The sequence below is a fragment of the Grus americana genome, chromosome 1 (assembly GCF_028858705.1).
Source record: "Grus americana isolate bGruAme1 chromosome 1, bGruAme1.mat, whole genome shotgun sequence".
Taxonomy (NCBI): Eukaryota; Metazoa; Chordata; class Aves; order Gruiformes; family Gruidae; genus Grus; species Grus americana.
This window is the reverse complement of record NC_072852.1, coordinates 135482123-135546188: the sequence shown is the minus strand read 5'-3', so window position 1 is coordinate 135546188 and position 64066 is coordinate 135482123. Positions and strand designations below refer to the sequence as shown.

The window sequence follows — 64066 nt, the reverse complement described above, 5'->3', positions numbered from 1 at the left end:
CAGCGGGGTCAGTGATCCAGCTTAAGGGCTTCCCTAATGGGGCAGAAAATTCCTGGGCACACAATGCGAAGCGATGGCCGTGTTCTCCCTGACGTTTGAAATCTGTCAGAAGGACTGGTTCCCTTTGCACTGGCAGGGCTAAGGGATATCTGTCCTGCAGCCAGCGTACGACCAGCATCGACTCTCTAACAAGTCATCTGATTAATCTGACAGAAATGCAATTCTGCCTGTATCTGATCTGGATCCAATGAGATACAATAGCAAAGAAATCCGGTATCAGTTATTATGAAGACACAGCCTGTTGACTAGACCGGACTTGGTTTTACTTTTTTTTCTCAACTTTACCAGATTTTACTGTCTGTTTAGTTGCAGATCTAAATTTCTGTTTCTGCAGCCTTCAGGCCACATCAAAGTGGTTTAGCATTCATGCATCAGCTGCGTTAGAAGAGAAGGCCTGTCTTCGAGGTCTTCTGTTCCTGCTTTTAAGACTGTAGTTGATGAATTCTTCTAAAAAATCCTGGGAATTTATGTTGTAGAGTCAATACAAACTGAAGTGTCAGAACTCTCAGATGGGTTTTGGTATTAAAATGTTAACAAAATCGATTTAACTGAAAGTTAAACAAGTGTAAGGACTTCTTGATGCAGGAAAAAGAAAAAAAAAAAAGTGCAGTGACAACAGCAGATGGAGCTGTTGGAAACTTAAAATGTGTTCGTCCTGGTGGGGATGCAAAATATTCTCAGTGCAAAGCTGAAGAGCCTGCACCTGGTATGTGTTATTTCCTACTACTAATTTCCTACTACCACACGTATGCTCCAGAATATTATCAGCACTGTTCTCTGTGCTCATGATACCCATTAGTGTAGTACCTGCCTGATTTCTGAAGTTTGAATTAAAAGAAAACTGAGTTTCTTATAAAAACTGAACATGAACTCTCCAATATTTTGATAGTTTATATCCAGTTTTAAACTAAAGCAAGAATAATTCATGGAAATTTTATGTTAAAACCCATGAAATGAAACAAGGGTTTCTTTAAGTTGATAGTATTATTGTAGCCTTGAATATCTAAAGATAAAAACAAGGTAAGATCCATGGAGGAAGCACTACTTTTTATTTGACTGTTAGAATTGGTAAGATTCAGAGAAGCTTCCAGGCACAAAAAAGCTTCTTGAGGTTTGAAATGGAAGCCACAGATTTAAGTTTTGTGCAGATTGGAAACAAGTGCTCTGAGTTTAATTTAACTAATGTGGAACAGAGCAAGGCCTCCAGGGGACAGGTAGAGAGGCATAGGCATTGTTAACTATGAAAACTTTCGGAGTGAGCTGTGGGTAGTTTTAAAATGGGATACAGAGGGAAATGGCAGATCAGAGACACCAGATGGCTTTAAAGGGACTTTCACGATATGCATTTGTGACTGAGCTACAGGAAAATACTGCAGTTTATTATGGAGACAATATTGATAAGAAGTGTTGCATAGTTCTTGTGAATATATTGAGCTTTTCCTTGTGCTTCATCACTTGTATTGGTTATTCTCTTCTGAGGAGTGAAGCTAATGCAACTATGCAACCGTATTTGAGTGTTCAAACACAATGCTGAGCAGTTATCCCATTTATAGGGAGCAAGAAACACTTTCCCAAGAAAGAAAGAAAAGAGCAAAGGAGGCACATGAGTGTGCTTAGACAGCTGGATAAGCATTCAGGGGAAAGTTTTGGATAAATGCTTTGCCAATGAGTCACCTAACAGAAGCTGGTGGGTTAGTCTGGGTATCTTGTGTCACTGTTTCAGCTGGACTTGTGTTACTAAGCCACACTTAAGAGATACAGGTCTTCACCAATTAAAAATACCACTTGGCAAAACAAGCAGGGCAGAAGACTGGGTGGGATGCTTCCTATTTTGTTACCTGCTTTTCTTGACGCTTAATTTGGAATCACACTCAATAACTGGATATTTTTTATATAACCCCTGTTATATTTTTAAATATATAGCATATACTAATGCAGACTAGAATTAAATCATTGATTATTCAGCCGTAAACATCTTAAAGGTATCTTTTGATGTTTAAGAAATTAAGCAGTTCACGCTAAGTCATAGATCCTCAATGCTCTTCAACCTGGGAGGACCCTTCACATTGAGTAGTATTGTTAAGTATGATAAAGTGGAAACAGAGAAGGGTGTTAATGGCATAGAAGTCAAAATACAGACCGAGCCCTGACAGCATCCTTTTATGTACTCATTTTGGTTTATTGGCTAAAGGAGTAGTTTCCTTTCAACTTAATTTAAAACAGACTTTCTTCCACCCCCACCCCCCCCCCGCCCACGGAGTGAAAAGTTTTTATTGAAGTTTTTGAGTAACTTCTGATGTAGGAGTCTCACAGAAATAAAATGAATGGCAGTGCATCATTTGTAACCCCTGACTTGTTTGGTTTTTAATGTAGACTGTAATAAATGAGAACATAGATTCACTTGTCCAGGTAACCACCTTGTAGTTTCAGAGAAACCAATTCACTCCATGAGTCCAAAATTAGAAAGTGACCTCTTTGATATTTTAAAGTTGAAACACATTTATCAGTTATTTAGAAAATACAAAGGAAATTGGCAGCAGAAGGAGCTTCCACAAATGTTGTTTTGAGTTTTCAAGGTTTCCCTTTCCATTTTTTACAGTACTGTAAAGCAAAATAACTCTTGATTTAAATAGCAAAATTCCTGGCTTACAGTGGTACAAGAAAACAAATAAACAAAAAAACCCAAGCAGATTCATGGCAGTTTTTTGGCCGGAAAACAGGAAAGGACCTTAAGAGTCAGCTGGAATTGATGCCCAAAGGATACATATAGATTTATATGTTTGCAGTGTATATGCATATGACAGGATCTATATATGGTCTGTCAACCTTCCTATAAATAATGCTTGCTATAAGCAATGTCGCAGTACATGACATACCATGGCTTTCCAAGTAAATGACAACAGTACTTTCAAGATTTGCTTGAATTTCTTCAGTGTCATCGCCATTTTGTAAGATCAGACATACCTCTGTCCTTCTGGAAGTCAAGTACGCTTTTTGCAAGTAGATAACAATTTCCTGACTCCTTCAAATGCAGTGTGCTTATTTTGCTATTATTCTCATTCAGTCTTTTCCCTTGCTCCCCCCTTCAAAAAGCATATGCAAGTGAAAGCTAGCTACTCATAAAATCCTGATGTTCTTAGAAACTTCATGCGTGTTTATTTAGAAATAACAATTATTATTTAAGTATTCTCATTCCTATTATACGCATGAATATGTAGAGGCAATTATCCAAATATCACGTTAAAGACCTCCCTCACTACATAAAAATTAAGACACACCATAACAGGAAGTTTTAGCATTATTATTCTGGCTATGAAATCTGTAAATCATGTCCATATGCTTAAAAAGCAAGTCATGCTGAACACAGTAATAAAAGGCATTTCAAACTTCAAAGAGAATGTTCCTCTGCTCAATAACCTTCCCTCTGAGAAGGTCATTTAGTCGTAGGTTAAGAGCTAATGACATCAGTTAAAAAACAGATCTGCTATGAATTTTACATACCTCATTTAAGTCTTCTGAATTGTTATATTAAATCTGTTATTAAATTCTGATGTATCGATATGAAAGATAAGATAAAGCATTTCTATTTTAAAGTTTGTTGAATATATTTAAATGGATCGAAGAATACAGAATTTCTCAAATATAATAACATTATTATAAATCCTCATAAAATTCTAATTGTCTGCTGGTGTTTCTATCTGCACCCAGAGCCTCCTTTTAATCGTGGTTTTCCAGGTGAAGGATTTATGGCTGTGCCACAATGTTAATGACACCCGGATCTTCTTGGGGCTGTGGCAATGAAGACCATCACGCAGCACTGGCATTTACAGCATTGTGCTTAAACTCTTGAGATTTTCCACATAGTATTTCAGTGAATGTTACAAATAAGCAGTATATGCCCTAGCTTTGGTTGTTTTCTAATCATACAGGAGAGCGGGATGGAAAAGAGCAGCACCCTGCAGCACAGAGACTGGCACAGGGCCTTAGGAGAAGATGATCTGCTAGGAGAGGAGTTTATTGTAAAAGAAAGAAGCTGTAAGATCCCCGTGCTGCAAACACAGTAGTGCACGAGTGCAGTCTAAAAAGAGGTGAGTTCAGGCTTCGGAAGGTGGAAGTGTCTAACTTCTACAGGAGCCAACAGGAGGGGAAGGATGGCCAATGCTCATACTCAAGCAATTGGTTTGTAGGGCTAGGGAAAGATATTTTCATGTTCCTGTGCAGGTAAGCGTGAATCTGGTCAATTCAGATCTCGCTTTCCTGCCCAGGACAGTGCCGCGCCTTAGGTGAAGCCAGAGGGGATGGATCCATCGTACTGAGTTGCAGGGGAAGGCCACAGGACTGCAGCACTGCCCTGGTGTGTGTGGTGTCCTTAGGTGCGGGATGCTGGCAAGAGGCATCCCCTTCCCCTGACGGCCCTGGCACAGCGTGGGTGCTCACCTCCACCTCATTGTGTGACCTGGTGGGCCAGAGGCAGCTGTGACAGATTAATGGGTTGATGGAGAGAGAAGGAGTTGCGTGAGGTCCTGTGCTGCACCCGGAGGGAAAGAGCCGAGGGTGAGGTTAGTGTGTGCGTACTCACACGTGTGCACACCCCCCCCCCCCAAGTCTGTTATCCTGCAGAGGTTTGAGTGTGAGATTCAACTTCATGTACCGGAGTTGACAAACCTATTTGAAGCACAAAGCAGTACATTCGTAAGGCTTCTGGAAATGAGGGCTAAGAATCTCTAAGGAGCGTGAAAGTTATAAACTAGATAAATATTTAAGTGTGCTGTCTGCTTAGGTCACTCTTGTTAGTCAATGCCACCACAAGCAGTTTCCTTTTCCACCTTCACAGTAAGCCTAAGACCTGTTCTGAATCCGAAAACTTTCTGGCACATTGCTGCTGCAAAATGGAAATCCCTCACACATAAAAGAACCTGTAGGGGATTAAATGTGAAAATGACGCTGAATTTTACATTGGCCTTCAAGTGTGTTTTAGATGATCACGCATTCTCTGTTGTTTGAGCATGTTTCTATCAAAAATATTTACCTAAGCATTTAACAAAATGATCTGTGAGAGTTAAGTGCAGAATTTTGAGGTTAAGGGTTAAATTCACCCGGAGGCTGAAAGAAGCCTGTGGGTTTCAAGCCCTTCATGAATGAATGACATGGTTTTCAGCCCCTCAGTGACTGCTTTATCTAAGAGCCTTCTGGAGTTGAAGCAGACTTATTTGTCTCTCAGGTTGGAGTGCTTCTGGTTTGTAAAATAGTTAATATATTCACTGGTCAGGACAGAAAACTGAGGAAGCCTCTACAGATCGACATTGACAAGACAGGCATAATTAATGCAGGGTTCAAGTTGATAAACTTCAGTTTAAGAAAAGCTAGGAAATGCAAAAGCTTCAACTCTTTCCACAGAATTTAGCTGTACAAATACTGTTGTATAGTTTTGCACAAAGGTGTATTTTTACTCCATATGCCTCTAGTGCCACCAGTTAAGTGTCAGGTTCTGCATCGGCTCCCTGGAGTGGCAAAGCACAGTGCCTCTGCAGCTTCCTGGCTTTCTGAGGAATGTGCGAGTGGCGTAGCCTATCCAGGCAGTCCAACCATGAGGTCAGGCTGCCCTGGCTGAGCTAGGTGCGAAGTGATGAGGCAGTTCATCCCTTCTATAGAATCATAGAATCGTAGAATCTTTAAGGTTGGAAAAGACCTCTAAGATCATCAAGTCCAACTGTCAACCCAACACCACCATGTCTACTAAACCATGTCCCGAAGTGCCACATCTATATGTTTTTTGAACACCTCCAGGGATGGTGACTCCAGCACCTCTCTGGGCAGCCTGTTCCAATGCCTGACCACTCTTTCAGTGAAGAAATTTTTCCTAATATCCAATCTAAACCTCCCCTGACATAATTTGAGACCATTTCCTCTTGTCCTTTCACTAGTTACTTGGGAGAAGAAACCAACACCGACCTGTCTACAACCCCCTTTCAGGTAGTTGTAGAGAGCGATAAGGTCTCCCCTCAGCCTCCTTCTCTCCAGGCTAAATGTCCCCAGTTCCCTCAGCTGCTCCTCATAAGGCTTGTGCTCCAGTCGCTTTACCAGCTTTGTCGCCCTTCTCTGGACACGCTCCAGCACCTCGATGTCCTTCTTGTACTGAGGACACTGAGGTGCTATAGCTCAGGGAATTCACCCACCATGAACACGTGTTTAAATTTAGAGCCTCTTGGCAGAACGAGGGAAACATAAGGGTGTGCTTCCGCTGCTGAGCTGGTTCCCCTGGTTTTGTGCTGGGGTCACCTTCCCCTTGTTGTCCGCGCAGAGCGCACACTAGTTGCACGTGGCCTGCACTCTGGAGGAGAACCCTTAGCAGAGGAGCCCAGCGCAGACCAGTAGGTAAGCCTGCCGCAGAGGCCCTACCCAGTACACTCACAGGTCAGCCCGCGTTACTTGGTCAACAGATCCCGGGCCAGTTCCCAGGAGAGACAGCAAAAGCAGCCTGCTGGTATGTTTGCACAGACCTAGATCACGGATGGCTTAGGGAGCACTCAGAGCAGTCGTCCAGGATCAAATCTCAAATGCCTTACTCAGACAAAAGACAGGTTAAATTGTTTGGTGCTTTGTCCAACAATTCAATCAATCTTACAGGATTTGGCGCTAATTATATTTTAAAGCACTCTATTTTTTCCATATGTAAATATAAAAAAATCTCAGATGCACATCAAAAAGCCATTTTCCATTCCATGTGTTGTGTCAGCCTTTCCATCTCTGTAGCAGTTGTTTAACTTGCTCTATTTCCTTCATTCACAGTGCATTATAGAATTAGAAAATTCAACAAAAGGAAGAAATGATTCAGTCATCAAGACCACCACTTGCAGTTCAGGATTATAATATGCTCACAATATTTTCTCTGGACTGGCTCAGTCCAGACTTCAGTGGCTCAGAAAATGATGCTGTCCTTGTACTTGATTTGGTTAAAACACTATTACTCAAGCCTCACACTGCTGAAAGGAATTTCAGTACAAAGGAGATATTTTCATAGCATGGTAAGCTAAAAGGAAAACCACCTTTTAGTGAACCGTGCCTTTCAGAAAATCACCGAAGAGTTAGGACTAGTGTGGCTGTTATCGCCTTAGGGAGATTAACACACTACATCAGGAACAAATAAATAAATCACACATGGCTGTCAGGCAGACGTGGGAAAAATGATTCTTCTTTACTGAAACTATTGGATCAAGTGACCTTGTTTTGACCTGGGTTTGGGCAGATGCCAGTCCCAGTGGGACAAACATAAGAAGGCTGTACTTGAGATGGCTTTGGGCTTTCACTTATTTTCTTTTTGTTGGGCAGAGTTTTAAAATAACAGAGAAAAATCAAAACCACTCGAATAACTGATGTATTTATTTTCTTATATACACTTAAATATGGCACATCTGACAGTAGTTGTACAATAAACTCAAAATGATACTCAAAGCTGGACAGTAGATCAAATAACTCAGTGCTGAACCTATTAGAAGCCAAATCCTGTACACTGAATTTCTGAAGAAAGTTTCACCCAGGAGCTGCATTAGCTAAGGATTCAGAGGCTAAGGTTATCTGGTCTCAGTTTCTGAAAGCCTGGCTGCTGACTGTGACTATTACCAATGTACCAGCTTCATCTTCCGTAACATTGAACTGGCTCTTTCCACTCTTTCTTCCACGCAGCCAGCAATTCATTGGTTCTTGTTACCTCTTAGAGAACAATTATCAATGTCCCAGAGGATTCACCTGCAATTAGTGATTACTCTAATAAATAAATGCAGACTGGATTCATGCTTCTGCCATTAATGTGGAAGATGTTCGTGTTTACTATTGTTTCAAAGTCAGTGACAGCTACTTTGCAAAGCAGTGGATTTTCGGAGAACAGGGGAAGCTCAGTCAAGGAGTTTCTTTGCTTTGGGACCCATGAGAACCTCTCTTCTCCTTCGGACAACGACAATGCCTGGGACATGTTGGTTTTGCAGTTGGGCATGTTCTGGGTTGTGATGGACATTTGTCCTCACAGCTGTTTGATAAAGGAGGAAAAAAAACAAAAAGAGAGAAGCATTATAATATGACAATTCTTCACTGTCACATTCCTCAACTTCTTCACCATTGAACACTGCAATGCTCTCTAGATAACGTTTGGGAAAATGTCGACACCCTACAACCCAGGGAGACAAGACTTTGCTGCCCGACAGGTCTCATCTACAGCAACATGTCTTGCTGTTGTCCATCTGGCCACAGTCACAACCTAAGTAATGTTTTCATTTCTTGAGAGCAGTGGAATCCAGAATGTCAGCACTGGATAGTGCTGCCCTCAAATTCTGCAAAGTACCTTAGCTCACCTGATGCTTCAGCTTTGGTCCTTCAGGAATACTGGGTATAAAAGTCTGGCATAGAAGTCCTGTGTCCAGATTATAGTAATTTCTAGTAGCCAAACTCATGTTAACAAATGACTGCATTGATCCCCTCCCACCCCTCTGAAATACATAAATGACCAAGTCTCTCATGCTCGCTTTCAGCTCTGCTGATTCTTTTAGCTATTTTTATACTTCTTGTCAACTATTTAATGCTTGTCCATATTTTCAAAGCTGAACCTAAAGATGCAAAAGTCACTTCTTCCACAGCTGCTTCTCCATGAATGAACCTATGAAGTCTATGAGAATGAACCCTGTGGGTGACCGTTCAGTGAACTGCAGCTCTTCTCAGGTACCCAGGGAAACTGGATGCTGACTGTCCTTACATAAACTTTCAGATCAAGCTACTGCACATTCCTGGGTCTCTACATGGGACAAAGGCTTTCTGGGACATTTAAAAAATAAACTAATGCATGAAAACGGGTATTTTAATAGGACATTTTCAATCTACGTTTTGGCAAAGAAACCTCAAGACTAGTTACACAAAACAGTTAGGGAAATGCATGGAGTGTAACAGCCCCAGAAGAGTTTTCCTGCTTTTCAGTGGAATCAGAGCTGACTGAGTGGGTTTGTATGTGTACAACATTGCATTACCTCTAGAAAATCCCTTGCTCTGAGGAGGACAAACTGAATAAGGAATGTGCTGTGTGGTGTGGATGCCAACGTAGGGAGCCTTTGTCCCTAGACGTCCGTGAGAGTGCATTCGGCTGTCGCAGAGAACACGGGATAGGTTCTACCTACCTACAAATGCAAGACTCGGTATCTCACTGTAAATCCCCTGTGTCACACAGTAATTTCAGTTGTAGCACAGTTTTAATCATCATTCCCTTAAGATTAGGGGAAAAAAAGTATTAAATATTGGTAGTAGAATAGCATCCTTGTCCAGATTTCTTTAAAACATGTTAATTAAATAAACCTTACACTCCTTCTATTATTATACAATCTTTCTAGTATTGTAAATATCACCTCTATTATTATTATCTCCCTAACTGCAGCAAGGTATTTAATCCTGGGTGGACCTCCTTTTTAATTTAGCGCTTGGCACCTCCAGCATCTACGCAAGCTAATTCAGATCTTGCAGCATAAGACACTGACTGACAAGGAACACTTACCTGCAGGTTTCAGCATGAAATATCTTGTGTTTTAGAGCACAGCTCTCCTGGCTCTCCCTACACAAATAGCAGCTGCAGTTCTCTTTACTTTGAAAGAAATCTGTGGGACACTTCTGTCTACAGATGCATTCACAATTTTCTTCATCAAATTCCATATGTTGTCCACACATAGCCAGCTCAGCTAGAGGAGGGAGTCCTGCAATAGCACAGACATCTTTTAGCAGTAAGCTTTACATGTCTAAATCCTGCTTTTGAAGAGGATTGCAACCACTAGGACTCACACGTATTCTCTGATAGATTCTAGTCTTCGGAATTTCTGTTGTAACTTACAGTGCAGAAAAGGACTTGAGAGGATTGGGCTTATTATTTCACTTACTCTAATATTGCTATTTCTTGTGGGTTGAATTCTGCATAAAAATACCTTATTTTGAGGCTGTGTATTAAAAGAGCCTAGTGTTAGCTTTTGGAACGCACAAATCTTTACTGGACAGCAGGTTTTAAAAAGAAAATCTGAAAAAGGATTTAGTCTGTACCCATGACAACAATGCACATCCATGCAAACTGTCACATTCACCACTCAATCCATATACTGTGGAAATTTTGCAAAAGTAATGCTATGTCTAGTAAGGTGCAAGCTGATCTAGTGCTTCAATAAGGAGCATATGCACACTTGTCAGTTAAAGATAGAAGAAAATACTTTGTTTCAGAAACAAAACCCCAGCCAAGTGAACACACTGTCTACTACCTCATCTATCTTCCCTCAAAATACACATCTGGAGTACAATATGAAGCTAATCCTAGCAAAAAGGGAACACATTTTGTGAAAGCTTTATTAAAATGCTAGCAGCACATCCCCGGTTAAAGGTCATGGCATATAATGTGTCATTGGGAAGGTAATTTCCTGTAGTTTTACAATTAGTTCTTGGATTTAACCTATGGAATGTGGAATGTAACCTGCGTCCGTGACCTCTGCAGCCTGAGCTCTGATCTCAGTGTCCAGAAAAGGCTTGCACATTACTTGAAAGAAACCTTCATTGTTATTTACTTAACGCTGGAAAACCAATATCCAGACAGAATAAAACCCAAGTCCTATTGGAAAAGAAGAAGGAATCTGCCCCAAATTCTTGGAAGACAAACCTCTTTCTCAGGGTGATAAATCTTGGCGTATGTGAAGTGGTGTAGAGTGTTTTGGTCTCACTTTGTTTCAACCTCAAAGACAGATTTAAGTTATTTTGTCCCAGCCACTGCCAAACACAATGTACTTCAGAGAAGGATATTTTATCTGAGGAAATATTGAGTCTATGTCAACAAAAGCTGTAATTCAACAAGCCACAAATTTTAATGCTCCAAGCTGACCTTACAAAAGGCTAAGAGTTAAAAGGACTCTGGCTATTCACAGTCCTTTGGACTTACTCTGAAATACAGAGTACTAATCCTTTCTTCAGTGAAAAATCTAATGAGCTTAACTACCTAACCTGGTGATCAGATGATCTGATCCAGAGTGAGAACAGATCCTACAGAAACCACTATGCAACTGATGTCTTGCTTGTTAACATCAGGAGATTGTAATCAACAGACCAGTTTATGAGGTTATTTAGTTTTATTTTAGCTTGATAGTCTAGGAATTGCTTGCCAGCTTGCTCCTATTGTTGCCTTGGATGGTTTATTCTTTTGCTTGCTGCATGTAGGTTAAACTACAAAGGCAAGGCTTCCTTCTGTGTCCATCTGCTCTAGTGCTATGATGATTTTATTTTGACCAGTAAAATTTCCTGAGAAAAACAATTTTTCAAAAACCTTATGCAGGGCTTGGAGAAATTTTAACTTCTCTTAATGTTTACTGCTAGTAAGTTCTTTAGACTTACACAGTTACCCCCTAGAATATTTTCTGCAAATTTCCTTGACAGATTAAAGTTTTCCAGGAAAATCAGAGAGAGAAGGGAAGTAGTGTACACTTCTATGAATTTTATCCTCTTCCATTTCCTTCCACAGACCTGAAGGGGTATACATACATACTCCTGAGGATGTATGGCCTATCAGTTTGAAAGCTTCCTAAATACCTTAATATTATCATAAAAGTAGACAAATACTTTGAAAGGTCATATAATCTTTCACATTGACTGCAGCTAATAGGCAGGACTGATTTTGCCTGTCTTATTCCTGATTAAGTCTGTTCTTAAGAATTTCCCACAATAAAGATTCAGCACCTTCCCTATGCAATATATTCCAGGGCATATTTTTTTCCCTACAGTTAAAAAGTTTTCCCTAATGCCCATCATACAATTTAAGGCCCATGTAAAATTAAAATTGATCCAATGTGCCTGCTTCACTAACTCTTTTTAATACTTTCCTATTTCCTATCCAAGCTGCTAATACAAGGGGAGTAAAACATCCAAGCAAAAAAACATGAGATGGGGATAAGTACATACGAGTGTTTATTTTCAGGTGAGTTTCTACACCATAAGCCAAGTCTATCTAGAGATGTAGAATCAAAACTCTAACTCTCTCAATGAAAAAAAAGGGACAAAACCAAAATGAAACACAAGCAGCCTGAAGATAGTCAGCAAGAATGTCCATTTGTAATTTCATTTTTACCTTCTCGTCTGTTGGTGTGCTGTGCATCTACAACACATTCACATTTGTCACTATCCCAGATCCATCCATTATGGCAAAGTTTGTTGGTAAAGGGGCATCTAAAAAAAAAAAAATTAAGATAGGAATTAAAAAAGAAAATGAGGAGCATCAGTGTAGTCATTTGGCAAAATGAGCCTGCTGGTACGCTGGGTCTGCTCTTGTACTACGTGAAGGTAGGGCATCTGAGTGCATTACTGCTGCAAACAGAAAACCTTGGGACTGGATAGTTTTGCTGATAGGGCTGAGCTGTCTGGCTCCCAGCACCTAGAAGGAGCAGGTACAGCATGTATTTCAGATTATGTCCTTGGGAAACAGCTACAATTTCGCAGCTCCACTTTTCCATAAAACAGCTCTACCCCATCCAGGGTAGTCTTTGTCTTACTGTATTCATGCCATGTAACTCTATTCAATTTTGCCATGCTGCCAGAAAGTGCAGCTCCCGTTTAAATTTGCCCATGCTTAAAGATGCACACTGGACTGTTTTCAGGGTCGGAGGGGCCAGTTTGACATTTAGGCACTTTGCTCTGGGAGTGGAACTCACAAACTGGAGGAAGGCTGAGGTTCTTCTATATTTGTGTAGGAAGAGGATTTGGAGTGGCCAGCAGGCTGAGTGAGGGCTGGAGTGCTTTTGCTAAAATGCCACCTCTCTCCCAGCCCAGATGTCTAACTGAAGGGCAGTTTTGGGGGCAAGCCTACATGCAGGGCTAGACAGAGACATCTGAGCTGAGTTCCAGTGAGTCACTCAAGCTATCTGTATTTCTAGAGTCTTTGTTAAATTAATGTAGCCTGTTCTCACCAGGACTACAGGTATTTTATACCATATTTTGGAGTTAGATGTGAGATCATTTTTCTCCAGCCAATGAGCCTGACATGCAAACTAAGAGTGGACCAGAAAGTGAAAAGTCATGATTCACATTGATTCCAACCTGACATGCCATGAGGTATTGCAGAGGGCTTTAGTTTGAGCACAGCACTCTGTGACCTGGCTAAATAATGCACAAGCAGAGTTGCTTGTGTCAGGTTGAAAAAGTCTGTGCACACATACCCAAATAACTCCAGTGGAGCGTAGTGCTAATATGTGCATTTTGAGTCCCCACTCAAGCACCTAAATGTCCTAGTGACTCCAGATGCTGCTGAACTACTCTGCTGTTTGTTGGATTCTGGTATCCATTCACTTATAATTCACCAGGTTTAGTTGAAGCTTTCTAAGCCTGAGTGATAATCCAGTTATTTGGAAAAACTGTGAATGGACCATCATAATGCCCAAATAAAAAAAAAATATTTTCATACTTTGGACTACACAACACATGTAGAGGTTTGCAAATGAGGGAACTTACCCATCTTCTTCTGGGTACTGGACAGATCTTCGTATGATGGCATACTGATGGCGCTGGGTATTTGATAGACACTTACAGCCTGTGTGATTGGCAATTTTGATTGGCACGGGCTCAGGAACGCTTGTCAAGGGAACCGAGATCTCAAAGAGCTAGGTGGGTGAAATAACATTTATTTTTCAGTTTCCATTATACAGTTAATATTTGGAGTTTTAACCCAAAACCTCTTATTCTTTGCCTCCATTCCCCCCCTATCTCTTTTCTACAGGTAGTTACCATAGGTATAAAAGAGCAGGTGAGCACTGAGGATTTTGAAGAGTAAGCAATGCCCACCAAGGTAGGAACTTGCCAAAATGGTGGTCCCAGTGCTGTATTACCAGCTATTGAACACCCAAGACCATTGAAAATTATTTGCAATTTTCAAAAGCCTCTTCTAGATGCTAGGGCCAAATGGAAAAGAAACAGGTGTTGGGAACTTCGTTCTCAGTTATAGCATCAGTTGAATCTCAAGCACTTACGGAGACAGCTATTTAACTGTCCTAGGGTATAATCACAGCATGCATCTTTAGAGGCCTAACCTAATCCCCCACAGCCTTCTCAGAGAGGGAAGAAACAGGAGTACATAGAGGACAGTTTGTTCCACTTCTACTGGGTTCCTGTAGGGAATCATCCTGGAGACATCTCTCTGTTGACTATAGCAGGAGCCTAAGGCACCAAGCAGCCCACCTTCAGTGCATCCAAATTGTTTAGGCTGATCTCTGAGTGGCTCGGGCAGCTACATGTGGGAGCTGTTGAAGTGACCCACACCCCTTCTGTCCCCCCAAGCCTGCTTCCTTCCCGTGGAAACCAAAGCACAGGGGACATCCTCGTGTGCCAGCATGTCTTGGCTTAATGCTGCATCCACACGCAGGGGCTGAGAAGTATTCCTAAGCTGGACTGCTTAAACATTTAAATTCAGGTGTCGCAGTGTCTAACTTTAGGTGACATGAATATCCTTCAGTGGATATTTTATACCACAGAATAAAAAACCACTCTCACTTATATGGGAGTAATTGCATTCATTTTAGAGGAGTAAATCTGGACGGATGGTGGTATATGCAGGAGTGAAACTTAGCTGAGGGCTTTTGAGGGAATGGTTATTTTGAAGGATGCTAAAGGAATGTTACACTCTGCAAAACTGCAGTTTTTCAACAAACTTATGAACTGCTGCTCCAAAAACACATAAATAAATAAATACTTTTTAGCCTGACCTAGCTCCCTGAGCTGATCGGATGTCTTTTGTGTGGCCAACAGCTCATAACAGCTTTCTCCTTCTGGTGTGGAATGAAAGCAATTAATGAACATTGACGCAAGAAGGATGGGCCCTGATTTATTTTACTCAAGCTGTATTCCAGTACAGCCAGACACAGTGCAATTACATTCCAACAAACCTGAAGCAAATACAGAAGTGAATTGGACCTGGTCCCCATGAGATCTTCAATTTTCTTTTAAAATAACTGCCCTTGATCTTTGTTCTAATTTAAAGAAAAACCTTTTTGATAACTAGAATTTAATATGTTACTCCAAGTCAAAAGGTTTTATCAACTCTAAGTAGGGATGCACAAGGTGAAGATTAATCAAGAAGGACCAGTCTTCTGTGCTCCTTCTGTAGGTATGGACACAGATGGTTTCATCCGTAGAGCTGATTGAAAGTGCTAAACTTGGAGCTCTGCTCAGTCACCCACTGGAGCAAGACATCTCTGTACATAGGCACAAGAGGGAGTCTACAGAAAGAGGCCTTCTGGCTACCCACTTTATGCTCACTTTTTGATACTGGTCACTAAAACTCAGGTATTTGTCACCTGTTGCTCCTAGGCAGTGATTGACTACTGGTTTAAGCCTTTCTTTTCCAAAGTGACTTGTGATTTGGGACATTCAGATCTTGAGGCATTCACATTGAGAGCATCTGGTCTCTCCTGCTGAAAATGTCTCCTTTTTAGGCTCGCAAAACTGCACATCCAAAATTATTGGCCAGCCTTTTTGGCACTGACCTCAGTTTTGAAAATGCAGTGCTTGGACTCCTGGCCTCACAAAGCAAAATTTCCCGGAGTCTCTCTTAATCCTTTGGTGCAGAGGATTCCCGTGAGCCAATACTCTCAAGAGATCTCAGGTCCAAGTAATAATACATTAAAGAAGGATTAAACTCCTTAACATCATGTGAGCCTGCAGTCACTTTGTCAGGACCTGATTTTCCATCTCTACACATATATATCCATTTTTAATAATGCAACATGAATGTAAAATGCTATTGCACGTGCCTGCATTCACTCCACATGGATAAAAAATTAATTCTTCTGCTTGTTATGATAGTGCAGACAGATCTTTCATAACAGGATCTCAGAAACCAAACATTCTCCTTCCCCTCCCTACTTGGAGAGCCAAGGTAAAAAGAAAGCAGATGAATAGCCTTGTTTACCGTTTTTGACACATAAGTTGTACTTGTATTCATGCAGCTCAGACTCTCTTCATTGCAGCAGCCTCCACATCTGAACACGTTCACACAGGGAGGCTTGAAAAATTTGTTGGTTGTTGTACCCAGCTCTTTGGCAACTTCCACGCAGGTTTCCCTTGGCACGCATTGAGTCTTTTGCCATTCCTCATCTATGACTGGAGAAAACACCGTTTTTATGAGCAATCGTGGCAAAGTTAAACCTCTGATTAGTGAGGCAGAAGCATTATATAAATAAAAATGAAGTGCTGGCAGGCCATTTGCACTTACTTGGATCGATTTGCACTTACTTGGATTGATTCACGGACCAGAGAGAATCTGAGTGCAAAACTGTCCCAGTAACTTACACCAGCTGCACTGGCAGAGAGGTCGTTGCATTTATCTGCCTTTAGCTTTCAAAGCGGATGACCAAAATCTCTGTTAATTCTAGTGGGTTAAGTAGAACTGCATCGATTTCCCCTAGCCAAGAGTCAGCTCCACGGTGTCTATCAGACAAAGCTGGCCCACACCCTGTTCTCCTTTTCTCCAGGGCAGACCTCCTTATTGTCATTTTAGCCTCTCTTTGCCTGTACCCCACCGTGGATTCAGTAGAGCCTGGGCCTGACTGCAAAAGCACATTAATGATTAACAGATTCTGGTCAGAGGGTATTAATACTCCCACTGGATGTCAGCCAGCGAGCACCGTTTCCAAAATGTCTAATGAAATCCAAGACAAACACTCTCACACCTCAGTACCATCAGGGGGTTTGAGTTTGAATAACAGGAATATGAATTCAAGCATGATTTATCTATTCAAAACACTGTGGCATCTTTCAAATACTGAATTGTTGTAGACTAGTAATTTATTTTAGATTGATCTGTCAAATTCTGACTGCGAGAAGGAATAATGCGTTAACTGACTGAACCAGAGGGAGAAAACAGTGACAGTTACATAATATTATCTCGAGTCTTTTAAAGAGGTGGCCCTGCTTTTTTTGGCTTTTGCTTACCTGATTCAAATTTTGGAATTACTCAAGAGCCATCAATGCTTATGCTTTAAGTCCTTCTTAAAATTATGAAAAACATTTCTCCTGTCTGCCCCCCTCCAGCAGGCTTCTGAAAGATCAAAAGCAACTTCTATACTATTAAGAAAATTCTTCTCTCTTCCAATGCAGTCCACCTCCCTACTATTATGCAAGCAGTGCATACGTTTATGGGGAAATTCTGGAAAAAAAAATAATAAAAAATTTCTGGAATACTTTTAATCAACATGCTATACTTTGTCTTCAGATGAGCATTTATTTCTCTCTTTCCTACCTGACCTTCCTTTTATTATTTTTAACTTTTTCTTCAACTGACTGTGTATATTTAAATCAGTTTGTTTATTCCTGCAAAGTCCTTCCCCAGGGTTGATTCACTCCACTTTCCAGTCATGCAAAAAGTACAAGAAATACGAGCTTGGGGTCCGAATTCTGATTTTACAGCATACATTAAGAAAAGAATGACTGAAATCCATAGAATTTTCTAGAGTAACTTTAGTCTATCAAAACAGCAATCTAATCGTAGGCCTTAAAATAGAAAATACAGTGTTTGCCAAACTCATTAAGGTATGTTCATGTAATCACTTCAGATGTCACTTCAATGAGTGTAAGCGGTGATGACCTTTCCAACTGCACACATCCTCATTTTATTAACCACTTCTTTAGCAGAAGGGCTGCTGTAGGAAGGGGCGGCCAAAGAAATGGGTGTCATGTTTTGTTCAGAATCACCATGCTCACCCTGATCTTTTCTATGAGCGAGCGCAGGGCAGATGCTGTGAAATTTGGCCCCAATACAGACCCCAGCTTGAAAGCGCTGCAGTCTTGGGTAAGCTGAGCTGCTCAGGGGAGGCTGTGGTTAGATGAGGTGACATGAGTTTTCAAGTGAATTCATCGGTAAAGCTCTAGAAAGGAGGAACAAAGTCCTGAATTCGCCTTGCTGCAGTTTGAAGCGCTGTGGAAGATGGTTCTGGCAGTGAAACAAGGAGGAGCCTTGACCCAGTCTTCGCGTCAAAACACTTTATTGAAACAAAACAGATGCCCTTGGCAAAAAGGTCAATGCTTAATGACTAAAAAGGGTGTGGGAAAGAAATACATGTTTATAGGCTTGGGTTTTTTTGGGTTTTTGGTTTTTGTTTTGTTTTGTTTTTTTAAAAGGAGCTTTAGTACCTTGAACATATTAAGATATTAGAACAAAAGCAGTTTCTGTCCTGGGATAATTTCACTTTGGATGGAAGAATGGAGAAGATGACCCAACAGGTTTTTTTAATTTAAATTTCAGTGGCTTGACTTTGAATGGGAAAGCTGACATCTCTGTGTCTAGAGTTAGACTTTTAAAGGGAAAGTAGGAAGCGACCTAATAGCTGTTCCAAGCAGAAAATTGCATCTATATGGTTATAATAATTTGGCTTTATTACCCGAACAGTTACATTATTCTGCCATTGAAGAAAGCTCATTGCAATATGCACTGCCTCAGTAACACTTGATAACATCCTCTGTTGTCTTGCTGTTTTGACAAAAGGAATATTTTATTTTTTTAGAAATGCTGCTGCTCACTAAATGAGCAATAGTGAGTAGAGAATTACAGCTTTTGGCACTGGGTACTACTTCTAATAACTCTATGGACTGTTAGTGCTGCTGTGTAGACTTGTAAAGGTATGTAAACAAAATGTTTATCATTAACTAAAGCCCTCTTAATTGTTCTTCCAGTGTGTATTGGATTTAGCTTTTTTCTGTACTTCTTTTCTGTACAAAAGAAGTTTAAAATCATGCCTGTGATATGAAAACCCTTTTCAGACTGGCACTCATGTCTGCATTTCTGTGCTGTGGCTCAGAGAAGCAAATTAAGTCCTTTGCACAACCATAATTTAGCTGAGTAATGGTGTGCAAATGTGGCTGTGGCTATTGTAAAAGTGGTATTGGAACAGGATCAGCAATATCTGATTTCCGAAAAGGAAAGTGATATGATCATATCATTTCAGGGTAAAGAATGAAAAAGAATAGCTCGGTCCATCCTTCGTTAGGCTACAGTGTAGCTTGGCTGTAGGATATCCATTTGCTAGATCAAAGTAGAGTAATTGACCCTTTATTTTACATCAATGAACATATAATGCCTCTTGAGTCTCTCACCTACAAGGAACAATATTCATTTTTTCTCCAGGTGAGGGAATCAGTTGTGATTCCCCACATTCAGGTGTTGGTTCTTTCAAAATCTACTTCTCTCTGGAGAGACTTCCTCCAGTAGATTCAGATGAGGGCAATACCTCCTTCCTCTGCAATTCCCACTCAAACACTGCTGCTGATGCAGTGCCTTATATCAGAGCACACCTAATAAAAAAAAAGGGGGTTCTGTCCCTGCAGTAAATCTTGTTTGTTTCTGCCTGCAAGCAAATTCTGAGATACAGCACAATTCTGCTGGCCAGCCCCTCAGCCAGTCATTCTGACCTCTTCTTTGCACGTTGACTTCTCCTCTTTTCTGTGGACTGACAAATCCATACATAATACATATTCCCTTTGGAGAGCGTACAGAGAACAATAAGATTTGGCCACAAAACAGGGAGGCGTACTCAGGCTATTGCCTGACATTTTTTCATACAAAGTAATTTTCCATGACTGCCCTGTTGTTTCCAGTATGGGTGTATTCTAGGAAACCCCTGGTACTTAACCCTTTGCTGCACAAGAATCAGGTCCTGAAGCTGAGATCAGCCTCAGCTGCAAACCTGCACCTACCTTTCAGTGTATCGATATCATAGAAAGCAGCAGCAAATCTGGTGGAGCGATGTGATGCAGAGCGGGAGTCTAAATTGGCCAGACTCTTGAGTTTTAGCCTGCATTTCCACAGCTTCCAGTCCTCGGAATGAGTGATGCGAAGCAGCTCTTCCAGGCTCGATGCTCTCCTGATCTGCTGCTCTGACCGCTCCAATGCTGACAGAGATGTCCGCTGGAAGGAAAGGGAGAAGTCAGGAAGCGAGTACCTTTACAGCGTGTCCCCAGTGCAGCACATGGAGCACTTGTACAAAAAGGCAGCACGTCACTGAGGACAGCTGAGATTACCTGGGAAAACAGGAGCACACAGGGATGTCTTGGGTTTTGACAGTGCCTGGCGCCAGACCGATCTGCAGGATTTGTGCCTGTATAAATTGGGAAGGGGAGATACTCACTTCCTCACCCTTTCCATCACTTAGAGCTATTTGACAAGTGCAGGCTGTACTCCCCATACCCCGGCTCCCCAGGGAACCTGGCAGACACTGGTCATATCGCTTTTGTCCCTGAGCTGGCCAGCTACGCCAACATGAATCCCAGGTTACCCCTATAGACAACTTGAACGAGTTCAGCTGGTGAGCACAACCCATGTGCCTTTGCAGCAAGCCACCTCGGGTGCCAAAACAGTGGTGGCAGCCATGAGACATCACTGCCGGGGCAGGTGATACAGCTGGAGGCTGCCCTAATGCACACGACGGGCAAACACAACGTTCAATGTGCTGCAAAGTGCAAGATGCATCTGCCATTACCCATCCCGACTACCATTTGGGTCATGCCCGAGTCAGCCAAAGCGGCCTCAATCCAGCCTCAGCGCTGGGGCTGTGCAGCAGTGCTAGCGCAGCCATTGCATTTTCCGCCTGTGTGATGTACATGACCATTCTCCGTTTCCACAGAAGAATGCTCCCTACAGAGACCTAACCCATCAGTTTAAAGCTGTTACTCGCTTAAAAAATACCTGTTTAACAGAAACTTAATATTGCACAGCACCCCATAACAATACTGGTTTCTTTGGCTGCTGCTTTCCGACATCTGTCTTTGTGCCTTTATCAAGGCATGGAGTGTTTGTTTCCACTGACTCACCAGATCTGCTGAAAACTGTCGCCTCCAACCCAAGTAAAAGGTTATCTTTGTGAGTGGCTGTATTGCGCTGGGCTGGTGCTCGCAGTTGTACTCTCTGGTCATGCATTGACTGTACTTTTTGACTTGCAAATAAAGGGCTGCACTGCCAGCTCTCGTAAATAAAACGCCAGGCCTTAAAGGCAAAGCTGAAATATAGGAAGCCGGCGATGAGGTGTGTAGCGGCCCGCAGTCTGAACCGGTAGCAAGCGAGTGCTCTGTACAGGACTGGGGAAGGGGTGGGGGAAACGGTCACCTATAGGAGGAACTTTTTTAGATAAGATCTGAAACCCAGGCACTGACTGCATCTGTTATTTGTTATTAAAACATCTGTGGCATTTATTTTGCAATGATACAGATGTTAGCCTGTACTTACGGGCCAAGTTCGTTTTTGGGTAATTACCTTCCACTGACATAAAATCCCCTGTGTAGTTAACTCAGAGTAAGTTATTTTCTCTTCTTTTATGTCCACACAGAACATTATATTGTGCTCTAGGAAGCTGCCATGTTTCATTACAGAGATGGCTGGTTTTCATAGGTGAAGGGGTTCTCATACATTTCATATGTGGTGAAAACAGGAAAGCCCATCTCAGTACTTATGGACAAATAGGTCAGAAGGAATGTGAATACTTAACATCAGTAACTGAATTTCAAGATAGTTTTACAAACAAGCTACCCAGAATTTTGCTGATCTAGGAGAGCTGAAATTCAGCTTGAGGTCAATGCGTCAAGATTCATTTGTTCTAAGAACCGCAGCTTATATTCACTCCCATTCACAAACCATCTCCTTGACCCTACCAAACATGCGAGTACAGGACCAGCACTGGTGTGGTAATGGGACCAAAGATACTAAAATTGAACTCCAGTAACTTTTTTCTCTCTCTTTATAGTAAAAAATATGTTCTAGCTGAATCAGCATCCAAGACTTCTAAACTAGAATGAAATTACAGCAAACCTGTAAAATGAGATAATGGTATTCTGTAAATTAGAATACCTGCATTTCTTGTAAGGATCAGTAGTTTTGGACTAGGTTTTCCATTTCTTTTACTTAAATATCATGAGGTTTTATTAATTATTATTATATGATCAAAATAAGTGTTAAACCTAAGATCAAAGAGAACAGAAAAAGTATACATGCCTCCTTATGATAAGAAAAGATCTTTGGGCTTATCTAAAGCAAGAATTTGTACTGCTTTAAGGATTCTTGTCTTTTTAAAGATATACAAGTTCCTTAATGTGGACTGAATACACTGAAACAAACTGACTTTATGCCTTCACAATTAGTGTTGTATAGAAAGAGGAACAAGTAGTGGAAGTAATTTTTATACCCCAAAAATGCATCTCCAATAGGATTTGAAATGTGGTAATTAAAAAACCGTACCTCTGATATTGATGCATCGTAGCTATGTAGACAAAGCCTGCCTGTGTATGCAGGTTGTTCCTTCTTTACTGTTTTTCATATATTGGAAATCAGAGGAGTACGGTCTAAGGAAATGGAAGGAGCAGTGCTCATTACAGAATTCCCTCCACAGTCATCAGAAATGTATCCTAAATAACTAAAACATGGTTATCCAAAACTCACACAGAGCCCTTGGGACTGAGTTATCACTTCTTTGTCAGCTCCAGCCCTGCCCAGCGTTGCCTGGGCTATTCAACCCTGATGTGAATCTGTTGCCTCTACTCTCTCCATGTTTCCTAACACCTATCCAAGCTCTGCAGTTTGACAGGATCGCCAGTTCCCTACCAGCACAACGCTAGAATAATTGTCTTCCTTCTTTCTATATTTGACTTCTTCCTGGAGGGAACAGATTTTACAGCTGATCTTATAACTTCTTCCCAGGAATCCCTATCCAGCAAAGAATTTCCTGATACCCTTTCCCGTAACAAGAGCAGCACTGAGATAAAGTGCAGACTCTCTGAGCACTGCCGACACAAGGCATAAGATGGTGAGCAGAAGGCGCTGATAGATTTTAAGGGAGGGCTGAATCCCAGATAGCTGTAGGTTTTTACAATGCGGACGTGTATTTTGTCTGTGAGTTAGTCACTCTCAGCTCCCTCTGTAGCCAAGACGAGGACACTTTTAGAGCATATTTCATTTGAAATCACCTTGAAAGTCTTCCTGCTGGCTGCCCAGCAAGCCCAGGCTCACCAGATCACAAGAGGTATTTGTGTGGTGGATCTTTGGTCAAACAAATCTCACCACAGCTATCTGAGGCATAAAACATCTGAAGAGAAGTACCTAATTTTGTTCCAGTCTACCAAAACAGGAACAGTGAACACTGCCGTATGTGTTTGTTTTGACTCCTTTGAGACTACTGCAATACTGCCACCTAAAATGTTCTTTTAAACACTTGCTAGAGCACAGAGTGTTCAGCATCTAGAAGGACATCTCTCGTCCTTATACACTTTGACCATAGAGGTAGCTAACGACAAATTAAAAGCACCCAAAACTAAAAGCTTAAAAAATGCAAAGAATGTGGGAGGCGCATCAGCCCCACCAGCGTGGCACAGCCCTACGGCCTCGGACCCCACAGACTGAACTGCTTCAGCTGAGCACTCTCCTGCTGCAGCACAGCAGCATTAATGGCGTGTGGTCATGAAAGCTTTCCGAAGCATTCATTCCTGATCGTCCTGCTTTGAAAAGGACAGCATCGAATGAAAACACAGAACCTGTGACAGTCTCAGATAATACCATAGATGATGTGCCATAGGGCTGCTAGCACCATGCGGATGTGGAGACCTCTTTCATGTACCACAGTTTAAATTCAAGCCCTGTTCAGATACAGACAAACATACTGTGGGTGACTGAAAAGCCCCACTTAGTGCAGCTTTGCACAGAAAGATGAATGAATGTTTCAACATGCAAAATTGGAGGAAGGCGTTATGTTCAGCAGTGTCCCAAACCTACCCCTCTTGTGATGATCAAGGGCTTTATCCCCTCGCGAAGTGATATCGAGTGGACAGCAGTTAAAATCAGCATTTGAACAGGAGGGGAGCTCCCCACTCAGCCACAGAGCAGGGGGAAGCATACAGAGAGGTCAAACCTCCACTGATATTTTTGGGAGATCCAGCTCATCACAAAACACAAGAGGAACAGAGCTGCCATCTGTCTGCTTCTCCTGACTGTAGCCATCTGCACATGCTACTTCCCACTTTTGAGGTACTCCTGCCTCCCTTTTTTAGGCTTTCTCTAATAACTACAGTCCTTCCGTCCACATTCCTCTCCCATTCTCCACTCTGTTCTCATCATCTTGTACTGCTTGGATCCCACTGTGCTTTTATGTTGTTTATTCTTACTCCTTTCCCCATATTCTGCCAGGCCCTTAGGTTGGCCCAGATTTTAGTAGTCAGCTGGGATGAGCCATCACCACTGTGGTAGTTGTTGGCTGTAATGGCTGCAACCTAGATGCAGAGCAGGAATTCACTGCACTTGGTGTGGTTCACATAGGTAGCAAAATGATGATCTCTGTCCCCAGAAAGCTTAAAATATACATTAAGGGCCAGGGCAATGTCCTTTACATGCATCTAAAATAAACAAATTACCTGTGGAGTGATATCACTGGAAAGCTCCAAATGTCCTAAACTTTCGGTACCCGTAAATGTACACCCTGTAGTCAACCAAATACACAATGCTATTGCCTACAAGAAATGTTTGCGTAGAATTCATCAATAAAAAATATCAAAATAGTTGGTTTAAGTAATTCATTCGTATCTCCTCAGCTTACTGCTGCTCTTAATGTAATTTTTCTAAGTACCATATCTAAGAATGGATCACATACTCAGAGATAAAAATCAGATTCATATTTAAATGAACTTGTATTTATTTCATAACACTGACCTCTCATATATTCCAAAACTATTCTTCAACTCAAAGAGCAATATCTGTTTTCCTCTATTTGGGCTATGAGCACAACCATTGACATCAGGAAATGATAACACGGGTTAGCATTGTGATTTTTGGATAATTACAACTTTTGTCCTTCCAAAAGAAACCATAATGGGCTATCTATCTTCTTCCTAGCAATCTCAAATGCCAGAAAAACCCTAAAAGTAGTTAGCATTGGAAAGGAACAGGAGAAAAAGCAGTGGTACATTCAGTGGCCTTTCCCACCTTGGACACTGGCTTAAATCAGACACTGAGTTCATTACCCCGTTGATTTATGCTAGTCAAATATTTGGCTTATGCATCATGTCATACAGATGGACAATCCCACACATAGTCTGCAGTGTTCAAAGTGGGCCCCTTCTTGAGAAATAGTATTGACAATCTCCTATCAGGTGCTGCAGCTCAGCAATTTGCACTTTTTCTCTATGCTTGACAAGCTCCTAGGTTCCTTGCCTAAGAAAAAATACTCTACCCTTTTCAAACTGATGTCTGAGTGAGTCAGCCGAACCCACGTTTGCAGAACCCCTTTTTTTTGCACATGCTGCTCTTTCCAGCCTGACACAGATGGTCCTTGCATTAATGCTGTGCTTCAGGATCTCCTGGAGGTATTTTGAACAACGGAGGAAAGATGTGTAGAATACGATAGTAAAAGAAAGGCCTGCTAAAGTCCTAAATTTATTTGAGGACCTATAGCACAAACACATGCCTAGGACCCAAAATTAATTCTTTTCAAGGCCATCAGTAACTATCAGTATTTTTATTGAAGAAAATAGATGCATGGTGAATAATATTTTGTGCACATGAGAAGGCAAAACTAAAGGTTGATCGAAATCCGTATTTTGCTCAATCTGAGGAAAGTCCTGCTTGCATTTCACTGTACTCAAGCACACCCACAGACCCAGGAAATACATTCTGAAAGCTTACACAAATGACTACTTTTCTTAAGCCCCAGCCTCGTAGTCCTTATCCACAGTGGGACATAAACCTCTTCTTAAAGCTAAACCCATGTAAGAGCTCTTCTGAAAAGGAATGTTTTTCTGAGTTAGGTCACAGATACTATTGTGGCAAGTGCTGCATAAATACCAATGAAAATCTTCAACATTATCACTGCATCTGGGGCCAGGACAAATGATTAAGGAACCTCTCAATAACCTTGCACTGTTTTATGATCCATCCTCTCAGCGGTTAAGCAATAAAAAGAAGGTAACAGCTTTATCTTGCCAGGGAAAGCAGATTGTAGCTGCATAATACAGGGTGATGATTCTCTTAATGCCATTGTATCACAAACATGGCCAAACACGTTTAAGCTAAATTCAGACTAAATCTTTCAAAATTAACCAATCTATCGGGGGGGGAGGGGGGGAAGTTTCATCGCAAAGTGAGGGCAGTTGGACGTCAACAAAGAGTACTGGCAGCATGTGAGGACATTTTGAACCTTTATGTGAGTGTTGTATGCTTAATGCAGCAGTAGCAGCTGCATTCAGTTCAAGAGAAGTCATGCAGAAGACAAAGACTTGATGCAACCAGAAGTTGAACTCTCCTCTTTCCAGTGCTGCCTAAAGGCTGTTCTCAGAAATAGACTCAAACCAGTTTAAATACTAGGGAGGTGATTCATTGCCACATGAAAATACCAAGGAAATTTGCTGCTGTGTATGCTACACCTGAAAATAACCTCCTTTTCTTCTCTGATGCATTCCGGAAGGTGTTTTTATGACAGTGTATGAGCTGATCGTAGTTACGGGCTCATGTTGCAGAGATAGAGTGCCTACAGCTCCCTGCCACCCCACGATCATTAAAAATAATAATAAAAAAATCATCTGATCCTATGGGTCATTCACCTGACTGACTATGAACTAGTTATCTAAAACTCCTATTATAGTTAATGGAGAAAAATAAGTCCATTGGGTCCATGTTCATCCCATTCTAAAGTCTGTTGGATAAAGCGTGCCTCCAAACTGACTCTTTCTCTCTATTGATGCTGAAGGAGTCAGCAGACCACTATCATCTCAGCTGTAGTTAGGTGACCTGAATCCCACTCAACTGAGAGCAGTCAAATGAGATTAAATCCTCTCTCCTTATCCAAGGCACAAACAATTTATGAGGGACAGTGGTTAATTTTTCTCAGGTGCACAAATACAAACAACCAAGAAGTGCAACTGCACCAAGGCCTGAAGGACCCAGGCCTGGCTGAGGGTCAGCACTGGCAGCTGCCTGGATGGAGGAAAGAACTTCATTCCCTGCCTCAAAGCCATGGCGTAGTTGCCCAACCGTGCTGTGGCTCGCAGCACACAGATTTGGCCAGGAAACTGCAAGGGATTTTCTGTGGAAAAGTCTTGTTCTCTCTTGGCAGGAAAATAAGGCAGCTCCTGCCATTGTGAGTTCAACACAAAGATCTACACGGTATCCAAAGATCTCTTGTTAGACCATTTTGCCGGTGAGGATGAGAAGCTTGTGTGGAGTCTCTGCAGTAAGAGGAACTCCTTTTGAGGATTTTCATCATTATTATTACTATTTTTAGCATTACTGTGGCTCTCAGGAGTATGGGGTCAGGGACAAACATAAAATAAAGAGACAGTCCCTAACCTGGTGTCTACAACCAAAGTCAAAGATGAGAGAAAACAGAGGAAAGCACTCATCCAAAGGGAGTACAAAGGAAACACAGAAAATATTGCTCAGAGTGGTGGGCCATGATTTTGAGATAGCAGGGGCCCAACTATTGCCAAATTTTATCATAACAAATATTGTCTATAATACAGCATCTTGTATCCTTGGGGGGTTGCCTAAGGCATAATAAATCATGAGAGAATCTTCTGCAGCTTGAAAACGTCATGCTTGCAGGAGTGACTTACAGCCTTATTAACAAGCAACTGCATCATACCACATCTGACACATACTAGTTTGCACTAATTTTATCATCACCATTGTATTTCATTTCTGAGAAAAGAACATCTACTTCTCAACAGCTCCACTAAAATCAGAATTTTGATTCTCTGTCAGCTATGAACTTCTGATATATGAAGTCCCATCCCTGACTGTATGCCCTCTGGGAGCATGATTATCTATTGTGGTGGGTTGACCCTGGCTGAAGGCCAGGTGCCCACCAGAGCCACTCTCTCACTCCCCTCATTCACTAGACAGGGGAGAAAAGGCATAACGAAATGCTTGTGGGTTGAGATAAGGACAGGGAGAGATCACTCTCTAATTGTTGTCACGAGCAAAACAGACCAAACTTAGAGAGGGAATTCATCTAATTTATTACTAGGCAAAACAGAGTAGAGGAATGAGAAATAAAATCAACTCTTAAAAACACCTCCCCCCACCCCTCCCATCTTCCCGGGCTCGACTTCACTCCCAGCTTCAACCTTCCCCCCCTCAGCGGCACAGGGGGACAGGGAATGGGGGTTATGGTCAGTTCATCGCATGTTGTTTCTGCCGCTTCTTCATACTCAGGGGGAGGACTCCTCTCATCGTTCCCCTGCTCCAGCATGGAGTCCCTCTCACAGGGTGCAGACCTTCAGGAGCAAACTGCTCCAGCGTGGGGTCCCCCACGAGGTCACAAGTCCTGCCAGCAAACCTGCTCTGGTGTGGGCTCCCCTCTCCATGGGGCCACAGGTCCGGCCAGGAACTTGCTCCAGCGTGGGCTTCCCACGGGCCACAGCCTCCTTCAGGTGCCTCCACCTGCTCCGGCGTGGGGTCCTCCATGGGCTGCAGGTGGAATCTCTACACCCCCTCATCCTTCCTCCATGGGCTGCAGGGGGACAGCCTGCCTCACCATGGTCTTCACCACGGGCTGCAGGGGGATCTCTGCTCTGGCGCCTGGAGCACCTCCTCCCCCTCCTTCTTCACTGACCTTGGTGTCTGCAGAGTTTCTTACATCTTCTCACTCCTCTCTCCGGCTGCAAAAGCTCTCTCTCTCTAAGTGTTTTTCTTCTTCTTAAATATGTTATCCCAGAGGCACTGATTGGCTTGGCCTTGGCCAGCGGCGGGTCCGTCTTAGAGCCGGCTGGCATTGGCTCTGTCAGACACAGGGGGAGCTTCTAGCAGCTTCTCACAGAAGCCACCCCTGTAGCCCCCCCGCTATCAAAACCTTGCCACGCAAACCCAACACATCTATGTATTATTACTGCACAAATAAGCTATTTTTAATTGTAATAAATGTGACCACAGAGAGACAAAACAATGCGATATTTTGACTTCCTACTAATACTCTTCCCTGAAACAGATGGACTTGTCCTGGGATTTTTCAGTACCTGTTACAGGCTTTGCCATCATTATCAGAAGCGTGGATGAAGTTTCAGGAGCTTGCAGTACTTCATCCCACCTTCAAACGTTGATTGTTTAAACAAATACTTAAATCTGTTCTAATACTTAAACAAAAGTTCAAGCTCGCTCAGTGCACTGCCTTATGCAGACTGGACATTCACTTGGTCATCACAATTACAGCATCAATAACCTGGAGGGACATGATGCTTATGGTGGGGTCAAGTTTGGGTCCTGCGAGGCAGGTTTCCAGCTGTCACTTTTTTTAAAAGAGTCTTTGGTGCTTTCTCCAGTGAGAATTGTATTGAAAGCATACAGCTATATTGTCCATGTAGATTGCAGAAAATATGCAACTGGGCTGACTTTCTTCTTTAAGGGGTTGAAAATAGTCTCAACAGTCTTTCCCCAAATATAAAATTAGTGAGGACTGTGTTACGGTTGAGAAACCCTAGGGTTGTTCATCAGACATAGTTATATGATAGTCAAAGAAGTTGGGGTTTTGGGGCTTTGAAGCGAAGTACCAGGGGGACACTTTTTGTTTTCCAAAGCCCCCTCAGAAATCTGAGGCCTTGATTTGCCTTGCTAACATTTTCAGCTTTTCAGCTGTGCCCACTACTTCAGCATTTTCTGCAACAGCATCGAAGGGGGACTCCGTATAACTCCCACCAGCAAAAATACAGGTCAGACACGCATTGCCTGGCTGTAATGCCCAGCCAGCTACTCCTGCTGTGCCTGCGGAGGAGGAAATAGTACTCTGAGTAGAAAGCCTGAAGGTCACTTCTCTACCCTCATCAGTGCCTGCTGGCCCCAGTAAAGCTGAAGGATTGAAGAGCGGGCATGGGAAAAACCTTTTGATTCCCCACGCACAGCCTAGGTGAGACTTCTCCCCTGTCTGCCTCAAGAGTTAGTGAGTGTTGGCCTGGGCCATGTACCCTCTGAGGAAAGGGTGACACTGGTCACACCGCTTCATCCTGAAGTCCTGTGTGTCATTGCTGCTGAAAGAGAAACTGCATAGAGCCCTGTCCTGTAAGAAGAGCAGTGGAGAATGACCAGAGCACAGAAAGAAGGACTAACAGATATGTTACCTGTGGGTTTGGGAGGAAGGTAGAATGATAGAACTAATAGTTTGACCAGGTGTTGCATGAGGGGGCAGGGGGTTGACAGGGAGGCGTTCATCTGAGACTGTCACATTTCTCACTGATACAGATGTGATGCTTAGAGCCTCTTTTACTAAAACCTTGTCAGTAAATCATCTGACCAAGACCCAAAACTGGAGGAGAAACAACTTCTAGACTGCTCCACCTCTGATGTTCAGTGTGGTACAAAGTTCCCTCCAGACTCCCCTCCTTTGGAGTCTGCCTCCTTGGGCTCCAGCCTTATTCCAAGTGAAGACAGTAGACAGTTACTCATTTCCTAAACTTAGTGGTCAAGGTAGTGATGAAACAGCTTTTAGTTTAGCTGAAGATGATATGTTTTCATGAGTCAATCATATTACCTACCCTACGATTTCAGGAGAGCAGCCATTTTATCATTTGAATGACCTTTTCAATTAGAATAGATCATTTGTGGTGCAACAACAAACAAATCTTTTCTCTTGCACTTTATTAGCATGCTTATATCATCAAAATCCTCAGAGATGAGACATTTTGGTTGCTCTATTCTGAACACTTGGACTGAATTAACCAAAATATTCAAAAAGAACTGAAACCAACAGAATTTTACATGATTTTGAAGTGAAGGCATAAATCTCAGATTATTTAATTTGCTTTTTCATGTCCAAAGCAACCAAAGACTGATAATATTTTATCAAAATATTTCTCACAACTATATACTTTTAGCCAGCTAGATCTTTCCACCAAAATGAGGGAGGTTTTTTTTCAGCCAGCAAATATTTTGAGAATCAACTACAACTCTCATTAAACAAATCTTCCTTCCCACAGCCAGGTCTTTTGGCTGTCGTGGGAAATATCCTCACAGCAGCTGAAGTGTGATTTTGAAAGTAAGAACATTCACTGCACATTATTTTGTTGGCAGTGATGGAAAAGCCAAATAGGCAAATGGAAGAAAAGAGTAGGTCTACTATCATGTGGAGTTTCTTCCTGTTCAAGTCTAGTCATCTGCATTGAGAGTTTACCTTTAGGTCCCTCCTACGGTGATCATGCGAAGTATATTTGCTTGGTCAGTGAAAAGACACAGATGGATTGTCATAAATGCCCAGCCAAATGCTACTGACAGCTTTAGGAGTCTTACAATACATTTTCTGAGTCTCTACTTCTATGATTGTTCATATCGTCTTGCATTGCTGCAATCTGTTCAGGCAGCCGTGATGCTTAGTACAGAATGCAACTAGAAACAATACGTAGCACTTACTTTATCGTACACAATGTTAGGTGCTAGTCTAACACTATGACAGGGTACACATGTCACAAATAGAATGTTATATGTGTTTACAAAGAGCATATCCAATCTGTAGTCACTTTCTTTTGATATTTGTCCATTCTTTGGAAGTCTCTGAGGTTCGGACAGTGATTTTGGAATGGCTCAGTAACAGAGACCTGAATGAAAGCAGATTAATTAATTTAATACTTGAAAATATTTTTTAATATGATGAAGGTTCCTTCAGTTAGTGCATACATTGGTTTCTGGTTTTGCCCCAAGACACTTTAATAAATGTTTTGGAAGTGTTACTAGCCAATTGGACAGCTGGGTTTCAAAATGTCACTTCACAAAGCAAAAGCCATTGCCAATACTGAATGAACTTATGTTACCCCAGTCACATGCACACATTTTCCTGGAATTGTAATTTTTCTTAAGTAATATTTCCCTAGCAGTTCAGGAAAGTATCGTAACGTGGTTTCTGAGTCACATTGCTAATTAAAGTGAATAGTTTTGCCTGTTTGTATGGCACATTCTGTATGTGCAATGTGACATACGATACGGTAACATGATGCAACTTTTTTGCAATTCAACCCGACTCAAATATAGTTCTCTCCCCAACTGCACGCAAATAGTGACCACGCTGCAGTCGGTGACAATGAATTCTCAAAACTAACCCAGCACGCTTCCCATCTGAAAGCATGGCTCAGCCAAAGTCATCCTCACATCCTGATAATGAGAGCGGTCACCCCTTTCCAAACCCATGTGGTGCCCACGTTGGATTGCCAAATCCCTTGCCTTCAACTGCACGTCCGTTGTACTCGGTATGACTCTGCTGAAGCGGCAAGGACCCTAGATGGCGTTCTACCACTACCCGAGTGGTCGCACACTTTAAGTCACGTTTTGGGGAAAACAGAAAAAAATATGCAGAAGTCCTTCAGGAAGCTGATTTTTTTCCTAAATGCGAGCAAACTAAAATACGCTGCTCAGTTTTTCTGCTATTCATTGATACAGAAGCCCATATATAGGTCTCTCACAAGGACATCAAAAAAAAGAACACATTCTGCTTGGTCTTCCCATGGGCAAATGGGGTCTCTGCAGCTGTAGTGGGGGCACAGAGCATTTTGTCCCCGTTCCCCAAATCCCAACAAGGATTGTGAAGATTTCAAAAACATGCTGGGGAGTTAGGGAGCAGGCAGAGAAGGCAATAAGGGACTGGCACATAGTGGGAGGAATAAGGAATTCTAAGGAATAAGGGTTTCTTTAGGAAAGGTATCATACTAAGTTTACTTCCCTGCAGCAAAATATCTTGGGTCATTTCCCCCCCCCCCCCAGAAAAGCCTGGGACTACATCTCAAAGTCAAACCCAAGAAACAGAAATGGCTAATTTTGTAACTGGACTTACTTGCCCTGGGAGAAATGTCTAAAAGAAGCACAGGTCCCAGTCATTTAGTGATAACTATAAAAAGTACTGTGCAAGGTTTTTAATGGGAATAAGAATAAATCACCTACAATAACTGTAGTTTTGTAATAAATAACTGTATTGTAGTCACCTACGATAACTGTACCTTATTTATCTTTCCCAAATACTGATACAGTGTCCACAGGAGATAGGACACAAGTAAACCTTACTCAGTTCTAGTCTGGAGAAGGGACAGCAGAGATCAGAAAAAAAATTGCAGACAGAAGAGCAGAGATCTCACAAGCCAGAGTTTGCACCAGTTTGGTTTTTGGGTTTTGGGGTTTGGGGTTTTTTTGCATTTTCAAGCAGGCTGTTCCTCTGTTTGCCTCCTGTGGGAGCCTGCATCAGTACGACCACAGCAGTGGTCAGAAACAACAGAGTGCCTGCAAGGGAGAAAGCACAAGTAAACTACACAAGGCAGAAACAAGCAACACTTGCTGAGCCTGCGGTGATTGCTTGTTTTGGTTGACTTGTGACCACAAATTAACAGAAAGTTGCTCCACTGCCCTCTGAACCTGCCTTCCTGCCTTCCTTTGGTTTCACCATTTCAGATGTGAGCCATGACTGATGTCAAAGTTTAATTAGCGCTGTCTTCCTTTCCAACAGCTGACTAACAGAATGAATTTCTCAAATGCTGCATCTGATTAGTCCGAACAGCCTGATGGACTTCACAGAGCTCTGCTCTATCCTCAAACATTACAATCCTAGCAGAGATGGACGGGACTGGAACAGCAGCTGGGAGAGATTCTTTTGCTATTTGTCACAAGCAAGAACTGCTCTTGGTAAAGTAGCAGTGTGTTAGTAGTTTCCTTTCCAAATTGATAAGAGCCAAGGACGGATGCCATGTGGCATGGCAACAATACAGAATTGTTCTCTTATCCTTCACTGTACCTTGCCAAGGCAGTAGCAGATAAGTCAGAACAAATTGGCTTTCCTCACGACCTCCCTGATAGCTTCCCACTCCTGAAGGAAAAGCACAATCATTTATTCAGGAATGCGGCAAGTACATTTTCACATCTTTTAAGCTCCTCGTGCCTATCAGAGATGGTAATCACAGAGAATCAAAACAGCAGTGACAAAGCTGGGATAATAAAACACTTCTGAAAACCACAGTTTCATAATCTTTATTTAAAAGACTTTGCTAACTTTGAAAGGAGGCTGGATGTGAAGATGAAAAGCCTAGTTTAAACACAGAAAATGTTTCCAACGATCTTTAGAGTTGCTTTTTCTAGCTGTTAAGCAGTTTGCTATACTTCCAGGAGTCGCCTTTGAGGAAGATAATCCATGAGATACAAGATTTGTAAGAATCTCTCTTTTCTAGAAACTAAGCAACATTTGCAAGCAGTTATTAGAGACCTATGTAGATCTATCTGAAAAAGTGTCAGCAGCAATTACAGAGACAAAAGCTTACGTCCAGCTCTGCTGCCCAGGTTTCTTTGCAGAGCTCTGTTTTGCTTATACAGACAGACAGACAGCAGCTGACTCTAGGAAGGGAGAGATGCAAAGAGCTTCCCGATTCCTTCCACTCATGGCGTGATGGCTCTCCAGTATTTCGCTGCCTTCCCAAGGGCAAGGCATTCTCCTCTTAGGTGGTACAGGGCCTGAGGATCACGGAGAAGTGCTGTTTCACTCTCACCAGTGGACAAGGACCACGTACCAGCTGTGTTTGTTTGGAAAGCGGCTTCCACCTCTGTCCAGCTCAGAGTGGCAGTACAAGACTGTTGAATCTAAGAAGAGCTGTTAGAGCAAAAATGACCTATCGAGGCTGTATTGATGTTTGGTGCAGAAATAAAAAAGCTGTGGAAAAAAGGAGTGCATGTAACAGAGAGCAGCCATGTTTACGTCCAGAGCTAAGCATATCTAACCCCTCAGTCCTCTGATCAGAAAGCAGATTTCTAGTTCAATGATACTCCTCAGGCCTATCAGCTGTGGGTTTCTCTCTAATTAACCAAATGAGAGTTCGCCACAGGGAGAAGACCTCTGCAGAAACAAAAGTCTGTTATAACTTGGGCATTACCAGTTGTCCCTTTCTCTTGCCTTCCCCCCTGACACTTCATAAATAATGTAAAGGGCAGAATAGGGCAGGGAGCGTTGGGACTCAAATTCTCAGAGATCAAGACCTTGCGGCCTCATTAAAGAGGCAGTTTTAGTGTTGGAAGGCAGAAGCAGCTCTGACAGACCATTGGCTTTTCTTGGCAAAAAAATCGCCTCGGCTCTGATGAATATAGGACAAAGCTCTTTGCGTCTAATTTTAAAATTCTGGAAAAAGTAGCCTATGTCTGTCATTGCTGTAGGAGAGGAAAAATGTGGATGTGGAGGGGAGAGGCAGGAAAAGAGACAGTGAAGTTTGCGGTTCCCTAGCTGAGGGGTTCCAAAACGTAAGAGACTGTCAGGACAAAACTTCAACAAGGAACTTTTTAAGCGTTTCCTGATGAAAAAGAAAAAAGGAAAAAAAAAAAAAAAAAAGAAAGCTGAGTCTTCAGAAAACCCATGTGGAAATCTAATTGTTCACCAAGGACTTCATATGTCAGGCTGGCATCCTGAACCAACCACTGGCATGCGAGGCAGAGGGCTTGCTGCCAGCCTGGACGTGAGTTCAGTGAAGGAGCCCTGCCTGACACCTGCGCGGCTGCGCTCTCCCCATTGGAGGCTGCCCACCGCTTCCCATCATGAGGCTGTTTTCCAGTTGTTTATAACACTGCCAGACGTTAGATGTTCGGGCTGAAACTTTCCATGCCAGATGTCTGCCTCAAAATGACTTTAATAATTTTTTGCTTTCTCTGTCAAAATGGCTTGACCGCAGCTGAGGATGAAGCTCCTTCTTTATCCATGCAAAAACATTTTCTGGCAACCTCATCTTTGCAAACGTCTGGCGTTTTCCCGCTATGGATCACAGATGTGAAGTTTTGACACCTGAGGAACCTTTGTTGGCCCGGATGTGTCTACTGCTATCTCTGCAAAAATCCACGCAAACATAAAATCCTCCGACAACAACAGCAGAGACATGCCAGGGTTTAGCAGCCAGACACTGAGCAGATGGAACCTGTGCTGATCCTACCCCATCCAGGAGCGAAGCAGGACATAGGTGCAGGCCACTGCAGGTCCAGCCCATGGGCCTGAGAGCTGGAGGCCTGCCATTCCTCAACCGCAGGGGTCAGGCAACCAGGGAAAGGAAGCTTCTGTGGAAGTGGAAGGAGATGAACACTGATGCAAGGGGGCAAGACCTGGCCGAGTAGGCTAGGGAGACCAGAACTAGAAACTAGGGTCAGGAAAAGAAAAACCGGGAAGTCCTGACCACAGAGACAAAGTGAGAAGCTAGGGATGGAGGGAGGGAAGAGGTGACCATAGTCAGACACGACTGGAAAGCAAAAGGGTCTGGTAGGGGTGTCTCTGAGGAACTGGGAAAGACCTCCTGAGGGTCTGAGAGAGAAGCAGGACATCCCCGCCCAGGAGGAAGCAAGTGGGAAGGAGAGCGGCACATGGAGAGCAAGAACGGGAGCCCAAGAGGGGAACTGAGACCCTGAGTCCTGGAGGTGAGGGAACACTGGTCAAATGCGGGGACCGGAACAGGTCAGGAATGGAGAGAGGAAGGAGGAGCTGGGCCTGATGCGCAGGGGACAGCCGGTCTCGGCGTGCATATGGCGGGAAAAGGGAAACCTGTACCCAGAAGAGGATGGTGTTTCTGAAGGGTTGGGAAAAGCCAAGCACAACAGAGAGACTTGCTGTATCACAGCAGCTTGTACATCAGCTTTTTAACGTTCACGGCATTAATTAGGATATTTGCAGAAGGGCGATAAGAGAGTATTTAAATCTTTAGCCCCTCGACACTCTATTGTGCATGATACCACACTGACATCACCTGATAGTTTAAACCATTGATGGGTTTAAAACTTCAGGTGCCCCAGGCAGAGCTCAGCGACTTGAACTCATATAACAGGGGGAGAGCAGGTTGCTGGTGGTTAACCCCTCCTGGGTCTCATTAATTGCGTATTTCCTCCATCCTGACCTTGTGGTTTTTATCCAGGAAATACTGCCATAGATCTTAAAGAACTTTAAAAAAATAAGGTATGGTAGGTGAATGCAATACATCATTGCTGTGTTCTGCAAATTCATTTTGAGGTGCAATCGGTAAGAATAGGCATAACCCTGTGTACCATTAAACACTGTAATATGAAGGACTTTTTGTGGCATATATCCACATACACACACACACAAAAGCCCAAAGGTCATACATGCTAAAACAACCCAGAAATCTAACATACTATGTAAAACATTAAAAGAAAAATAATCAACATCTTAGCCGAAAATTTCTGTCTACACAGAGTGAGTCAGAACAAGTGGAAAACCAGGCTTTTCCTTGTGGCAATCAGCGGCCAATGCATGTGAAACACAGCCCTTTTGAGTGTGTTCTGCACGATACCTTCAGGATAGTCTTGGAAACTAACAGCGATTTGTTATTATATACAATATTCTGTGGCTAGGCTGGCTTCTGGAGAGTGGTAGCCAAATTACAATGGAAACAATTACAGATGCGTATATGTTGGATGGACAGTGCTATCACAGCGAATAATCTGTAAACCAGTTTGAATTAGCAAGAAGAGCTCTTGCATTTATTCTAGGCAAAGTGCATATGGTTTCAAAATTTAATTAAAAGACTAACTATTGGTTTACTATTATGCTGAATAAAATTGGGTCCCATGTGAGGACAGAATTATCATCACTGCTAATTATACAATAGGTAGAATTCTATATTAGAAAGCACTTTCTGATTTAAATAAAGTGATTCCTACACGTAAGCAAGCAGTGATTTGTCATGCAGTTCATAAAGGTAATGTATACAAAACTGATTACTCTGATCCTAATGCCTTCAAAGCACTGATTGCTGAGGTTGTAAATTCAAGGCTTGTGAATGGTGAGCAGGCAAAGGGGTTACTCGTTAGTCGTCCTGAGGCACACATAGCTCACTACTGCTAACTCCTCATGCTGGCAACAGCAGCCTGCAATTAAGCACAGAACTTAGCATTTCTAAAACACAGATCAACATGTAGTGCAGTTCACAGACTAGTGTGTGGTCATCTCTTGCAAGCGGGAGGTTTTCTGAACTGAAAACAAATGTATTAGCTTGTTTTGCTCTGTGAGTGAAAAACAAATAATTTCTTCTGGACCACACACCGAATTAATCATTTTTGGACACACTGCACATGTAGAAACTTGTTCCAGTTTTTGTTCTGATTTTCCTAAATGATTGTCCTGGATGTTCTCACATTGTCACAGAAAGTCAGATCTGAAAAATCCTACTCTCAAGGTGAGGCTTCAGCTTAAATTTTGTTGGATGTATTATATTCAGAAGAAAGGTTAGTTCCCAGGCAATGTGCTCTATTATTACTAGTTGCTGCTTATTTTAAAGTCCTGGATAACATCTCCTAATAAAACAAAAGAAAAACATTTTTCTGATTTCTGGCAAACAAGCGAACAACTGATGAACACGTGTTTTTAGAGGAAAATTTTCAATATCAGGATACTAATTCCTCTGACTCTAAATACCTGAAATTAAAAAGTGTATTTAACAAGTATTCTAAATGCTCTGGCTTGCACTTTTGTTTAGATTTTGCTTTTATTTTGCATGACTGACACTAGAAGTTGAACTTAAGAACAAAGTATACAAGTAGTACTTAATAATAACTAGTAAAAATACTTAAAATATTAAACAGCAAATATGGATTTAACTTTTTTATAGATTCTCCTTTCCTCTATGGCTGCTAAACATCTGTGAAACTAAACCATCACAAAATAAACCCAACACCAAAACAGCAAAAAGACCACCACCTTGCACATTAAATGTATGTAATTCTGGCAATTTGAATTATTAAGAATGACGGTAAATAAAGATTACCTACCTTCACAGATCCATTCTCATAGTCAGATCCTTGCAGCAGATGTAGAAAAGAAACTATGAAAATATTCACAGTTGCCCACGGTTTGTACATTCTGATGTTTAAAATCCACAGGTTACTACGCAGTCGTCGTCATACAGCTAGAGGCGTCTGTTTCGAAATGCATTTCTCTATCAGCAAGCCAGAAAAGAAAAGCTTCCAGAATTTCTCTTATAAAGTCACAAAGGGTTCCAACATATGAGAGTAAATATCTGGCTCTTTACTGCTTAAAACAATTGTAAGTTCATCTAGAGAATGTCATTTCTTAGAGCAGATCTTAGATGCACTTGAAAGAAAATAATGATAAGGATTTAAATAGATATGTATCTGTGTATATACACATACACGTTCGCAAGTGATCAGGTATGGATTCCGGTTAATGAAGTTAATATTTCTTCCATCAAGACACAAAGAGGCATTCAAAATCCATCTGTGGTCCAGAAAATGTAAGAAATCTGCTCTATTCTGTGCTCCGTGTTACAGCAGCCTTTTAAGATGGTAGTGTAATGGCCAATGTTTTGAGCTCGAGAGCTGTAATCCAACTCTGTATTAAAACTTTTTTCACAACCTTCATGGAAGCTTGCAGAAGCATGTGTCTTAAATCTGATACAGACTTTGGCAGTAACACAGTCAAATTTTGGCTCTAATCCCATTTTGTCCCTACCAATAGCATAGCCGTTTTTAAACTAACTGATGCAATCTAGACTCCCATTATTTTAAAGAAGATTACCTGAAACATGAAACTTCAGCACACGTTCTTACACAGCACACATATTTTAAGTTACTTCTTTAAAAAAAAAAAAAAAAGAAAAAGAGGGAGGGAGGGAGGGAGGGAGAAGAAAAGAGAAAGACTGACTTTCTTTAATGTGTTCTATCTTATGTGGCATAGGGTTTTCTGAATAGATTTTAAAAAGGAAAGTTAAAAATCTATCTTTGACAACAAAGAGGATTTTGATGTTTTTAATGAAAATTCATGAAGCTACACATATAAAAGGAAAACAATCTATTGCAGCAAAACACAATCATTATTTCTGCCCCAAGAAATGCATACATTTTCAGTGTATATTTCCACTGTTTAAAACCAAAACGGAGATCTAACATTTAAAATTATAACATAGACAAGGGCTGTGATAATTATGCGTGTTCAATCTGTATTGCTGTACTCATGTAATACACGTTGTGTTCAGGAGAGTAGTTCCATTTCCGCATGGCTTGGGGTTTGCAGACTCGGACTCTACAGCTGTTAATATAAAACAGTCACGTACCTAATATTTCAGAGCACTGGTTTCCTACCTCTGACATCCAAGCAGTAGCTCTCTTAAATACGAGTTGTGCTTCTGTAAGTATCATTAGCTTGCATAATTTCTTCTTAAGTACTCATCACAAATGGACATTGGAGAGAAAATTATTTGAATCCAGTCATTCCAGCTGTTGTCAGTTAACAGGATCATTATGTTTTAAAAGCGTAAATGTAATTGTATTATTTTTTAGCTTTGTTTTTTACCACTTGCTTTGTCAAAGCAATCTATTTCTCATTTTTCTGGCTTCCTCCCCCACCCAGCCCACACTGGTTCGTACAAGGACAGCAGGAATTTCACCTCTTTGAGTTGTGTGTGAAGAAGCTCCTCTCTCCGTGTACCTGCTTCTCCCCCTGACACCCTCCCGCACGCAGGCTGCCAGCGATATTCACACAGTTTCACAGGCCCCACGGTCCAAGGGACAGTCTGTGTCTGTACTGTAGCTTACCATTAAAATCTTTAACTATTTCATTCATCGTTTTAAATTAACATATTATCTAATGCTTATGCGCAGTCACCTTGACCTCGTTTAATGTCTCTGTTTCCCTCCTGATACTGATGCCCGTCTCCTTGCAGGAACTGAAACCCTCCTAAACAAAATGAATACTCCTCAGCCTTGGACGCACTGCTTCAGCATAAGGGGTCAAACAAAAAATAAGCGTTATGCTGTCAGGACTGCATGATGATAACTTTCTACTCAGTAGTTAACTGGAGGGATGTACCTGGCCATCAGCAGTTCTTATTTATGGGATCATTATTTGAAACACAAACCCAGATTCAAAGAACAGGCAAGAAGCAATACACGCCCTCATGCCCTCAAGCCTGGTGAGAGGGATACTTAGACAGCCTGTCTCCAGCACAGTTCAGGGATGAGCTGCTCTGTTCCCCTGGCAGAGCTGGTGCCAAATTTCACCAGCCAGACCAGGCACCTGGAGCAAGCCTTCCCTCCGGCCGTCAGCCAGACTGCTTCTGTCCTGCTCACAGGCATCACCTCTCCACTTCATAAGTTGGCAGAAGCAAGGGAAAGCCCAGGAGCAGCGCTGAGGTTTTTAAATACCAGCTATAGAATTTCTCCCGTCAGCCCAGCGAGTGTTTAAATGCTTACACAAAGCAAAACGGCTTTGGTGGGGAGAGTGAAAAGCACCTGTGGTGGTATGTTCTGCAGATCAGCAAGGAAGGCACGTTTCTGGGAACGAGAGCATAGCTCAGGTCTCTGCTCTTAATCAAGAAGGAAAGCAATTCAGACCCAAGGGGTCTCACATCCTCACATCCTGACCCTCACCCTCAGGTGAGGGTGGTGATTGCCCTTCTGCCCTTGTGAGACCCACAAACCGTACTTAAGGGACTCTTAGCAAACTAGCACAGGGAAATCAAGGCTGTTGGTTTTGGAAATGTTGACGGGAAACACCTCTAATAGTTTATTTGTGTTTTAGTTCATCCCTGTTACTTACCAAATTCAACTCTGAATTACAAATACATTTGGAAAGACCAAACTTGCACCTTTCTCAAAGCAAACCCTTCATTAGAAAAGTTCATCCACCTCTGGCTTCGGTGGGCTTTTTGGCAGGAAGGCTGAACTGACCCTCAGGCACTGAATCAAACTCGTTTGCAAGAGCAAGTTAGATGCTGCAGGCAGAAGACAAAAAATACCTACTGTCTCCCTTAGGACTGAGGCAAAAAGACTAGCAAAGAAAGAAAAAACCCTTTTGTGAACTGCAGAGGACTTTAAATCTAGCTCAAAGTTGTTAGCGAAAGCAAAGGCAAAGCAAGAGAAATCAGTTGATAGGACAGCAGAGCAACTCTGATGATGAGGGATTTTTGGAAAACAGGATTTTCACCACCTGCACCACTGTCCCCATCCCTTTCCCTATTGCTCTTGTGTCTCTCCTCCAATTCAGGACACGAATCAGTGCTCCCTCAGCACCATCTCAGCCCTGCTCCTCACACAGCTTGCTTATGAGTTTTCCTACCTACTGCTGCACTGAGAACAGTTCAAATACTTTTGCGTTGGAGCTCAGGAGTCGGAAGTATGTTGAGATTATATTGCAGGCTGCCTGCAACAGCAGTGAGCAGACTTGCTGTCTGACCAGACACCTCCTAGGACTATGCCCTAGGTTTTCATTTAATATATGAACACAAGTTAACAATACTGACATTCTAGTTTCTTGTTTTATCTCAGTTTGCTGTTGTAGAACCACCTTCTCAGTTCTGTGCATGGCTTGGATTTGTATTTCTTTTAAAATCTAGCATTGTATAAAAAAGTACTTAAATAAAATTTACATGACTGTTTACATGATTCTACTTTTGTAGCTGAATAAGCAGCTCCATTGACATCTACAAGGCTAAATACTGTGTAATGAACCGAGAATCCAAACATTCCTGTCACCTTTGGGTGAGCAGCTGATAGATTGATATTGTGGCAATGAGTCAGCTAATTGCAAGAAGAGCTTAAAAATTTTGTTTAGTTAAGTCTGTTTCAAATATTGATCAACACTGATGTCTCAAATGGATGAACAATATGGATGAAAAGAAGTTCAAATTTATTTATCAGCAAACATTTTGTATAATTTATTAAACAACACTTTAAGCATATGAGTCTTTATTCCAAAGTAACAGTCTCACACACATTGCACAGAAACCCTGATTCACTGATTCCCATACTCTGTTTTTGTGATGGAAGAGAACATATAAAAGAGCCAGAACTTGGCAGATATTCCTAAGAACAGATTAATCATACTTTCTTGATACTTTCCGCTAATTTTTAACATAGAATACGCAGACCAAGTGCAGCTCATTTACCAGAACTGCTTATCATGCTGCATTGCAGGTTCTATACTTGGGCTTCACAGCAAATAAAGAGAAAAAAGGCCAGTACAGATGACTAGAACTCAAAAAATAGCACCATATTTAGCTTATGCATTTCTTGCATGCATACACACCCAAGGAACAGAAGAATTTCTTGATAATGCTGAGCAACTCATACTCTTCAAGCTGAAATTCTTTCAGGTGAGAAAGTAAATTCCTTCGGCATTCTGAAAATAACTTACACCCGCAGATAGGTCCAGACCACTGTCACTATCTGCCAGATCAAAACTAAAAGGGAAACACCTCAAAAAAAAACCCCATCTGAATTTGGAGAAATGTAACAAAACACAAAAGGAAGATACTTCAGGCCTTTTAACACAAGAGTAAGCCATAAATCAATAGGACTAGTCAGATCATGGAAGGTTTGTGAGGATATGCCCTAAATAAGCTCCAATTAAATTGATCAGTCTCAGATTGCAAAGTTAAAATTGGAAATCAATAAAGGCAGTTCATTGCTTTTACTTCAAATAAAGTATTATTTCACCAGATACTTTGCACTTGAGAACTCCACACAATTTCAGGTTTCAGCATGACACAATCTTCAGGGAAATAATTCCCAATGAAGGTCGTTAAGTAAGTATTTGTAAGATGATTCTATAAGCAGATCTGTACATTCCCTCTAAGTAATCCACACACAGAGGAACTTTTGTTTTCTTGAAAATTACATAGAAAATTACATAGAAAAAGAAGAATTGGGTCAATTATCTCAAATATTGCAAACAAGAATCTTAGTTTTAATAAGACACTCATGACACAGCAATTATATGCCAATTTGAGGTCACACGGTACACATTATTAAATTAATTATCAAATAATTATTAAAGTAAAAATATTTTTTAAATAAAACAATGTTTAGTATAACAGCTACTGGCATCAGAAATTTCTATCAAATAGCGGAATGCTTGAAACAGCATACTAAGTGCTAAGATGGATTGATAAAATAATATGCAAACTCCAATCTGCAGAGTCTCAGATTCAGAGCACGACAAGACTCTGCCAAAGCTGTGCTAGCGCAGTGATGGGGACAGTACTAACCAGCCACCTCCAGAGCCAGCCCCACACCAGCCAGGCTGCTGCTTCATCTCATAAGGTTACACTTCAGCCACCCTTGAATTAGATAGCCTAATTGTCTACTTGCTGCAGCAAACCTGGAGCTCAGTGCAGGCTGAAAAACCTGCCCAAGAAGCGGGCCAGCCCAACTGGGTGCTGTGCTTCTACTGCGCTCCAGGCTGTGGTGGCTAAACTGCTATCCATACCCAATCTAGCTAGCTTAAAGTTCACTAGGGAATGTCTACGCAAGCTACAAACACACCCTTGGCTGAAGGGCAGGCATACTCTTAGCTTTAGCAAATATGAACCACAATATCATAGAATCATAGAATAGTTTGGGTGGGAAGGGACCTCAAAGACCATCTAGTTCCAACCCCCCTGCCATGGGCAGGGACACCCTCCACTAGACCATGTTGCCCAAAGCCCCATCCAGCCTGGCCTTGAACACTTCCAGGGAGGGGGCATCCACAGCTTCTCTGGGCAACCTGTTCCAGTGCCTCACCACCTTCACAGTGAAGAATTTCTTCTAATCTCTATCTAATCTAAATCTACCCTCTTTTAGTTTAAAGCTATTACCCTTTGTCACCGTTTCAGTTCTCAGCCACACCACGGTGCGGCCCAGCTCAGGGGAGGGACCCTGTTGTTAACGGCACACAGCAGGAGGACCGCTGTCAGCAGAAGGCAGATAGAAATCACAAACATTTTTGGTTGAACTTTTGAGTGACGAACACACCTTTGAATTGCTCTGTCTCTGAAAGGCTCTGTCCCAACCTCATGAAGAGCACAGCTGCCTTGTTACTCTTCTCTAGTTTACATTTGTAATACCTAATGCCTGGAAAAATGGAAGACCACTGTGGGGATGGCTTCTGTGCTGAGGGACAGCTTTAGCTAGCCCAAGTATGAAGAAACTGGTGTTTCTTTGGTTTCAGTGCTTCCTTTGCGTCTGTTTGTATAACTCCAACTTCTAAGGAGCCTAACCTACACGGCCCCTGATCCAGAGAGCAAGACCTCTCTCTGGATTCCTGTAATTTATATTTATCTACAACAATAGGAGCTCTGTGTCTGCTTGTCTTCACATCCATCTGTGTTTACATAACCGTTAACGAGGGCACAACTGGAACGATAATCAAACTTTAATTACAGAGGCATGTAATAGCATTCACAAGCCTTTATTTCACTTGTAACTTTTATAAGTCCTCACTTCTTTCTACAGAGAAATGAGGCAAGCTAAACAGAAAGATAAAAGAGGTCTCAAGGTTAAGGAAAAGAAAGGGAAATAAAAAAGGGGAGAGGGAGGGGAGAGAAGAAGGCAAGAGAGAGGAGGAGGGAGAGGGGCAGCTCTGACCAGGGAGCAGATGCCATCCTTCACGCCTATTCTTGTAGCAAGGGCTTTACCTCTAGACTGTGAAGCACTGGCTGGCTGGTGTTTAAGGACGTGTGAGGGTCACTACCTTTTCAAGTCAGGTGTCTGAAACAGCTCACAAAACCAAGCAAGGAAGCAGATACCAAGAGGATGGATTCAAGGTCAACAGTTCAATGTCTACATTCAATCTGACATTTCAACCTCTGCTACGGTACAGTAAGAAAGGGCGGTGTAACTGCAAAGCGCAGTGAGTATCCAGACTGCTGAATCCTGAATGGGTTGCGAGCAAAGCAGATGAACTCATGGGTGCTTGTAAAGAAGAAAATTATAATAGGTGCTCATTTTCTCCAGTACACGTGGCACTGTTGCTAAATCACCCTGGGACTTAAGGGTATGCGCAGCTTGCACCAACTTGCGTAACTGAACAGACATTTGTTTCATTATGCACATCAAGCCTAGAATTTCTCAAGAGAAAGATGTGACTGCAGATGACATCAACATCCTTAACCTTGCAGTCTCTGGGTAATGTCTTGAGCAAGTTAAAGAACCTTATCTGCTCCTGCTGTACACACTTCTCTACTCCTGCTGCACACACTTCTCTACCCCTGCTGCAATGGACAAGGTAGCACCAGCTGGCAAGTACTCTTCGATCAGAACAAGATGTTAGATATTTTCACTTGGAAGAGCAACAACACAGCTTGTACTTTAAACATTTCATTTTTTTCTCATCCAGTACTGTAGAGTCCTACAGCAATATAATTCAAGTGGCTGTAGGGTGGATGGTGGCAGCAGAGCAGCTGCAAGACATCAAGGAGATCTGGCACAGCCTTATAACGATGAAAATAGCATCACAAAACACCTGTTAGATGAGAAAATACTCATTTAGTCTAGTGACTGTTGCATTCTCAGAGGTCAAAGACCAAAGACATATTACAGGCCTGGTCAGTTAAAGCTGAATTCATGCAAGGATATTTTCTGAAGCGGTCCTTACTGCAGGATCACTTTCAAGTGCTCCTGGAGAGCTTCACTCTTCTTTGAGGTAGGCAGGCTTTGTGATAGAAGTGGAAAATGCAAGATTAGTTTCATCTTTGCACTTCAGACACCAGGCTTGACTTCGCCAACATAAGCAGTCAGTGGAACTGTAGACATGACTCAGTCTATCATAACAGGACCACAGAAAAACCTAGTCTGACAACCAAATTAGCCTTTGGCCTTTTTCTGGACATTTTAATAATATCTTGTCTAGTCAAAAAAGTTCTTAGTTAAAAGTAATGCAGAATACCTCAAGTTCAAGCACCTGGCCAAGTTCCAGGGCTCAGATGTTTCTTGCTTCCTAGTTCTGGTGACCTCACTTTCTGTGCCCAAGTCCCAGACTCTTGACCTGGTGGGTATGGCCAGAGTACACTGTGAAAACATCCTGCCCCTCAAGGCCAGCAAGGAACTCCAAGGCCAAGCCAGAAACACAAGATAGCTTAAAGACACCTGTATTCACCCTCCATGCCTCTCCCTGTCTTCGCTGAACACAAAGCAGCTTTTTGCAGGAACTTTCAGCAGTAAAAATTCCTTGGAACAACTGCCCTCACCCAGCATTTCTCCCGAACTGAGACCCCCACTCTCCATGCAGCCATTTTCACAAATAAAGGCAACTAACAGATCAGAGATAACAGGTAGAGAAGTAGAAGCAAAGAAGTTCAGAGGGAGCAAATTTTTATACAAGTCCTAGGCAAACTGAAACCACATTGTGGGAGCTATGACAGCAGGAGGGTCATAATAGAAGGGTTTATACATTTATTTTCTACAGATGATTTCCTTGCTTACTCCTTTAGCACCCTAAAGCAACATCCTTGGAGCAATATATGCCTATATAACAGATGGTCTGAGAACAAGTACAAGGTTTGGCATAACTGACCTTGCGGTGAACACCCTGAGAGTATGCACACAGTGGTTTACAATGACAGCAAAGCCACAAAGTTAATTTCAGTATTTATATCTATTTGAGGACACTTTAGAGTAACAACTCAGTAATCTGTAAATAAAATGCGTCTGGTGTGACTTAAATTTGAGGATGAAATGTTTATTATTTACATTTGGTTTTATTGCTTTAACATTCACAAACACGAGGCCGATAAAAGGGTAAATCAGCTCCCTGACATCAACAAGGGAGAATTAATGATCTCTCTTGAGGATGTTTAGAGAAGTAAATGTATACTGTAAAGTGTGTATATCAGAAAGTTAATCTCTAGCTCTAATAGGATGATTTTTTCACACTTAAAACACAAAAGCACTTCTGTTCTTTTCCAAATCCATGTTTCCTGTCTGTATTACATCCTATTGCTATCAATAATGTCTAAACATAAACATAGTTTGTCAACTTCACCTTGCATTTCCTATTGAAAACAAAATAAAAGATGGCCTGGCCAACTGGCTTTTGTAAAGAGTTTTCATCCCCAGGTTGATAGTGCTACTCCAGCTCTGTCTGCCTGCATACCAAGGGAAAATGAACACTTCAGATCCATCATCATCTGGTCAGTCACCTATGTGAAACGATCTGCTTATCTCTAATGCTCATCCAACTGCAGACATCAGGGCTCAGAAGACCAGGTGCCGTCAAGGCTTCTCAAAGGGCAGGAGGAGTCCTGAAGCAGCTCAGAGGGTGCCCTGGCATTCATTCATCTCTGAGCCTGCTGGTCTCACACCCAATGCAAACCTACTTTTTTATGGATCAGACTGCTGCCTGCTGTTCCCAAGTGTGAGATTCTGCGACGGTGTTCAGGTATCACACAGAAAGCCTGATGGATCACCCACCGGTCACGGTGTTGTACAGCAGAAGAGTTCACTTGGCCATATAAACCATAAGGTTTTACACAGAGTATTTCATAATGTCACGACAGCTCTGAGAGACCTCCTCATCCATCTGGGAATTACTCTGTTGGCAGTATTTGGTGAACTTAAGCCTCTAGCCCTGCCTTTTGGCCAGGCTATTCATAACAAAATCCTCTAGGCTCAGGAGGGCAGCCAGGGAACAGCAAGCTAATCTATGCCATTTAAAAGAAAAGGGAAAAAACAAGAACCAAGTAAAACAACGAGATATTCTTAAGTTCATATCAACTGCTAGGTTAAGCTTTAAATGCAGTGGAGAAATTGGTTAGAATAATTTCTAATATAAAAGGTGAACAGTAGAGTCTGAAATAGTATTTACTTATTAAAAGTCGGAAGAAAAAAAAAAGCAAAGAAAACAGGCAGACATGAGTCCAAAGGAAATTAAACCTTAATTAGCTAAAAAACTTCTGGGAATATGTCATGGCTGTGACAGGTTAGAAACCAGTAATTAACTTAATATCAAATTTTCATCAAGTTTTAAAACGCTGCAAAAAAATACATGATCTGTACCTAAACCCTCAATGCTTGCTCTTGTGATGCCTTCACTTTGCCAGAAAGCACTTCAGGAATAAGATCAGTCCTTATCTGACAGGTACCAAATCTTAAAGAACTGGTGATGTAGTAAAATATTTTCAGGTTTTCAAAAAATAATTATCAATGCTCCATAAAAGACACTAAGAAGCAGGTTTTAACCCAATAAGCAGTTTTTAATAATTTTTTTTTTCAGGATTGACTGGGAACTGAGGATACCTCTAGATTGTTAAATATAAAAGAGACAGTCGGGGAGTTTTGAGTATTGGATCTCTGCTTCTCTGCCCTAATTCATGGTTACCTTGCTCCCTGGCCCTGTTTTGGACCATTCTGATTAGCTCATTCCAAGGCAACACCCAGGTATGGTTCTGGCAATAGTTCATTCCAGAGATCTCTTTATCAATTAACAAGACTGTAGCAAGGGGATTCCCTGATTCCCCTCATACAGAGTTTTACAATAGTCTTCAAGCAGGCTTTGCATCTTCAAACATGCACAAGAGTCTTCCTGCCATGCCCCAGGGCATGCTACATACATAATTATGATCTAATAATTAAGTTATTAAGGATAATGATGTTTAAAAAGTCATAAAAAGGGATAATTATGACTTAAAGCCACAGGAACATCACATGGAGCTTAGATTAGATAAGATGTCTGGCCAAATACTACATAGCCCAGATTCAGCCAACCTACTCATAAATACTAGCCTGACTGGTTGGCCTGAAGCAATCTGGACATAAGTCTCTTGACCTCAGGGAGAGGGCCTGTCCCTCTTTTATTCAGCATTATACAAATAGTCCAAGGAACTACCTGAAAGCTTAGAAAATCTATGCTATTAGGATTTTTTTGTGCAGATCTGCATCTTCTATGACCTTTGATGCAAGCAACATTGACTTCCCCGATTTTAATTGTTTTCTGCTATTGAAGGACCAAAGCAAATACAGTAAACACATTTCAACAGATAATCACTTACGAATCTTTCTGCCAAGCTGGACTCCACATTAAAGATATTTCTCTGGCATACATACCACCCCACCCACTACTGTTCTGAATACAATAAAGAGCACTCAGCAGAAAAGGAAGCAGAACACAGGAAAAGCTCAGATCAGACAGACAGAGGATGAGAGGATCCCAGCACGATGTAGGTTCATCAAGACTCATGAGACCAAAGAGACACTCTGTCTCCCCATTACAGTCTCACCAGATGATTCCCAAGGCTGGAAAGGTAGGCAATACACAAGACAAACTCATCTGGAGGATAATTACCATGTTAAGCGTAACTATAGGCCTATTATTGTGTTCCTGTCCTCCTATTTTGGGAAAAAGAACTTTATTCTGGGCTACTTAAATGTTCAGAATTGCAAAAAAGTTTTAAAAGGAATGATCAGCCCAAGCGAAACTGTTCCTGCTGACATCAATGGAAAGGACCCATTTCCAATTCCAACTTCACAATTAATGCAGAGGTTGAGGGATTGATGTGTATAATGAAAATTAAGAAAAAGTTGAGCAATTAGTAAAAGCACAAGCATTATGGAATATCTAGGAACTTTCTGATCTAAAAGTTTGAGAGCATGTTTGTAAATTTACACATTGAAGGCTGCAGGGAGGTGTAAGGAAGGTGACGAGCCCACTGTTACGGCTTATGGCAACGATGTCATTACCTCACATTTTAAGTCTTATCAAGAAGTGTCCTTCAGGCCTCAATTATTAGGGCAGAGCTACCTTGTTCTCTAACTGAACAGTCACCATCAGTCAATTCACTGTGTGGTGAAGTTCTACTTATTGTTTAGCATCATCATGATGTTTGAATAAAACAGACATTTAAATATGAAAAGATATTATAGGACCAGATTTGTATGTTCTGAACGTATTCTTTCAAAAGACTTCTGAAAATTATTTTGCTCAGAAATATTTATGTTTCTCTTAAAATCAGTTTAAAGTCTTCACAAGATTTTTTTTTTTCTTTAGTACCTTCAGATTCACTCTTTCTCAGTGTTGACACAGAATGTTTCTACCATGAAAGAAGGCCATTTTCCTTCCACTTCCAAGGTAGATCCGTGCAGCCGGCCATTTCTCAAACACTGGATATGAAGGATGACCCACGTTTTTGCATGGACTATAGATAAGGAATAGCTGAAAACTCTAGCATGTATTTTAAAATGCAGAAGAAGCTGATACAAAGGAGAGGAGGAGTCTGTAAAAAGTGGATAGTCCCATTCAAATAAGACCTTACATTCTTATGACATACATTACATTGTCAGCAGAGAACTATCCCACAAGGTCCTCACTGTCACTCTGTATTCATTTAAGCCTTGAATACCATTTTCCAAAGTGACATATAGGATTTTATATGGAGTAATCTGCAATTTGGACATATCAACAGTGCTCTTTAATAAAGGACACATTTTCTTCCTGAAGAATTTATTTTCTTGGGTCCTTTCTGAGAATTCTGATTTACACATCACTAGGGCCAGCTTGCCAAAATATTGAACTTCTGATTTATATGGAATCTTTTTTTCTCTCCTTACTTTTCCAAGGAATGTATGGAAACAGCAACGTTGTGATATGAAAGATCATTTCAAATTACATATATATATATATATATATATATAAAAGTGAATGTAGCTCCTATGGCCTGTTGCTGGTCTGTCAATTTCTGGCTTCATAGTTGAATGGCAGAGCTTTGACTATATCTCCAGACACTGAAGTCTGTTTATAATGGAGAAAACTAGTTATATAAATCTAGATTATATATGTAAATATGTTTCTATTTATACATAAAATGCTTACAAAAGAGCTGCAAAGTAGCATCAAAGACAATTACATAAATGTTCACAGGCAATTTTTTTGATACATTACAAACTCTGTTATTTTTTGTAAATCAAAAAGAGTTTCAAAAGACAAAATACATTTTACTTGTCTTTCACCTATAAATACAGCCAAATCAGATAAGAAATATTTTCCATTGCTAACCTGGGCCAAGAATGCTAACTAACAGTACAGTTCATAAGGGTCTCACTGAAAATAGCTGTTCTAAATATGTGGTTAGATTAGGCTGTCTAAACATTTGTAAAAGTACAAGGAAAGCTATCTGGAAAGTCTGTCTTTCATTTATAATTGTAATATTTTCATAGAGTATGACTTTTATTGGCTACTGCATTTAATCCCCATTGGGTCTGCTTCCCTTCATCCAGTGATGAGGATTAGGCAATAATTCCCAGTATCTCAAGACATACAAACCAGACAATTAAACTCCAGTGTACATATTAAAACTCTGATTACCGCTGCTTCTCTTGGTTGGAAGTACCGAGCAGTCTTATAGATTGTCCTAAATTTCTTAGCAAGGGAATTAGGACTGCAGACACGGACACGGAAGAACCTGTGTCCCTGTGTTCTGATCATCCTAATCATCCATTTACTACACAGTATAAGACAGCTAAGCAGTCAGACGCTGCAATACAACATTTAGGTCACTGCTGGAAAGCGTACTGTTGGGGCGCAGCTTTTCCCCGCAGGTCGCTCTCCGTGGGTGGCCCTTGCGTTGGGCAGGCATGCCGCCCCGCTGAGATAAAAGGGTGGAGAGCATTGGGTCCTCAATCAGTTCCAGCAGGTGGCAAAACAGATCTGATAGATGACATTGAGCACGTAAATAATAATCTTGTAATATAAACCTGTTCTGTGGGCATTTTTCTTTAAAGCATGGCAGTGTCAGCAGTCCTGGGAGGCTGAAGAGGAAATGAAAGCAGTGAGCTGTCAATCCACTGTCACGTTGTTCTGCTCAACCACAGCCTTTTGTTGTTTTTATTAAGAGCAGCAACTCACATATTTGCAAATCTTGTCATCTTGTTGTTTGCCAGAATGCCATTTTCCAAAAGCTGAACAGAAGCTTTAAGGAGAGTTGAATACTGAGATTTACCAACATACCCACTGCCAGGCTTGGTGCAAATAAAGGGTGTCAGCGCTGAAATACAGTGAGACACAAAAATCAAGGTTAGTGTACAGAGTTTTTAAAAAAAATGTATAGAGAGGACCTCACTGAACTGGGCCAAGGGGTTTCACAGACTTGGACAGTGAGCAGCTCAGGCACAGATGCCTCTTTGGTTAATGTCTGTAAGCCTTCAGTACAGTTGCCATCTGAGTGATGGATAATAAGAACAGATTTACAGAAGTCTCTTCTTGTTTCCAACCTCACAGACACGAACGAGGCAGTGTAACAGACTCAGGGTATTCTTAACGCTGCTTTACAACTTGCTTGCAGTCAGCAAGGTAATTCTGGGCAATGACCAACTTCCCAGGAGAGTTTAGCACCTCTTTCAAAGTCAGTGCTAAGGGTCTATTTGCGCATGTGTGTAAGCCTTATCGGAGAACTGCAGCTCTGTTGATGCTGCTTCTTGTTTTTGTGCATATACGTGCATGCACACATGTACGCATGTGCTCTGAACAAGCACACCGGAGTAAATATCAAAGCAGTATTTCCAGCTTTGGCTGTGGGGAGCCTAGCAGTCTTGTGCACTGAAAATCTGAAGTCTAACTTAACCTCTGAAATTCCTTGCACTGAGACAAATCACACAGTATCCAAGGGAATTACTGGTACCTCTGACTGGATTTATTTCCTCTAACTTTAGACTGCCTCCACTGACTCTACAGTGAGTCTAGGGTGACCAAATCAGGCATGGATGGATTCTGTCTTCAGGGTTACAAGCAATTCCTTCAGATGTCCTTCAGCCATGTACTAAAATCGGAGTGTTTTTCAGACGCATTTTTCTTCTGCGTCTTGTATACTGCCTGGAAAATGTCAATTGCCTAGAAATGTTTTAAATTATTATGCCAAATAAGCCAATGACTTACCACTTTTTACAGAATTCACCAAGCATCCCATCTGGAGTTGTTGCTTCATCTGAACTGAAATATTTCAACCCTGTGTCCTTCTTTCCTCAAGGTGAAATGACATCTTCCAAAACTTTCTGCAGGCCCCTTAGGCTTTTAGACATACTGTCTGTTTCTTAAATAACTTCTAATAACCCCACTTTCTGCCTTAGTTGCTATCATGTAGCATTAACCTCTCGCAAACGTTTCACTCTACATCACTTTACTCCCTATTTGATTCAATCTCTTTCTTTTGGCATAACATATCACTTTCATCTTTAGAAACTTCCCTCCGTTATTATCTACATTTGTTTCACAGTCACACTTTAACCACGCAGGCTGCAGCGGGCATTACTTAAAAGTAAGGAAACAGCTTTTGTTCTGCATTGAACTATGCTGCACTACTGCTGGGAGAAGTAATTACATTGAATAGAAGATGTGGTTTACTATCTGAGATGTATAGTAGTCTCACTGGAGATGCTATACCAAATATTACATACACATCTGTTAAATTCCAATAATCCACAACTGGTGTATGTTTTCTAATCTTAGAAGGCTTTAGAAGGACTTTCTTTTCAATTATTAATCAAATTCTTAGGTGTGGTGTGTCCTTGGCACATTGTTCTATGCTTTACGCTTCAATGCAGCCAAATTAATATTGCTATCAAATTATAACTTTGCACTAAAAGGATTTTTGGTGTGTCAAATTTTCAATGAGTACCACAGTGAGAAACATTCATATGTTAATAATACACGCACATTCGCTAACTACTAACAAGCTAACAAACATCACAGTTCCTTTTTGGGAGCTGCTACTGAATCAGGAATATATCTGCAGTAAATCAGCTGATAGGAATCCCACTAAATTACAGTGACGATATTTTCTACGTTCCCTTCACTTGTGCGTGTGCAAGGAATAGTTTGGTTCTGGGTGATCCTCTCTGACAGCAGGGAAAGAGGTGAAGTACTTAAGTTCTGAAATTCTCAAAAATGTCATCTCTTTTATTCTATACCTTCCAAATCCCTTTTTTCCACTTCCATCCATTCTTTTATGTTTCCACTTAATCATTTATAAAAATGAAGGATATAGCTCAGTAATTTTCTTTTATGGTTTTTTTTTTTCCCAGTTCCTATACTTTTAAGGCTTGAAATACATAATTAGGGAAACCTCCGTGACCCTTTCAAAATAACTTATCTCCATCTGCAGTTAGCTCCTAAATCAAGGGCTGATTCCTAAATAACACTACAGACTCTAAATCCCTCACCCATTCCCTCATCTATGAACATGTGTTTACACCGGGTCTAACCCACTTCTTCCATGCTTACCTTACAAATTGATTTTGGATGCCACACAATCTGTTCCTCAAGCCAAACTGCAGACTGTTGGTTTTGGCTTGGTATAGTTGGCTGATACAGTTCTCCAGAGTGACTGAAGAGTGTTAAGTCAGCTCAGATCTCCAAGGATGGTGTTACCCTAGAGAACACATCCTCCCAAAGGATTCGTTCTTAGAAAGGTACTTCAGGTTAAAGAAACATCATCCAACTTCCCTATCACATGAATAGCACTGTTGATTATGAAAACTGAAAGGACTTGACATGCTTTTTTGCATGGGATTGCTTAATGATTTTGCATTTCTATCGCCTCGAGCAATGACAATAAATGAGCCTTATCTGGTTTTACTTATATTTGTGTTTTTGTTATCTGCAGTTTTAAATCATCGTGCACTAACTGCAAACTATGAAATTTTGACTGCAAAGAGGTAGGAAAGTCTTCCCACTATAATTTTTAAAATTTATGGGAGCATGTTCAGTGCTTTTAGGTATTTAAAGAAATTGTATTTTAAATGCCTCAAATCCTGGAAGTAGATTTTACAGGATATCGTTCACTGAAGAGTGTTTGTGGCAAACGGAAAGCAAAATGCTTCTCTCCTTCAATACACCAGGGCCACCATCAAAATTAACAAACATGCCAAAAGTACTGCAAGAATGATAAAACCCCAAGGGAAAACTTAGATAATGCAAAAAAAAAAAAAAAATCACCATGCTGTGAAGTTGCAATACAAAGAACAATTAGGACATATATTCTTATTAAGACATTGCATCCATAATAACAACAGTTTTAGCTAGAATATGCAAAAGAATCTTGTAAGAAACTATCAGCGAAATCAAACCTTATTCTCTTTTTAGGTTTTGCAAAGGTAAGACATTGCACCAATTCTCACTGAGCTTTTTTTATGCAATGTTTTATGGCTATCATAGTGTGCGGACACACAAGCAACACAGGGGGACTATTTGAAAAGATGAGGTGTATCTACATGTTATTAAGTTCAAAATCACCATGACATTGAAGTTACCTTGGAAACAACAGGTCAAAAGTGACTTGTTTTACAGCAACTGCAACACTGCTCAGCTACTTCCACTGACTGCATTTGTGCATTCACAGAGGGCTGCGTTAGAATCTCCAGTTCTAGGTACAAATGTACGTGGAAACTTCATTATGCAAGAAGAGATAAGCAAGTGTATTTGATTAAAGTGACCTGCTAAATCGGAGCCACCATCTCCTAATTCATTCATGACCACAAGGTCATTTATAGATAGCCATGTTACTCCAACCCTTTGATACATTTAACATATTTGCTCACAAGGTTCCTGTTACTTCACATGCTATGACCAGCTCCAGTCATTCTCCTAGCAATTCAAAGCCAAGATCTGCTATGCCGATTACAGTAATTGAACACAGCCCTGACCACTCAACTACACGTCTATTCATACACACCTGTATGATGCATATAATGTGCAATTTGAGGTGACTCACTGGGGTCAGCTTCCCATCTTTATTTTTCTTCTAATATGTAAGTAATTTGTAACCCATGCCCATAAAGACAAAATAGTTCACTGGTGGTGTTACATGCTTGTAATGCTTGATATTATCTTCTCCTTCATCTACCCTTTTCACATGAAAGCAGCTAACAACTATGTCTTGTACTGCAAATAAGATCAATTTCTTATGCAAATCAAACCCACTACAACAGGTAATAGTGAATTCCCTTTTCTACAGCTAGCAGGGAGTAATGTGTTACAGATGTGAAAGAACTACACAGCGCTGAGATTGTGCTAATCCCGAGGGCAACCCTTGACTGCAGTGACTAGTGCATGGTGTGTGGGGAACTGTTCCCCAGGGGAGGGCTTATCAGATGGGCGAGGGCTGCAGGACGTGGCCCCGGGTTCTCTCCAAGCCACGTGGAACGTACTGCCTTCAAACCCCCAGACTGGCTTCCGCTGCTCTCGCGCTGTGCCGAAACATCTGCTTTCTCTGAGAGCAAAATCACTGACCAGCTGCTTAACTCTTAAATGTGTCTAGTTGAAAGGGATCACCCAGGCAATTAAAACAACTAGCTCCCTGTTTGTGAGCAATCTCTTTCAGTGCCTCTGTTTGAAATTGGCCAGTGGGTAGACTACCGTGAACCGACTGACACCAAAGACATGTTCCTCATAGTAAAGGTCTTTCCGTACTACCTAAAAGAAATGCAAACAAGATATTGTTTGCGATACATTGTTTGCATATATTATTAGGTTTTTCAGACTGAACTGAACATACAATGCAATCCTGCACTGTGTCTCTATCAAAGTCTGTCTGTAGTAGATTTATAGACGAAAATATGTGATTACCATTAGCATCTGTAATTAATCTTCCAATTGCAGTCTGACAATTAACAAATCTACAGAAGCTGAATAAAGAAGGAACAATGAAACAACACATTTGAAATACCACGTGAAAAATGATACCATTTGAGCTGTCTGTGTTTAATTCTTTCTCCCAAATACCACTCATTCATCTGCCCTCACATTATTAATACAGCAGGTATGTATGAAGGTATTTGGAATGCCTCCTCACTTACAAGTTTATATAGCTGATGACTCCACTTTTGCTTCTTTTTTTAATTCCCACCAAGCAGAACTGTTAAGTTAAATTAGCAGTAAATAGGCAGCCTTCATTCATCAAAGCCATCAAAGGCCCTCTCACCTGAGGATTTTTTGAATCATCAGGAAAAAACAATGTTATTCCTAGAAATAAAAAGGCATGCTTTTCTATAAAGAAGACAAAGTTTCTTCTCTCACCAGGTCTATCACCAGTTGAGATGAAGAAGTTCAGTCCTCTTGCTGGTATACTTTGACCTTTCATTGTCCAGAAAGCAATGAAAACCTTACGAAATCAACTCCAGTGTCAATGCATGGTTACCCTTCCGAGGGACCAAGTTCTTTCCAAACAAGTCACCTCTGGATGGTAGCCAGTATGTTCCCATGCTCCAGCCCAACACCTCAAAGTCACACTTAACAGGCTGGGATTACCTCTTCCAGTTCCTGTTGATTTTCAGTCAGTGGGATTTGATCTCATCTTGAGAGATGTTTTTAGATCAGCAGAGATGTTCTGCTCTCATACGCAGGAACCCCCATCAAGCATTGTGCCACTCTGTCCTGCAAGCAGAGTTTGGGAACAGGTAATATATGTTCCAAACACTGAGGATGTAGACCATAGCAAAAATAAGAAATTTTTCACCCTATAAAGGTGAAATTCTTTATCCTGTTATGAATCATACCCAGTTTATTACAGTCCTTTTTCCCACTGTCCTTTTTCCCCTCAAAAACAGTAAGCTTCTTACCTTTAAGAAAGCAGCATGTGCTTGACTTCTTTGTTCATCTTGAAGTCCAGGTACACATCTTGTACTTGCATGTGGCTGAGGATGAAGCAGGCAAGGAAAATATTGTTTACATATTTAGAAGCTAGTTTGTAGGAAGATGTGTAGGACCACTATTCAAAACCAGTTTGCTTTCTTTTGTTCCTCAGAAGTTAGCTGTTATATCCTAGATAAATGGAGTAGCAGTTGAGGAAGTTTTCTACATTAGTAAATTAGTAGAATCTATAATGGCAGCTGAATGAACATAATGTGGAAACACAGAAAAAGAAATGTTCATTGTAAAAGACAAAGCCAAAGTATCAAACAGAAAAAAAAGTTAAAAAAAAAAAAGGGAAATCTGGCTGAGGTAGAGCAGTTTGAGGTTTAAGTGTTTTAAAAAAACACTTCCTCAGGTACGCTGAGTGGAAGTATGTAATGTCCATCACGAAGGAAGAAGGTAGTTGTATCTCCTTTCTGCTTGACAGCTCCAGCACAACATCATTTTTCTCCATATTCTCTAAGTATTTATGTACCTATGAACTCTTCAGGATACAAGAGCGAATTTGAAAAAGGAGAGAAATTAATAGCAAGTATGGAGACATGACTTGTTGCTATCACCGTTCACGTAGTGAAGCAAATTAAGGGAAACGTAGAAGAATTAAAATTTTAAGCAATATATCCCATCACTGGAAATATTATGCTTGTCTTCAGCGATTACAGGCAAAACAGAGGAATTGCTGCCCTTGGACTGATACTCACTGGCGAATGCTGTTGTTCAAAGCATTACATTTTCAGTTTTATAACAAAAAAAAATTCTTTATAGAAATCAATAGCAATTCTGAAATCTCATCCATGCAAGTGATGTGACTAGAACTTGAATAAATAAAACCAATGAAAAGATCCACTAGGAATAGCAACACAGTAAAATAATTTTTCCAGTGAGTGTTTACTTGGCTCACCCTTATTTGGAAATATTTCTAGTTAAGAGGCAATTTCAGATGTACATAAGAAAAGCCTTTCATTTCCCTCCCTCCACCAAATAAAAAGACAGTGTAAGTGCATTTAAGTCTTCCAAAATATACATCAGTCCTCCCTAAAAGAAAAGCAATGAGGATTCTTTGGAACTTCCTGCAGTATTGTATAACAGCCCCGAGGCGCTCCTGCGTTCATCTCTCTGCAACTGAATAAAAAAAGCCCAGCAAGTTACTGGGAGGGACCATCGTCGTGTTATTAAGCCATTCAGCAGTAAATGGGCAGGGTTAGGAGGTCAGCAGAAATCTGCCTAGGTTGAAATGCTGATGGACATTTTTCTATCACCTTTTCCTCAGTGGAATGCTGCTGCTGGATTTGATCACCTTGCAATTCTGGTACAGCTTTTTTTTTTTCAAAGTTAACAATTTAGGGATTATTCCTGGGAAAGTTGCTGCTGAGCTCATGTACTTTTTGGAAAACAGACTAAGCAAAAGAAAACCCTCGAGACAAATTTAACTATCTTAATAGAGAATTACATTTCTTCTTAAGAATTTTAAAAAGGTCTAGAAGCTATTCAAAGCTCATGCAACTTTTTGGGGAGCCCTGAAGGCATTATCATTTCATCCCCATGCTATCCCACAACATATTTTCCTCATAGCATTCCTCACAGACCACAGGAGGCTTCACAAGATGGTACTCTGTCCATACACAGCAACAAGGAAAAGCTGATACTAAACCAGACGATAGCAAAGCAGGAACACTGTCTCTGTGCTCAAAGATACTATTCGCATATATCACATCATCATAGACATGATCTTTCCAGGTCTCTGCTGATTGACTTCAGCTACTTACACTTCCGTTTGACAGGAAGGTTAACTGTCCATAAACAGACCAAGTGGAGCTCCACGGGTGCCTGGCTGCACAGCAGTTACTGGACATGTGCAAGAAATCTTCTTTCAGCAGAGACTCTGCGTTGTGCCTGGACAAGACAGCTTGGACTCTCTAACCAAACAGTGACAATTTGCTCAACTAAGCTATGCACTTGATCATATTGCAGCTGCTTTGAGTTGACTTTTTCATCAAATATTTCATCCAAATACTGCAGCGATAATTTTACTGAAATCACAAAACCAAAATAACAGAACATTTATTGTAGGTAACTTTTTGTAGACCTTGCCCACAGTACACTCTTTATTTATACACATCGGATAAAAATGAAGTAAATTAAGTTTAAAATTCACAGTGGCAATGCTCTGTGAAACTTAGACTTAATCTAGTACTGCAGACATACCATAAATGCATGCAATGCCTTCCAGTGCTATCAGGTAGGGTTTGTTATATTTTAACATATGTAAACAACTGTATTACTTTTTCCATGAAAAGAAAGAATGGCCACAAATAATAGAGATTTCAGAAAGGTTCTGGGTATCAAAGCCTCAAAAGATGAGAATTTACTAAAAAACATCACACTGCTATTTCATTATTCTAATAACAAAATGGTGCATCCCATTCACCTGGCTTTCTCAGTGGGTGAAGTTCAGACACTAATGGTGAGCAGAAACGATAGTTGAAACTTTGGAAAAAGACACAGGGAAAAACCTCAGTGAAACAATCCAAAACATACCAATAGCTTGAATTACCCGAAGTAGTAACTTTTGGATGCATTTATAGTGGATGGAGAGAAACAGACACTTCACAGGATACCATCCTAGGAGTTTTACTGGGTGTTTTACATCTGAGCCTAGTCTACATGCATTTAAAGGGAGGTTTCACAATGGAAAACAATAAAAAAACAAAGAAAAAAAAACCCAGGAGGAATTAGATTGAACATCTGCTTTACAACACAGAATAGATCACAGAATCACAGTCTTTGAGGACAGAAGGCACCTCTGGAGACTGCCTAAGCAGGGGCAGCTACTGCAGTGCTCAGGGCCACCCGCAGTCAGGTTTCGAGCATCTCCAAGGATGGAGATTCCAGGACATCTCTGGGCAACCTGTTCCAGTTCATACAATCGTCATTTACATCAGGGCATCAAAATAAGACAAGACAGGACACAGAACTGTTTCCTGCCCTGCAGAGAAAGGGGTTAGAGATAACCCAAAAATATTGAGTATGGAAAAATGTCAGAAGTTGTCTGACATAGCCAATTATTATTATTATTTTTACTGATAATTTCTAGGTTTTGTCACATAATTAATCTCTGTTTTCTGTCACACATGTGGCAATCGTGAAATCAGTATATCCTCATCATTCATAAAATAGAAAAGGCCTATTCTGATATTAATTAATGCACATGCAGGCTAGTCAGCTCTAAATTGCTTGCTGGTTAACACATTTTATTACACGTCCTAAGACTTAATTTTATGCCCAGACCAAGGAAGAGCAGACTTGTATTTTTTAAGAGTGCAAACAGCAGAAGATTAGGCTGTAGTCTTACAGGTCCCCTTTCATACAAAGAGGTATGTTTCCTTCTCCTGTGGCTCATACAGGCTTCCCAGAGCATTTATTTTGGGATGAAGATGATTGACAGACTTTTCACTGCTGACAAATGCCTCGGTCTGCCTTGATCTTGGAGCACCACTCCAAACTGGAGAGTCTGGAGACAGGGAGGTCACAGGGCACCCTGGGTCCAGCTGGGTAATGGGGGAGCTGCCTACCTCCTAAGCAAGTATTATATAAGGTTAAAAATGGAAGTTCTTTGATGTTCTTTTTCTTGTAGTTTTACCAATACAATCTCTGTCGCCACCACTAGATAGTTCCCTAATTAAGGACCGAACCAGCTGAGGAACTGGCCCTTAGCAAGCAGTCTCACATTGTAACAGTCTCAAAACACACAAAACACACAGATCAGAACTATACTAAACTTATGAGTTCCCTTTCTGAAGTGAAGAATTACCTATACGGTATGCCCTTCAAAGAGTTTCCATTCAGAAGCCTTTAATTTTATCACCCCTAACATTCTTTTCTTCCTTTCCTGGGTTTTATTTGTAAATGTGTTCTTAATTATAAGAAAAAAACATTGCCACACATGAGCTACGCAGCCTATTGAAATTGCAGCTGCTCCGACAGGGAGACACTGGAGTTTCTAGCACAAGTATGAAGGCAAGAATATGTACGTCCACACTAAATTCCCCTTTTACACATTAGAACTGATTTACCAACCTTTTTTAATACGTCCATTTTATTGCCAAACTGAAGCAAAATGTAAAAAGTGAAATAAAGAAGAGAGGCTGAAACAGAGTGGGGTCTGCATACGAGAGCAGTCATAAATTTTTCAACATGTGGCTTCAAATGTATCCATAACTATTTTACAATCATATTTTAAAAGACATTTTTATTTAATGTTTTTCTTCAAGCTTGCTCCATTTTTTAATTTCTACAGTGTATTGTGTTTAATTTCCTGACCCAATTATAATTTGTAACTAAGGTATGAAACACCATGTCTTAAGACATTATAAAATATGAATGAATTAGTCTTCCTCACTCTTCTTCTAGTAATAGTTGTTTCCTGACAGAATAAATAAACTTCATAGTTTGCGTTCAGATACTGTATTCAGTGCAGTTATTCATAATTCCAGGAACACTATTAAGCTGTGCAATCAAAGAGATTTTTGGATGGGGATCAGCCAAGATTTTCCCCAGTTTTGCTTGTTTAAATGCTCTGTATTGGACAGACTCACTCTTCTAACAGCTGCTTCTATGGGTCTCACTCAGACACAGTCAATGCATCTTCTAGAATAATTGGAATAATTGCTGTTTGTTACGTAAACTCTATGTTGATAATCATCTGTGCTTTTGTTTTGATTCACATATTTCAGCACTAACTTTATTTTACCTGACACATTGCTTCACCTACCTTTGTTTTTCTGTTGTACATCTCATCCTTCCAGTCCTTCCCCTTCTTCACTTCTCCTCCCCTCAGCATCAATGCGTTGCAACCCAAAGATGCCATTCCACAACCGTCCTCTCTTTTTAATTCCCCTCTGCTCTCTCCATAAATCCTCCATAAGTCTCAGGCCCCACTTTACTCAAGCAGCTCTGCAGTAACGTAACATCTAGGTCTTCAGGCATCAACCACATGCAGCTCTGCCATACCCTGTACAAATACGAAATAAAAAGATGGCAAATCCTAGAGAACTTGTAGTATGCCTTCATCTTTAGGATAAAGATCAGCACGGACTAATGGGGGAGTAAAGGAACCAGTGAGACAATCTGGTGGTGATAGGCAGTGGGCTCAGCACAACCTCAAGTTATTATCAAGCTTGCTGTACACAGCCTGGCAAAGCGAGTTCTTATGGAGAGATTTACAAATGCAGATTCCCCTAAATAACTATCATAATAAACAAAGATAAATTTTTAAACGGTGCACTAGAATGTATCTAAACATATAGGAGATGATAAAGAAAGAAATGTGAGGTTAAGGCAAAGATGACGAAGGCAACTCTTAGTTTTATCCATGTTAATTTTTACTTTTCTTAAGACAGATCACTGTAACTGTTTTTCACTGTCTATCATTCTCCTGTTGCTTTCTGCTCTCTGTTCTTGTGACAGATATCCTTTTTGCCAAGACCACAGCCTATCATCTGTTGCATCTGAAAGATCAAAACCTCTCTTTGCACATAGAACTTCCTTCAGTTAAATAATTCCATCCCAGTTCATGACTCTTTCTATGTAGATACAAATGCAAAATTTTAGCCTCAGATTATAGATTC

The 64066-nt window shown here is 41.1% G+C and overlaps 1 protein-coding gene across 2 annotated transcripts; it reads right to left on the bottom strand.

Moving 5' to 3' along the window:
- Nucleotides 1–7424: 7424 nt before the first annotated feature.
- VEGFD (vascular endothelial growth factor D) lies at nucleotides 7425–39453 on the bottom strand. 2 transcript variants are annotated; one of them, XR_008575458.1, is made up of 8 exons: nucleotides 38819–39434; nucleotides 19789–19999; nucleotides 16010–16200; nucleotides 13558–13706; nucleotides 12182–12279; nucleotides 9590–9785; nucleotides 9219–9304; nucleotides 7949–8083 (listed from the first exon to the last, which is right to left on the bottom strand). XR_008575458.1 is itself a non-coding variant. In XM_054813231.1 (7 exons), the coding sequence occupies exons 1-7, from the start codon at nucleotides 38906–38908 to the stop codon at nucleotides 7957–7959; spliced, it is 1062 nt and encodes a 353-aa protein (XP_054669206.1). In that variant the 5' UTR covers nucleotides 38909–39453; the 3' UTR covers nucleotides 7425–7956. The 2 variants fall into 2 exon arrangements, 1 of the variants encoding a protein (XP_054669206.1); XM_054813231.1 differs by lacking the exon at nucleotides 9219–9304 and having other exon boundaries at nucleotides 7425–8083; nucleotides 38819–39453.
- Nucleotides 39454–64066: the final 24613 nt, after the last annotated feature.

Coding starts and splice junctions, on each gene's coding strand:
- VEGFD (XM_054813231.1), bottom strand. CDS start 38,908: ATGTACAAACCGTGGGCAACTGTGAATATTTTCATAGTTTCTTTTCTA. Junction 13,707..16,009: donor CAACTTATGTGTCAAAAACG/GTAAACAAGGCT, acceptor TCACCCACCTAG/CTCTTTGAGATCTCGGTTCC. Junction 9,786..12,181: donor GCACACCAACAGACGAGAAG/GTAAAAATGAAA, acceptor GTGCTATTGCAG/GACTCCCTCCTCTAGCTGAG.